The 72089-nt window shown below is 39.2% G+C and overlaps 2 protein-coding genes across 3 annotated transcripts; both read right to left on the reverse strand.

Annotated features, from left to right (window-relative positions):
* Positions 1 to 33651: 33651 nt before the first annotated feature.
* LOC145824428 (wall-associated receptor kinase-like 10) lies at positions 33652 to 34440 on the reverse strand. The gene has a single exon (XM_082924082.1). The coding sequence runs from the start codon at positions 34438 to 34440 to the stop codon at positions 33652 to 33654; it is 789 nt and encodes a 262-aa protein (XP_082780208.1).
* A 1572-nt stretch (positions 34441 to 36012) lies between these two features.
* Positions 36013 to 40412, reverse strand: LOC114308313 (wall-associated receptor kinase-like 1). 2 transcript variants are annotated; one of them, XM_028253883.2, is made up of 3 exons: positions 38895 to 40412; positions 37607 to 37855; positions 36013 to 37146 (listed from the first exon to the last, which is right to left on the reverse strand). In XM_028253883.2, the coding sequence occupies exons 2-3, from the start codon at positions 37788 to 37790 to the stop codon at positions 36188 to 36190; spliced, it is 1143 nt and encodes a 380-aa protein (XP_028109684.2). In that variant the 5' UTR covers positions 37791 to 37855; positions 38895 to 40412; the 3' UTR covers positions 36013 to 36187. The 2 variants fall into 2 exon arrangements, with proteins under 2 accessions (XP_028109684.2, XP_082779162.1); XM_082923036.1 differs by having other exon boundaries at positions 37607 to 37865.
* Positions 40413 to 72089: the final 31677 nt, after the last annotated feature.

Raw genomic sequence — 72089 nt, forward strand, 5'->3', positions numbered from 1 at the left:
TAAGTTGATTTGATATCAATCCTCATGTATTTTCAGAGCTTTCTATGCTTGCCATTAGTACATGTTTATCCTCTTTTAAGTGTGCTTAAAAGTTACTTTTTTATGCTTAAGAGTTGGGCCATGTGTGCATGCATGTTTGTATGTGTTTTGGCCTTCATTTCCTTAGCATTTGGCCACTGTTTTGGACCTAGTAGAGAGCTGTCCATCTTGGTGTAAGTCCCTCCTTTGCATGTTGTTGCATGCTCGCCTTGTGTGTTGTTGCATACTTGGCCTATCGCATGTGTTGCATGCTTGAATCACATTGCATTTAGCATGTTTTCTTCCTTTTGTCTTGGTTGCTTAACATGTTACGTGTCTTGCATGTTTGTATGTTCGCATTGCATATTGCATGCTTGTTGGCTTGCACATGTTGTTACATGCCTTGCATGTTTGTTTGTTTAGGTTGTATGCTTAGTACACATTACTTGCTTTCATGCTCATGATTGCACACTTAGCTCACATGTCTAGGTTGCATTGCATTGAGCATGCATGCCTTGTCTCTTGATCAAATGATAGAGGTTGGGCCTTATGTGTTTGTGTGCATTACATTTGACATCAAAATGCACAACTTGACTCATTTGGCCATCACACATTGAAATGCACGATTGATGGTTCGAGGGTCAAGGACCATCCTCCTTTGAGTCACGAACATGATAAGGAGGGTTTTGGTGCACACATTTGCTTGAAATGCATTGCCATGCCATGTTTGCCCTATGCTGCTGTCAAAACAGGATTCTGCAGGCATACATGGTCGGCCGACCATCTCTATTGCCGACCGACCAAACATTTGAGGCCGAGAGCTGAATATTTAGTCAATGACCCTTCTACCATGGTCGGTGATGTTTCCCCTTTGTCGGTGATGCTCCACAGTGTTCAGAGAGTGTTCCTGGGGACTTGTGCAATTTTCAGAAGAGCAGAGCAGGGTAAACAGAGGCAGCTTGTGCATGGTGACGGATTTCCGAGCAAACCCGAGCACGCATGCATTGGACCCTCTTCCCGAGGCTGTTTTATTGCTTTCTTAGCTTAGTTAATTTGCTTAACTAGTTAAGTGGTCTGTAATAATTAATTAGCTTGTAGGTTAATTAATTTGTATTATTCTTTTGGTCCCTCCGAGCGAGGGCGAATGTGTAATAAGTGTGGGTGTGTGTGTGCATGTCTTCCAACCCTCATTTCTTTCTCCCTTTTACTTACTTGCTTTTGATGGTTAGTACTAGGATATATTTAATTTAGCATAACTTATGCTATGCATGCGTGCATTCATTCATCAGTATTGCATGCACCGGGCTCGGCGCATCATGCTAACTACATAGTATTTCAAATCTAACTTGAATACATGTTACTTGTTGCATTTCACATGCCATCCTAGGATTAGCTAAGCCTATTCTAGATTGCATTTTGCCTGTGACGCATTAGCCATTTAAGATGGACTTGGATCATACGTTTGATTGCTAACATGTTCTTTGTTTTGGCTCGGAGTACGCTGTAAGTATTTATGCTTTAGCATCTCGCATGAGTGTAAATGTTAACATGACAGTATGCTTACCATGTGGCTATGTGCTTATGTGATATTAGTGCCTGAATGCCTGTGGGTGAAGGTTGGATTGCTTGAGTTGGAACAACTCGTTGAAATCTGTATTTTAGCCTACTTGCGAGTAACAAATTTCAAACCATTTTCCGAACAAACGGATATGCAATGCTTTGATCCAAATTAGGCGATCTAGTTTATACTTTTGTGTTGTGCGCATCACACAGTAAGATTAGCTAATTAATCAGAATAAGAACACATAACGTTTTCAAAACTAGATATCATGGTTAGTAGAGGCCGATCTTCGGATCGGGCGAGCGGGGGTGCTCATAGCTGACCTTCCCCAATCGTACCCAAGTTCCCGAGCCAAGGCAACTTTGGTGATGACGGACACGTGGCCTTAGACAAACGAGTCAGGGTTTCCTAAATTCCCCCATAAAAAATATTTAGGTAGCGACTCTGTATCTGGCAAAGCAGTCCATGTTTGGCACTTCTTTCTAAAAATCTGTTTTCTCAAAACGATTTGCCGAATTTGGACTATTTGGTTCAGATTTAGGACCGTGACAATTTGAGTCTGAACTATAGTGAACCCACAAACGAACAGGAACCGGAGGGGGGGGATTCATCCCTCTCGGGACGTTCGAGGGATGTCTATAGTTTCTGGCGACTCTGTTGGGAAGCTTAGAGAACTTGACTCGAACTCATGATATCTTGTTTTGACAATAGTTATGTGTTTCTTTGCATTGCATTTGCATTGGTGCGCCTAGTACACCGTGTTTGCCATCTGCTATTCCTGAGCAGTTAGCCTGAGGTTGCGTGCCATGAGGTTGATCGGTTACGGGCTTTGCCACGATGGGAACACAAACCCCAGTTTTACCGAGGCGCCCTTTTGACCATTCGACCTAGTGCATATTCGGAATCCATAGTGACCATGCCAAGCTAAGAAAGGTTACTACCCGATTATAGGTTGTTTGAAACCGCCGCGTGCGTAGTGAAACCCTAGCTCCTGACAAAATAGGACAGGGAAACCCTACCCCAACATAGGGGTGTTTTGGCTCTCATTTACTTGCTATGTGCTTTTAGAGTGTATCTCTATAGGGAATGCGCATGTCAGTTTGCAAGTTTGAATACCAGGCCCGAGGGCATCAGTATCAGTGTTTTTGAGAATTAGTTATATTTGCAGGTATCCGATTCAGTTTTGGGGCAGTGATTTTGAGGAACAGTGATCAGTAGTAGAGTACAGTTATTCAGCTATGCTTGTGTCTATTATGATTGGGCTGAAACGTTGTGTGTTTTCTCTTTCAGTTCAGAGAGTTAGTTCAGAATAGCCAGTGTTCTTCTTTGCTGAGGCAAGACAGATATCTGATCCGTCAGTCACCGTTCGAGTTCAGCGGGCTTATGATGACCCAAAGTTCAGAGGAAATTGTGGTTATGGCAGCCGCATTAAACCAAGGAATCATCTTGCAGGATGAGACCAATGTTGAACTACCACATCCGCCCAGGTCGCTTGTTGCACACCCGATCTGGACACCCCAGTTGTTTCAAGCTCGTGAGCCCACCACATTTGAGTTGATGGGAATGATTGGTGACCTTCAGAGGTCTATGGCTGATCTCACTTACGGAATGTCGGCTTTGCCACCAGCTGCACCATATGCCAGGAATTTCATACCGCAAGAGCCCCTACTGGGGCGAATTGTGATCGAGCTCAACCAACCTGAGGTTGTTTCAAGCTATAGCAATGACGTGTCAACAACAATCGGGTTCCGCTCTGATATAGCAACCCAAACCCTCGATCAGGCTGAGGCTAGAGGTAAGAACAAAGTGGGAACAGATGCTGATCCCGTTGAACAACTGCTGTGGGCAGTCGAGGCTTTGAAAGCCGGGGGGATGAATGAGCAACAAGTACTCACAGTCATGGCTAAGACTGTGGATGATGTTTTCCCCACTCCAACCGAAGGCAGTTCAAGCGAGGCGAAAAATCGGGATAGGCCCCGTCATGCTAGAACAGTTCCTTCCGCTCCCAACCCTGCACTGGGAAAAGATCAGAAAGCCAAGGCAATGCCTGCCGACCCTTTCGCTAGTGCGTCTAGCAAGAACCCTCAAAATTCGAAGTATCTGCCTCGATGGCGCAGAGTCTTTCATGCCCTCCACATACCTTTGTCTAGGGCATTTCAAATTTTGGCTAAAAAGGGGCATCTTAAACCCCTCGACCCTCGACCTCTCTCCAAGAATCTTTTTCTCACACATGATGCTGCCTTGTACTGCGCGTACCACCAGCAAATCGGTCACAGCACCGACGGTTGTTTCTGCCTTCGCCACGAAGTGCAAGATTTGATTGACAATGAGGTCATCCTCTCACCTACCTCAGCAAAGTCTGTCACCGCTGAGTTGTTGGACTTCGAGGATACAGCAAGTACGTGATCAGGGGTTGGACCACCTGCGGGCGGCGCTCGGTGTATTTCAGATGTGGCATTTGGCACGCACTGTTGGGAGCATTTGCGAATGCAGTTTTGTAATTTCTGGCTTGGGTGTCGAGTCAGTTCCTTGTTTTGTTTTTGGGTTTGTCTCATTGTCTTGAGTCAGTCTTTTTGCTTAAGGGTCTGTCTTGTTGTGTCGAGTCAGTCCCATTGTATAGAAACCAGGTGATTCCAGGGCTGTTGCCTCGGATATCATTATTTTGTTTTGTAATTATCCTTTTGATTTCTTTTAAGTCTGTCTCTGCTGTGGAGCCAGTTGCAACCAGGAAATCTGAATGAAACAGCTGCGGCTATCATGATTTCTGTGCTTATTGCTACTTCGAGCTAGTTGTGCCAGAAAATTTGAATGAAACGACGGAGCATCTCACTTACTCTTCTGTACCTCGAATTCATTGCATTGACCTAAGTTTTTCAAAACTTTTTTAACACTGTGGTGATGAAAACGAAGAGGAAGGAATTCCTTGGGATTTACAAAACTTTGATCAAATTGAGAGAAAGAGAGGCGTGCTAAGCCCTTAATGATTGAAATCATGTTTGTTAACGTGAGTACCGAGAAGGACCCTAGCTTGATCCAGATTGGTTCCACACTATCTTCAGCGCGAGCTATTTGTCGTTTTCTTAAAAAAATTTCAAAAACAAATGTTTTGCGCAGTCCTGTGAAGACCTGTGTGGAATCGCTCTTGAGATTGTGCAGCTTAGGATCGCTCTCAGCCTTAAGACTTGAGTCCTTGCTTTCAAACCTTGGACCTTAGTTTAGAATGTTCAACGGTCAACTACAACATGAGGCCTGTGTGGCCAAATTTGAAGCAACCTTCGAACAAGAGGCCAATAAAGTCAGATCAAGATGATCAGACCTCATTAAAAGAAGCTTGCGAAGCTAGAACAGAAGCACCCCTCAAACTAGGGGCAAAAGTGTCCGATGTGCTCGAAGAGCCAAAAATGGATCCTTCTGCAAATCAATACAACAGTCACTCTCTTGGATACGGATGGCTTCAAAATCTTAAAACCATTTGGCATGGACTTGTTACACTTTTACCCTTTGAGAGGCTCGCTGGGCCGAAAACCCGGAAGGGCGGCCCAGGCAAAAGTTAGAGCAAGAAAAAAAAAAAAAGATCAAAAAAGAAAAAAAAAAGAGAAAAAAAAATGCAAAAAAAAAAAAGAGAATGAAAAGATTTGAAAAAGAAAAGACAAAAAATGAATGAATAAAAAAGGAATTGAAAAGAAAAGAAGAAAAATCTCGGAAGGTTGAAAACTCATAAAGGGCCTTGGCAAAAGTTAGAGCCTAAAAAGTGAGGGTTAATACGCTAGTGTACCTTAACCGGAACTACGTAAGGCTTGATTCCCATGTTTGGGATACGTAGGCAACTGCATCCTGAAGTCTAGCCACAAACACTTCCAAATCAAGTGTGTCCATGCAATGGTTTTGATCATCCTTGCCTTTTCTGAATCTGATAGTTCGGTTGTGACACAACAGGAACTACGTAAGGCTTGATTCCTATATTTGGGATATGTAGGCAACTTCATCCTGAAGTCCAGCCACCAACACTTTCAAAGTGACTGTGTTTATATATTGGTTTTGACCATCTTCGTCTTCTCTTTATTCGAGAGTTCAGTTACAATCATCACTAACGAGGACTGTTTACAGTATGCTGCGGCGTTATCCAGACAATGGGCAACTTTCCGTTGCCATGAGTCGCCATTCAAACAAGGGGCAACTTTCCATTGCCGTGCAGCTCTCTTCAGGCAAGGGGTAACTTTCCTTCGAATTCGAGGTTGTGTATCTCAAGAGTAAGTTTCATGCTCGTTGAGCACTGGCTGTTTGCCAAAACGGTTTTTGAGAATTTTTACTGAGGTTGACTATTTTCTCAAAAATTATTCCATCTTTTCCAAAACTGGACCATTTTCTTGGACCCAAAAAAGGAAAAATTTCAGTACTCATAGCCTGACTTGCATGATTTTAAATCAAAAATCGAACAAGTATGTTAATCTAACTCTCATTTTGGTGAAAATTGTTTTAGTAGAAAACCAAAACAAAAAATGGTCAAAATGATGAACTAGAGACACGGTTGAGTCAGGCTTCCTGTCTTTCCCCCATCGCTAGCATACTTGCTAGAAAGGGCACAGCTGAAGCTGTCATTAAAGGGCTGAAAGCCCTCTCAACCTCTGAGCAAGGAGGTATCGAGCCAAGTGCGAAGCACGAACCGGAATGGATCAAGATACTCCACTCCCTTGTCCGGAGCATCGACTAGACGTCGCCGGAAGAAGTAGCTACGAGCTAACAGTGTTGGGCATGAACCCACAACCTCTTGTTTATCCATCAACCACCCAGGGGAGGGATGAAAAATGAGAGATTGAAGAATAGAGAGGTGTAAGTCGAGAGAAAAGTGAGCAAAAAGGGGTTTTGAGAGAAAAACCGAGCCTGAGGGCCGAGTGATGTGAGAATCACAAATGAGAAGAGAGTGGGAAACAATACTCAGAGAAACTGGCTCCTCGCAAACTAAGAGGTCTCTTGTCTTTTATAACATGTCTGTGTGTCATGTCTTTTGTTTTGACTGTCTCGATTCTTGTCTTGAGTCGTCTCGAGTGTTACTCGATTTGTTTAGGTTGAGTGCCTTTTTGTTTTCTCTGTTGAGTCCTTTTCACTGTGTTCAGTCGTAGGCTCAATACCTGATTGAAAACCTTTTCCTCAAATCGTTTTGTGCTCAGAGTGCTGTGCCATTCCCCACATTTGTGCAAAACATAATTTGGTTCTTTCATAAAACTGCAAGGTCCACCCCCGATAAGTGTGAACAGAACCTGGACCTATCTGAAGCTTTTGGGTTCCAGATTGCGAAGCAAGAAATTTTGGAGCATCTGAGTGTGTTTCAACTTCTGCAGAGTTCAGAATGAACCGTGTATTCAGAATGAGCAATATGCTGCTGTGGGCTATGAGTTCAGAATGAGTAGTTTTCAGAATGAATAAGCAGTGTGTATAGGCTGTATGTAGAGTAAACAAAGCACTGTGTTATGGGCTGTGTGTTCAGAATGAGCAGTAGGTTGTATGAGTTGTTTTGTCATTAGCTGGTTCACTACTTGGTTATTACAATACAAGTATTTGATTTTCAGACAAAAGATCAATCTCATTTACATTGTTGTGTAATATGATGCGATGCGATGCGATGTGATGCGATGCGATGCATGAAATACACAAATGTAACACTTTTTCAGGCAAAAAGTTTGTTTTATTTCATCATTTTTTCAAGTACAAAGTTTTGAAGAAAGTAAAACCTGCCTGCCGCAGTACAAGGTACTCAAGCTACCAGCAAAAAAGAAAAAGTAAAACAAAAAGAAGAAAAACAGCAAAAATCTGGATCAGCATCGATCATCTCAGGCCTGAGAGTTTGTCCTCGTCCTCTTCTTGGACGAAGGTCTAGGAGCATCATCGTTAGCACCATCATCTGAGCCCGAGTCCGAGTCGTTTCCAGTCTCCTCCTCAGATGACTCTGCCTCTGCCTCTGCTTTTGCCTCAGACTCATCATCATCGGGAACTGGTGCCCGAGAGCTACTCCCAACATGAGTGCGCCCCACTTTGGTGCGGGGAAATACTGTGCCACCTCGCCCTCCTCCTCGAGCAGGAAGAGAAGGCCCAGCTGGAGCACCTCCTGTAATAGGAATCTGGAATGGAGACTGAAAAGTACAAATGGCAAACGCATCAGTATGCTACATAAAAGAAGAGTATGAATATCAAGTACAGTGTATGAATACTGTGAGCAGTGTATCAGTACAAAATGCAGTGTATAAATACAGAGCATGAATGCTGTGAGCAGTATATCAGTACGGAATGCAGAGACTAAGTGCAGTGTATGAATGCTGTGAGGGCCGTGTATCAAGTGCTGTGTTGATAGTGCGATACATCAGATTGTGTAAAGTTTGAGTCAGTGGTCAGAAAGACTTACTGGGATACTGTAAAGGGCCAGCAGGTCTAAGCTCCGTTGGAGCATCCTCATCATGGAGGCATTCAACTCCAGGGACTGGCGAGTGTACTCGGAGGAAGCCTGCAAAAATGTTAGAAGTATCAGTATTCTGCGGAATATCAAGAGAAATGAAATGAAATGACTGTACAAAATGCAATAGTACATACCGGGGGCAAGTCGTAGAAACCGACTAGCCGGGGGGGAGCAATGGGGATCTGATGAGTCTCTCCACTCTGCCCTCTATATGTCATCATCGTGGGCAACGCCGGCCATCCAACTCCCCGCCCTCTCCGAGGCCCACTTCTGCTACGGGCCCGAGCCATCCTAGGTGCTCCTGCCCCTACTCCCGCTCTTGCTCTAGCTGCTGGCGCCGCAGGCCTCTCTCTCTCAGCTCGACGGCCACTGCTCAAAGGCCGCATGATGTAGGTCTGGACGTACTCTGTGTAGTCGCCCTCGCCTCTAAAGCCCTCCGCCTCCCATCCGATCGTGCAATCGGCCATTTCATGTGGAGGGTGTCTCTTTGTCTGCCTCATGCCGATAGGAGGTGGACCCGGGGCTATCTGGTCTAGTAAACCTAAGGTCTGGCGCAGGAAGCGCTCGCCCAAGTACCAAGCCCGACAGACCGGGCCCTCCAGCAGAATCCTGAATCGGGCAGTCTTCTTAGCACCAGCATACCGCTCCCGAACTGCGGCTGGCAACAGAGCACAAGGCTGCCAGGTGATCAGTAAATGATACACAGTTGGTTATCTACCGTTATCGAAAGAACAATGCAAAGCGAAGCTTGGAATAAACTCTAAGGTTGAACATACCTCTGCGGCGGTGATGGTGTCGAAATAGCGGCGGAAGAATATTAAAGACTCTCGGGGTCTCTGCACGCATCTCACGTCAAAGCGGCGGGAGAATAGAACGCCGAGGGGGGTCTCCTCGTCCGGCACTGGGGAAAGCCTCGGGAAGTAGGCATAGACCCACAACTGCAGAGCAAATATCAGTATGCTTATCAGCTAAAGCAGAATGCAGAATAAAGCAGAAATTGCAAAACCGTGTATTGTGCAGAGTGTACAGTGTGTGCAGTATATAGTCAGTGTAAAGTAGATTGCTTGTTTGCAGTATGTGCGGTGTATAGTCAGTTGGCATCAGATTGTGCAGTATGTGAAGTATTGTGCAGTATACAGTCAGTGTAAAGAAGATTATATGTGTGCCGTGTGTGCAGTATACAGTCAGCGTGAGGCAGACCGCAGTGTGTGCAGTGTACAAAATACAGATAATGTAGAGCAGAAATGTAAAACAAAGAAAGAGGATGTACCTCCCAAGCCTGCCAGTAGCCTCTGTGTAACTGTCTGCTGAGGTGAGAGGATGAACTCATGTAGCCGTACAGTGTGGCCAAGCCTGCGCCACCCCAGTGACGTCCACTAAAGCGCTCAACAGACAGAGGGGCACAGTGTTCGCCCGGTCGGCGAAGAGGGTCGTCCCCAGTAAGAACATAAGGAAGCCGCGTGCATACTGCTCCGCCTCCTCCTGAGCCATCGGCGCCTCTTCAGCTAAGGCTGGCTGAATCCTGAAGTGGTCCTCGAACCACGAATATCTGACAAATCCTGGACGGGCAAGAGGCGGTAGGTCGCCAAGCAAGTACATCTGAGTGGCCTCCCACTCGTCCATGTCTGTATCAAAGGGGATCGGATCACCCCCTACCTCGATGTCGGTGAGCATCGAGAAGTCGAAGGGAGTCATCGTCATGTCTCCCATAGCGAAAAAGTGGAAAGAATCGGTAGTGTCCTACTACCTCTCCATCAGAGTGGCAAGAAGAGGCCTGCTCGCAGTAAGGCGCAACAGTCCCCTGCAGAAAGTGCCGAAGCCAGCTTGATCAACAATGTGGCGGACCGCGTCTGGTAGCTCCATATACCATCCTCTGGCGGCAACATTCCCATACCCCCGGAAGGCATGGGAACCCCCCTGTATTCAAAAGCAAATAGTTGCGAAGTAATATTAAATGTACAGTTTTGAAGAACAGTCAAAATTGATGCAAATACAGCGTGTGCGCACGTTTTCAGATTCAAACAGATATTGAGTGCCGGTGTGCTCGAAGTGAACTACAACATATGATGTATCAGTGTGTTTGAGTGGTTCAGCGTAAATACAGCGTGTGTGCACGTTTTCAGATTCAAACAGATATTGGGTGTTGGTGTGCTCGAAGTGAACTACAGCATATAATGTATCAGTGTGTTCAAGTGGTTCAGTGAAAATGCAGCGTGTGTGCACGTTTTCAGGTTCAAATAGATATCGGGTATCAGTGTGCTCACTGATGAATTACAGTGTGTAATATATCGGTGTATCCGAGCTAAGTAGTTAAAGAACAGAATCAACTATTGCAGTTATGTTCTATATTGCGAAAAATAAAACAGAGGGAAGACTGTACCTCAGAAGCGCCGTAAGACGGATGTGACTCTGGCTTGCACAGAAAAAGCTCTCGTGGCACACCCCTATCAAAAGTCCTGAACTGGCGAAGACCATCAGGAGGTAACACGTGAATTGCCGGCTTATAGGCCGCCGGATCGAACGGTCGGATGTGAAGAGGCAAGAGCTCGGCCTCTAGGTCCACATCCATCTCCGGGGGAGCCCCACCACCTGGAATATCGTCTGCCATCTCAAGGGTAGCGTGAAAATGGCCGAAAAAGTGAAAACTGGGCAAAAATACGAAAAATCAACTGAAAAGTCAACCCCGGGAGGATGAAAAATGACCGAAAAGGTCGGGGTGCGGAAAAGGCACAGAGATCGAGGAAAACTCGAGGGAAACAAACCCTGAGTGGTGGAAATCAAGAAAAAGGTACTGAAACAAATATTTGTTCGGTTCAAAATGTTCGAAACGATGAGGGTTTCGCGAATCGAACGTCGAAACGGGCCCAAAAATCGAGAAAAATAGGGAAATGAAGGTTGGGAAATAACCTAGAGAGAGAGGGAAGGATTTTTCGAGCAAGAGGAAGTGAGAAATATAGGGCTAGAAGCCCTATATTTAAAGACCCGTGCCGAATTGACCAAACTGCCCTGATTTAGGCATATTTGGTCGGTCGGCCACATTGTTGGCCGGTCGGCCAAATATTTGGCCGATGGCCTTGTTTTGTGGCCGGTGACCTCCCCCGATGGCCGGTGAACCTCCAACACCTTTGTTTGGGTCTTTGATGTGGTTTGGGGCCTCCATTGCTTAACACAGTGCAAGAAAATACATTTCCGAAGCTTAACCGGTCTCCGTGCCGTGTCTTTTGTGCGTAGCACTCGAATACGTGCGAGGTGTATCCTTTTTCGTATCCTTTGATATCTTACGAGATTCAGTAACTGCTTTGAATGCATCACATTACAATGTTTTACTTTGTTAACGGTTAGCATACATAGTTTGCATCGTTATGCATGCATACACGCGTTGTAACGCGCACGACTTGCTTTGTTATGCACCTCCCGTCGGTCTAGGAGACCTTAAATCCTGTCGGTCTAGGAGACCTTAAATCCTCTGAAGGTGCAAGTCCTTTGGTGTTTGTCGTGCCCGAACGACTTTTGGTAGGTTTCATCTTAGGTCGCATCGTCAGGCGCACTTTACATGCATTTGTCATGCATGGTCCTTGTCACGCATCATCATGCGTACCTCACATGCATTTGTCATGCATTTCAAAGAGAACATGCATGGTCGCGCATTTGAGTCCCCTTGCATCGTCATGCACATTCCAGTTGCATTGTCATGCATTTTCTTTATCATGCATTGTCATGCTTATCTTACTTGCATTGTTATGCATTTTAATATTGGTCTAGGAGACCTTAAATCCTCTGAAGGTGCAAGTCCTTTGGTGTTTGTTATGACCGAACGACTTTTGGCGGGTTTTATCTTAGGTTGCATTGTCATGCACGCCGCACTCGCATTGTTATGCACACACCTTGTGCATTGTAGCGCACGCCATGCTTGCATTGTTATGCATTTTAATATCGGTCTAGGAGACCTTAAATCCTCTGAAGGTGCAAGTCCTTTGGTGTCTGTCGTGCTCGAACGACTTTTGGTAGGTTTCATCTTAGGTCGCATCGTCAGGCGCACCTTACATGCATTGTCATGCATGGTCCTTGTCACGCATCATCATGCGTACCTCACATGCATTTGTCATGCATTTCAAAGAGAACATGCGTGGTCGCGCATTTGAGTCCCCTTGCATCGTCATGCACATTCTAGTTGTATTGTCATGCATTTTCTCTATCATGCATTGTCATGCTTATCTTACTTGCATTGTTATGCATTTTAATTTCGGTCTAGGAGACCTTAAATCCTCTGAAGGTGCAAGTCCTTTGGTGTTTGTTGTGCCCGAACGACTCTTGGCCGGTTTTATCTTAGGTTGCATTGTCATGCACGCCGCACTCGCATTGTTATGCACACACCTTGTGCATTGTAGCGCACGCCATACTTGCATTGTTATGCATTTTAATATCGGTCTAGGAGACCTTAAATCCTCTGAAGGTGCAAGTCCTTTGGTGTTTGTCGTGCCCGAACGACTCTTGGCGGGTTTTATCCTAGGTTGCATTGTCATGCATCCCTCACTCGCATTGTTATACGCTACTCATGTGCATTGTCATGCATTTCAAAAGACATGCGCTGTCACGCGTTCAATTTCATCTGCATTATCATGCATTTTCAAACAAAAATAAAAAAAAAACACAAACATGCATTGTCATGCATTCATTGTAAATAGTGCATATGTCATGCATTCACTGTAAATAGTGCATATGTCATGCATCACTGTAAATATTGCATTGACATGCATTTCATTGTAAATATTACATTCCATTGCATATTGTATATATTGCATTGTAGTTTGCATGCATTCACTGCATCACCCCCATCTACGGCTTGCGCCTTTCCATGTTGAGCCTGGTCTGGTATGTGCCCGTACTCTTCGCGTTGAAGCACAGTTATGATATTATGTGTACGTACGTAGTGTTGTGGGTGACGACACCGTTTCTGTGTTAAACGTGGTTTGTATGTATCCATGCCTTTCCCAGGCAAGATACGGTTAGGCCGCAAGCCTTATCCATTGTAAACATTACATTCCATTGTATATTGTATATATTGCATTGTAGCTTGCATGCATTTATTGTATCACCTCCATTTACGGCTTGCGCCTTTCCATGTTGAGCTTGGTCTGGTATGTGCCTGTACTCTTCGCGTTGAAGCACAGTTATGATATTATGTGTACGCACCTAGTGTTGTAGGTGACGGCACCGTTTTTGTGTTAAACGTGGTCTGTATGTGTCCATGCCTTTCCTAGGCAAGATACGTTTTGGTCGCAGGCTTTATCCACTACATCCATTGCATTTTAGCTAGTAAATATTGCATTGTACATAGCTTGCATTGTCATGCATCTTTCCTTACATGCATTGTAGTGCATTCTTCCTTACTTTACATTGTCATGCATTTCCCTACTGTATCATTTAGTATGTACATTTCATTGTAAATAGTACATTGTCATGCATTCATTATATTGCATTGCAGCTTGCATGCATTCATTGCATCACCTCCATCTATGGTTCGTGCCTTTCCATGTTGAGCTTGGTCTGGTATATGCTCATACTTTTCGCGTTGAAGCACAGTTATGATATTATGTGTACGCACCTAGTGTTGTGGGTGACGGCACCGTTTCTGTGTTAAACATGGTTTGTATGTGTTCATGCCTTTCCTAGGCAAGATACGGTTTGGCCATGCGCCTTATCCATTTCATTCATTGCATTGTAGTGTAGTGTTATGCATCCAGCATTTAGGATCACGATCTCTCCTGAGCAGAGCATTCCCCACTTATATCATCCCACCCAATTACTTGTATCTTGTGTTCCGTCTACACACTCATAGTTCTGCATGTGTACGTGCCTATTCCATTGCTGGTATTGTAGTTTGAGGGTGTCGGCACCTTTTCTATGGTAGATGGACTTCGCATCTCCATCATCTTTATGATATTTGTGTGGTCTTGAACTGCTTATGGTTTGATCGTGTTTCAATTGCATTGCATATCATTTGCATTGTTTATACATAGTTTTGTATATATTGCATTATCATTTTGCATCCATTTCGCATTGTTATGCGTTGTCACACATAGGTTGCATTGTCATGCACTCCTTCACTTGCGTTATTACGCAGCTTAGATTGCATTGTTATCCATGTTGCTAACGATATCGTACCTGTTAAGCTTTCTTTCTCTTTTAGGCACGATATTGTATGTACGGTTCATTTGAAGCTGGTGCAACCAGACGAGCCGCACAGGTATTGTATTCTCCGTGTGAGACGTATCAAGAATTGAATAATTTTCTTACATCCTTTCTACATTGTAATGTAGCTTGGTCCTTGTTTAAAACTGTTGCATGTTGTGCTTCGTTACAACTTTCTTTGCATGATCATGAGTTATGTTTGGCTTCTTGCATTGTCAATTGCATTTTGCCCCCGCCTTCGGGCGCATATCTTTATTGTCTTGGATGTTTGTCTAAGTCTTCGGCCTTGTCAAAAATGGGTCGTCTCTGGGCTTTGACACTCACTCCCGTCATTGTTATGACTTTCGAGTTCTGTCAAAGAGGGGCAATTGTAGACACCCCATTTTTGACCATTCTCAAGACTTGGACGTCATCGTTTGAACACTCAGTGTTCATCCATGTTCGTGTTCGTCTTGAGTTCTCGGAGGTCTCGGCTACGCGCCTTGCCTCAAGACCTCTCAACTTGCCTGTTTTGTGTTTGGTTTTGCACCAAACACTTGTGTTTTGCTTTTGAGGAGTAGGGAATGGCTTGTTGGCCATCTCCACATCTCACCGGCCATGAATTGAGGCAACCAGCCATTGTTTTGTTGCCATCGGCCAAATGTTTGGTCGGTCGGCACTCTGTTTAGTCGATCGGCCATTTGTTTGGTCAATTTGGCATTTTTGGCTGGCCGACCACTATGCATCTATTTTTGGCAGATATTTTGTGCCAAAATATTTGTATCTATTCTTAGCTTGTTTTGTAAGCTTTGCAAGAGTGATCCTCTATAAAGGGAGGCCTTCTCCTCCCTCCTCAAGGGTTAGAAGGTTGAGTTCCAGAGCTCTGGATTAGGGTTAGAATAGTTGTATCTATTCTATCTCTATATCTCCCTCTCTTCCATATTGTGTGTGTATTAAGGTGTTTCGTTCATAGTTTTGCACACAAACACCTAGAGTTACACTTTCCTTTGGCTACTGAGGTACTAAGGAGTGATTTTCAGAGTTTTTGAGTTGGTCTAAGCTTGGAGAAGGGGCTGGAGTGGTCCTTGTGAAGAAAGTCTTCAAGGGTAAGAACTTTACTCCTGTATTTCCCATTTTTGCATAGGCTTTTAGCCATCCTTGCATCTGTTTTTAAGCTTAACTTATAAAATATAAAAGTTCTAATTTTAAGTGCTTAAAATAGTTGTTTCAGGTTGCTTTGGTGTTTGGGGTTGTTTGACCCCTCTTAGGCCTTGTTTGGCCACCATTTTGTGCTATTTTGGTGAGCTCCGGGACCACCTTGTTTGGGCCTCCTCACCACTGAAATCTAGAGGGATTTTAGTGGTGGGGATGGTGCTTTGAGGTCCTAAGAAGGAGAGGGCCATCCCCTCTCCTTGTTGTCTTCAAAAGTTGTCATTTTAGCCTCATGTGTGAGCACCATTGTTGAGTTCATGTTGGCCATGTCTTAGCTAGTATTTATGCTTATTTTGCCATGATATAACACTGTTTTAAGTTGGTTTAGACACACCATGCTTGCTTTGCATACTTGTCTTGTAATGCCATGAATTGCCTTAACATGCTTTGTGCTTTGAGCCTTGTTTCTAGTATGTTTTTAGCCTAGCTTTATGAAGTTTTTATGCATGTTTTGGTGTGCTTGAGGTCTATTTTTGGTTACTCGGGTCATCCATGCTTTGCTTTGTATAGCTACCATACAATCTCCCTTGTAGGCCTTGAGTGTTGACCCCTCTAGCATGCTTTACTTGCTTTGTTTCAGTGGTTTGGAACCACTTATCATGTCATTTCAGTCCTTGTGGCATGCTTGTATGTTTGCATTTGATGCTCCTTTAATACTTTAAAAGGTTGGTGTCTTATGCTCTATGTTTGGACCCTTTTGCATGCCTCTAGACTTAGGCCATTTAGATGCCATCTAGGTGTGCTTTTGACCTTGTTTTGATCTGCCTTGGGGTGGTTTTGAGTCCCCATGGCCCTTTGGGACTTGCTTCATATAGCTATGGTTTAAGCCCCTTGGCTTACCTTGAGATTTGGACATAGTTGCATGCCTTGCTTGCATTAATAGGTTGATTTGGCATCATTCCTCATGTATTTTCAGAGCTTGCTATGCTTGCCATTAGTCCATGTTTATCCTCTTTTAAGTGTGCTTAAAAGTTGCTTCTTTATGCTTAAGAGTTGGGCTAGGTGTGCATGTATGTTTGTATGTGTTTTGGCCTTCATTTCCTTAGCATTTTGGCCACTGTTTTGGACCTAGTAGAGAGCTGTCCATCTTGGTGTAAGTCCCTCCTTTGCATGTTGTTGCATGCTCGCCTTGTGTGTTGTTGCATACTTGGCCTATCACATGTGTTGCATGCTTGAATCACATTGCATTTAGCATGTTTTCTTCCTTTTGTCTTGGTTGCTTAACATGTTATGTGTCTTGCATGTTTGCATGTTCGCATTGCATATTGCATGCTTGTTGGCTTGCACATGTTGTTACATGCCTTGCATGTTTGTTTGTTTAGGTTGTATGCTTAGTACACATTACTTGCTTTCATGCTCATGATTGCACACTTAGCTCACATGTCTAGGTTGCATTGCATTGAGCATGCATGCCTTGTCTCTTGATCAAATGATAGAGGTTGGGCCTTATGTGTTTGTGTGCATTACATTTGACATCAAAATGCACAACTTGACTCATTTGGCCATCATGCATTGAAATGCGCGATTGATGGTCCGAGGGTCAAGGACCATCCTCTTTTGAGTCACGAACATGATAAGGAGGGTGTTGGTGCACACATTTGCTTGAAATGCATTGCCATGCCATGTTTGCCCTCTGCTACTGTCAAAACAAGATTCTGCAGGCATACATGGTTGGCCGACCATCTCTATTGTCGACCGACCAAACATTTGAGTTTGAGAGCTTAATATTTGGTCGATGACCCTTCTACCATGGTCGGTGATGTTTCTCCTTGGTCGGTGATGCTCCACAGTGTTCAAAGAGTGTTCCTGGGGACTTGTGCAATTTTCAAAAGAGCAGAGCAGGGTAAACAGGGGCAGCTTGTGTATGGTGACGGATTTCCGAGCAAACTCGAGCACGCATGCATTGGACCCTCTTCCCGAGGCTGTTTTATTGCTTTCTTAGCTTAGTTAATTTGCTTAACTAGTTAAGTGGTCTGTAATAATTAATTAGCTTGTAGGTTAATTAATTTGTATTATTCTTTTGGTCCCTCCGAGCGAGGGCGAATGTGTAATAAGTGTGGGTGTGTGTGTGCATGTCTTCCAACCCCCATTTCTTTCTCTCTTTTACTTACTTGCTTTTGATGGTTAGTACTAGGGCATATTTAATTTAGCATACCTTATGTTATGCATGCGTGCATTCATTCATCAGTATTGCATGCCCCGGGCTCGGCGTATCATGCTAACTGCATAGTATTTCAAATCTAACTTGAATACATGTTACTTGTTGCATTTCACATGCCATCCTAGGATTAGCCGAGCCGAGCCTATTCTAGATTGCATTTTGCCTGTGACACATTAGCCATTTAACATGGACTTGGATCATACGTTTGATTGCTAACATGTTCTTTGTTTTGGTTCGGAGTACGCTGTAAGTATTTATGCTTTAGCATCTCGCATGAGTGCGAATGTTAACATGATAGTATGCTTACCATGTGGCTATGTGCTTATGTGATATTACTGCCTGAATGCCTGTGGGTGAAGGTTGGATTGCTTGAGTTGGAACAACTCGTTGAAATCCGTATTTTAGCCTACTTGCGAGTAGCAAATTTCAAACAATTTTTCGAACAAACGGATATGCAATGCTTTGTTCTAAATTAGGCGATTTAGTTTATACTTTTGTGTTGTGCGCATCACACAGTAAGATTAGCTAATTAATCAGAATAAGAACACATAACGTTTTCAAAACTAGATATCATGGTTAGTAGAGGCCGATCTTCGGATCGGGCGAGCAGGGGTGCTCATAGTTGATCTTCCCTAATCGTACCCAAGTTCCCGAGCCAAGGAAACTTTGGTGATGACGGACACGTGGCCTTAGGCAAACGAGTTAGGGTTTCCTAAATTCCCCCATAAAAAATATTTAGGTGGCGACTCTGTATCTGGCAAAGTAGTCCATGTTTGGCACTTCTTTCTAAAAATCTATTTTCTCAAAACGATTTGCCGGATTTGGACTCTTTGGTTTAGATTTAGGACTGTGACAATTTGAGTCCGAACTGTAGTGAACCCACAAACGAACAAGAACCGGGGGGGGGGGATTCATCCCTCCTGGGACGTTCGGAGGATGTCTACAGACTGATTCTCTCTGATCGGCCCAGTCAAATGATATCCCCTTTTGAGTCAATTGAGCCAGTGGTAGGGCAATTTTGGAGAAGTCTTTGACAAACCTTCTGTAATACCCGGCTAAGCCTAGAAAACTTCAGACTTCGGTAGCATTCGTCGGTTTAGGCCAATTCATTACTGCTTCAATTTTTGTGGATCAACTGAAATTCCATCCTTACTGATTACATGTCCCAAAAACATAACATTATCAAGCCAAAATTCACATTTTGTCAGTTTAGCATACAGTTTCTGTTCTCTTAGGGTCTGCAAGGCAATTCTTAAATGATGTTCATGTTCTTCTATGCTTTTGGAGTAAATCAAAATGTCATCTATGAAGACAACTACAAATTCATCTAGGAATGGTTTGAAAATTCTGTTCATAAGATCCATAAATGCAGCAGGTGCATTGGTAACTCCGAAAGGCATAACTAAGAATTCGTAATGTCCGTACCTCGTTCGAAAGGCAGTCTTTTCAATGTCCCCTGTCTTGACTTTCAACTGGTGGTATCCAGATCTAAGGTCAATTTTAGAGAAAACTTGGGCATCCTGTAACTGATCAAATAAGTCATCAACATGAGGCAAAGTCTCAATGAGTCGTCTTTCTTCTTTACAAACAAAACTGGAGCGCCCCATGGCGATGTACTGGGCCTGATGAACTTCTTATCTAACAGTTCTTGCAGTTGGACTTTCAACTCTTTCAATTCAGTCGGTGCCATTCTGTAAGGAGCTTTAGATACTGGTTGTGTACCCGGAATCACATCAATGGTGAATTCAATCTCCCTATCAATCAAATCCCTTGGCAAATCATCTGGAAAAACATCTGGGAATTCTCTGACAATAGGAATATTGTTCACATCAGTTTTAGCATCAGTAGGTACAGTCAATACATAACACAGATACCCTTTACACCCCTTTTTAATCAGTTTAAAAGCTTTCATGGATGAAATCAGATACGGGGGAGGTACTATTCCAACTCCGTCAAACACAAATTCAGGCAGTCCAGGTGGATGGAAAGCAACTTGTTTTGTTACACAGTCTATGGTAGCATGATATTTTGTTAACCAGTCCATTCCCAATATCACATCAAAATGATCAATATTCAATGGCAGTAAATTAATATACAAATGCGCATCTTCAACAATAATCTCACATGCAGGGTACATATAAGCACAAGTCATGGATTCCCCAACAGGTGAAGATACAACTAACAGATAGTTCATAGGTTCCAGTGGTCTATTTAATTTTCATGAAAAAGTATGCGATACATATGAATGTGTAGACCCCGAATCAATCAGAACATAAGCATTTTGAGCACAAATTAAGAGTATACCTGACACAACGGTCTCGGTATTATGTACATCTCCCGGTACAAGTGCGAACACTCAGCCTTGCCTCATAGGCTCTTTTCCAGTTGCTTTGGGATTAGGTTTTGGTGCAACAGTTGATGCTGCGATGCTGGCTGCAGCTTTACTATTGCCCTGAGGAGTAGAAGGGCAATCTTTGACCATGTGGCCCACCTTGCCACACCTGTAACAAGCACCAGATATTTTATAACAAACCCTTTTATGTTTCTTACCACATTCAAAACAGGGCGGTAAGGAACCACTTCCCTGACTGGAACTGGTTATTGACCTTGTATTTTGCTTTTTATTCAATTAACTGTTCCGGCCTTTCTTAAACTTGAAGCCTCGTCTCTTACCACGCCACTCGGTCGCTGGTGTTTCAGTTTGTTTTAGTGCCTCGATGTTCGACTCAGCCATTATTGCTCGGTCAAGAACATCTACATATTTCAGTAGTTTCAGAACATTGATTCTGTCAAGTATTTCAATATTAAGGCCGCATTCAAAGTTCCTGGCCTTTTTGTAATCGGTATCCACCATGTGTGGTGCATATCTGGCGAGTTCAGTGAATTTCGATTCGTACTTAGCTACGGACATAGTGCCTTGTTTCAGTTGTTCAAACTCAGTCACTTTGCGATCCTTGACACATTGTGGAAAGTATTTCTCAAAGAAGGCTCCCTTAAACTGAGCCCAATTCATAGCAATATTGGTGTCGCGGACCAGCATCTACCACCTTCTGGCCTCTTCTTGTAAGGTGAAGGTAGCCAGTAGCACTTTGTGTGCTTCAGAACATGGAAAGACTTCAAATAATTTCTCGGTCTCTAGGACCCATGCTTCGGCCTTTAGCGGTTCAAGGCCTCCTTGGAATAACGATGGTTTCATTTTACTAAACTTCTGTGTTAGAGCAATTATGCCATCATTCACATTCGGTTCCGGCTGTACCGGAAGAGGTGGGGGCTATTGGTTCTATTGTAGCCTTAAGGCCTCAGTTAGCAGTTCAACTGTTCTTTCGAGCCTTGCCATTCTAGCCTCAGATGATTCAGGTTCATTAGCATTTCTTGCGTTATCCATTTCACTATAGACAATTATGGCAATTATAAACATAAACAGTTGCATACATAACATATTAACACATTAGCACATATATTCATGTCATGGCCACACACACTTATCACTGCTCATGTAATGCCCTATTCACTTTTCTAGGACATCCTATAGCTCATTTGGACATGTGTGTGCGGTATAACTCGTGGTTTAGTATCGCTCTGATACCACTCTGTCACGACCCAAACCCACCCCTATGGGTTTAGCACCATAACCGGCTAGTAATTTGTGATTACCGAAGGCCTGCTTAACAGTAAAAACAATAATACAGAGTACAGGGGCTGGCGGAAGCCAAAACAGTAATAAAAAGATGTCTAATGAGCTGTGACAGTCTGTATGCAAAAAGACTTTTCATACATATACACATTCAGAATCAAAACAGTATATACATACATCATATACAGGTATTCGAGTTAGGGACCAAATCCCTACCATAACAGTACAATACAAGTCTATACAGTCTATACAAAACAGAGACAGAAATGGGGATCTAAAACACCCCGAAGCAGCCTTGGCTTGGACACACTTGGAACCTCGCAGTGAGGCATGTTGGTTGGCTTGACAAAAAAGGAGTTTAACCCAACGCTACTAGCTCCGATCCGGTGCCTGGACATCTACATATATATATAAACAGTAAGCTAAAGCCCAGTGAATAACATATGCGTAAAGAGGTTAGGAATGAATGTCCTTTCAGTATTAAAACAGTCATTTGAACAGTATATTAGTTATTCGATCATAGCAGTCATAAGTGGTACATCTAATAGCAAACAATACAGTAGGTCTTCATAGACCGAACAGTCAATTGATGGCCATCATTATCAGTAAACAGTAGTGGTTCCAAACATGGGAACCGACAGAGATCTCTGTGACAGTAGCAGTACAATACAGTAACAGTAAATTGCTATGGATGCCACGAATACAGTTCGCAAATAGGGCAAGCATTCATTCAGTAAGAAATATCATTTCAGAAAGCAGTACAGTAGATCATTCAGAAAATATTCATGATTGAATATATCTTTACAACATTGTTACTCACAGAGTTTTGGGTTACAGATAGGCTAGTGAGCGTCCTCGGATGCCAACCCTACACAGTTACAGAGCGAACACACACTAAGTTACACACTTGGGAAACAATGACTTAGTCCCTAACTTGACTCGGTGTGGTTCTACATCAATATCCTCATTAAGATGCCTTAAACAAGGTCTAGGAATGCCTATGATGAAATGAGGATGCAAAGATGTACTTTAAAACACTTTTCAAAATTTTCAAAAAACAAGGGTCTCGCTCGAGCGTGGATTTCTACGCTCGAGCGGACATGCAGACAAAGGAGCTACGCTCGAGGGTGACTTTCCTCGCTCGAGCGGACTGCAAAAGTACTGGATGCATGAAATTCACGCTCGACAGGCGCTCGACCCCCGCTCGAGCGTGAGACACAAGTCCTCACTCGAGCGTGTATTCCCTTGCTCGAGCGGACTGTAAACACATGCAAAGTACTGGATACACGCATTTCACGCTGGAGCGTTACTTTCCTCGCTCGAGCGGACTGCATGAACTCAGAGTGTACGCTCGAGCGTGAAGTTTCTCGCTCCAGCGTGGATCCAAAATCTGGAATTTCCAGATTTGTCTCCAAGCATGAAACTCAACATTCAACACATCAAAACTTAACCTCTTGGGCCCATTTTTTGGAAAAACACTTTAAACCCATAATATAACATGTTTGAAGATCAATTTGTAAAATCAAAGTCCAATGGTGAGTCAATTGAACCCATTTTCAAACAAAACTTCAAGAACATGATGAACATGCAACATGCAAGTGTTCAATTGAAATCAAAGCTTCCAATGCATGATCAAATGAGTCAATTCACTCTAAAACATGATGAATTCATGGACCATAGCTAGAATAAAGACATGCATGTAAGAATTTCCATGAAAACAACCTTAAAACTCTACAATGTATACATGCATGCATGATTAAAGCTTCAATTCAACATTTTGAACCAATTCTAGACTCTAATCACCAAACTTTCATAAAACATGCAAGATACAACTAGAATTCAAGTTCAAGAGGATGATTCTCCTGCCTTAGGTCCTCAATTTCAAGTCTAGAAGCTCAATTATGCAATTTACTCTTCAATTCTTCTAGTTCTCTAAGCAATTCCCTAGATAAAACCAAGCTCTCCTAACTCTCTCTCTCTCTCTCTCTCTCTCTCTAATCAGTTTAGGCTCAAGAAAAGGCTGAAGAAATGTGATGCCAAGCCTAGGTAAATCAAGACTAATAGATGGCCTAGCATTGTCCACTAATGGCAATTTGGTAAATAACTCAAATTGATGTCATATGACTTTTTAATCTAATTTAATCATACCAAATCAAATTCTAACTAAATTTATCATAAAATCACATAAATTCTAATTAGCATAAAACACTAATCAGTTTCGGATTCGGCCGCCGATAAGGCCTTCGATTTGCAGTTTAAAACATAAAACATGAACAGATAATTTAGCAATCAAACAGATAGATTTGCATTTAAACTAATACACTCAATCAATCAGTTCAGAATTTCAGTCTATCAGTCACTTAACATGCTTAATCATAGATTAGCACTAATCAGTGGTGAGGGTTATCACAGTTCATCCCGGAGTCGAGCATTAGCCCTTCGGAGGAAATCCAGGTCAATGTCGTAGAGTCAGGACCATGTTAGATGGACCCCATTGCTGCATTCCTATCTTCCGAACAGCACCCAGCGGACAAAAAAGAAGCGTACAAGCTGCGAAACAAAGCCCAGCGATACTACTTGGATCTGCAAGGAAAGTTTTATAAAAAATCCCTTTCTGGTCCATACCTAGAATGTGTACACCCGGACAAAGTTGAAGAGCTTCTGACTGAAATACATGAAGGCAGTTGTGGTGCCCATTCTAGAGGGCGCTCTTTGGCCCATCGAGCTATAACACAGGGGTATTACTGGCCGACAATGAGAGCTGATGCTGAATGCTATGTGAAGAAATGTGAACAGTGCCAGAAGTTCTCCCCGTTAACCCATCTGCCTGCTGAAGAGTTAAGTTCCATTACCAGTCCTTGGCCGTTCGCCCAGTGGGGACTTGATATCGTAGGACTATTGCTGAGGGCCCTAGGGAACAAGCGATACTTGATTGTCGCGACATATTACTTCACAAAATGGGTCGAAGCGGAGTCATTAACGCACATTCGAGATGCCGATGTTAAACGCTTTGTATGGAGAAATATCATAACACGATTCGGCATTCCAAGAGCTCTTATTTCAGACAACGGCACCCAGTTTGATTGTGGCGTCCACCGAGAGCTGTGCAGCAAGTATGGTATCCGGCCTTACTTTTCTACACTGGCTTACTCTCAAAGCAATGGTCAAGCCGAAGCCTCTAACAAATCCATCTTGGACGGCATCAAGAAGAGGTTGGAGAAAGCTAAAGGCAAATGGGTCGAAGAATTGCCGAGTGTATTGTGGGCTCATCGAACTACGCCGAGGCGATCCACTGGAGAAACGCCGTTTGCTCTATGCTTTGGAACCCAGGCGATCATACCCCTGGAGATCAGCCACCGAACCCTGAAATCGCAAGTTTTTGATATGGGCCGAAACGACATGATGCTGGCTTTGAATTTGATTCTGATCGAAGAACGAAGAGACCATGCCCTTGCGTCTGTGGCGCGGTACCAGCAGCAGCTTGCCAAGTCATATAATCAACGTGTTCAGCTGCGCTGCTACACACCAGGAGAGTTGGTCCTGAAGAAGGTATTTCCAGCTGCCAAGAAACTAGAGGATGAAAAATTGGGTCCTAACTGGGATGGCCCCTATCAGATTGATTCGATCGTAGGAGTAGGGGCATATCAACTCAAAGACATGTCCGGAAGGAGCTTGCCACGGCCTTGGAGTTCAACACACTTGCGCAAATTCTATCATTAAACCCGACCTGTGGGGAATGATATTAGTTCTGAATGGCTCACCATGTACACATTCCACTTTTGTAATGCAAAGATTCCTGTTTACTCATTGTGCAATCCAGTTCAAAAGATTTCTGATAAAAGCCTTCGGATTCGGAGCGCCCTTCGTGGATATCACGATTGGCCAAACTAAGTCTCCGGATTCGAAGCCCCATCGACGCATGACGCCTTTGGGACGAAAAAGGCTTTGGATTCGGACTGCCCTTCGTGGATATCACGATTGGCCTCACTAAGTCTCCGAATTCGGAGCCCCATCGGTGCATGACGCCTTTGGGCCGAAAAAGCCTCTAGATTCGGAGCGCCCTTCGTGGATATCACGATTGGCCAAACTAAGTCCCTGGATTCGGAGCCCCATCGATGCATGACGGCTTTGGGCTGAAAAAGCCTCCGGATTCGGAGCGCTCTTCGTGGATAGCACGATTGGCCCAACTAAGTCTCCAAATTCGGAGCCCCATTGGCGCATGACGCCTTTAGGCCAAAAAAGCCTCCGGATTCGGAGCGCCCTTCGTGGATATCACGATTGGCCAAACTAAGTCTCCGAATTCGGAGCTCTATCGGTGCATGATGCCTTTGGGCCGAAAAAGCCTCCGGATTCGGAGCGCCCGTCATGGACATCACGATTGGCCAAACTAAGTCTCCGAATTCAGAGCCCCATCGCCGCATGATGCCTTTGGTTGAAAAACTTTCGGATTCGGAGCGCCCTTCGTGGATATCACGATTGGCCAAACTAAGTCTCCGGATTTGAAGCCCCATCAGCGCATGACGCCTTTGGGCCAAAAAAGCCTCCGGATTCGGAGCGCCTTTCATGGACATCACGATTGGCCAAACTAAGTCTTTGAATTCAGAGCCCCATCGCCGCATGACGCCTTTGGGTTGAAAAACTTTCGGATTCGGAGCGCCCTTCGTGGATATCACGATTGGCCAAACGAAGTCTCCGGATTCGGAGCCCCATCGGCGCATGACGCCTTTGGGCCGAAAAAGCCTCTGGATTCGGAGCACCCTTCGTGGATATCACGATTGGCCAAACTAAGTCTCTGAATTCGGAGCCCCATCGACGCATGACGCCTTTGGGCCGAAAAAGCCTCCAGATTTAGAGCGCCCTTCGTGGACATCACGATTGGCCAAACTAAGTCTCTGAATTCGGAGCCTCATCGGCGCATGACGCCTTTGGGTCGAAAAGACTTACGGATTCGGAGCCCCATCGGCGCATGACGCCTTTGGGCCGAAAAAGCCTCCGAATTCGGAGTGCCCTTCGTGGATATCATGATTGGCCAAACTAAGTCTCCAGATTCGGAGCCCCATCGGCGCATGACGCCTTTGGGCTGAAAAAGCCTTTGGATTCAGAGCGCCCTTCATAGATATCACGACTGGCCAAAAAAGTCTTCGGATTCGGAGCCCCATTGGCGCATGACGCCTTTGGGCTGAAAAAGCCTTTAGATTCAGAGTGCCTTTTGTGGATATCACGATTGGCCAAACTAAATCTCCGAATTCGGAGCCCTATCGGCGCATGACGCCTTTGGGCCGAAAAAGCCTTCGGATTTGGAGCGCCCTTCGTGGATATCACGATTGGCCAAACTAAGTCTCCGAATTCGGAGCCCCATTGGCGCATAACGCTTTTGGGCCGAAAAAGCCTCTGGATTCGGAGTGCCCTTTGTGGATATCACGATTGGCCAAACTAAGTCTCCGAATTTAGAACCCCATCGGCGCATGACGCCTATGGGCCGAAAAAGCTTCCAGATTCGGAGCGCCTTTCGTGGACATCACGATTGGCCAAACTAAGTTTCTGAATTCGGAGCCCCATCGGCGCATGACGCCTTTAGGCCGAAAAAGCCTCCAAATTCGTTACGCCCTCCGTGGATATCACGATTGGCCAAACTAAGTCTCCGAATTCGAAGCCCCCTCGGCGCATGACACCTTTGGGCCGGGGCCGGGGTCGTGCGTAACAAGTGTATGCCAAATAGATATTTTATGTAGAATGCTCTGTTATGTCGAGCCGGCAAAAACCATTTACATAACCATTTAAAATACATTTATTCAAACATTTATACAATGAGACATGCAGACACGTGTGTGCCGAATATAAAACGAAACACAAACATTGAAAATAAAACATTTTATTCGATTAGCCAATGATTACATAGTTTTGAACGCAATCTGCATTTGAGCATTACAATGAGTATTTTTATCCGGCTTTTCCCTCATCGTCACTCTTTTCGACTTCAAAGGTGGAGAAGGGAAAATGATCACGTTGGTACCGCGGCAACGCCGAATTAACACCCTCTGCTCGAAGAGCCTCCGCGGCTTGAAGTGCCTTAATCCAACCGTGCCTAAAGCTTCGGTTCTTGCATCGGCAGACCTCCTCTACAAGTTTCTCTTTTGTTTTGTCGATCCCAACCTTCCGGCCCGCATGGAAGCCTTGTTCATAACCCATGGTCCTCGCATTTTCTACGGCAAACATGCTTGCCGTATCTCGGTCGGCAATGGCGTGACTTAACAGCGTTGGGTCACTCTCTCCTCCACGATCGGGTTAGATTGACCTGCCGCTTACGGCTCGGTGGCTTGAGCTTTCTTAAGCTCCCTAAGCTCACGCTTGGCTTTCTCCATGCGAGCCTCCAAACTGCGGATTCGTTCGTCCTTCTTTTCTATTTCTCGTCGCGCGGCGTGCAGATGCATGTTGACTTCATAAGTGGTGTACAGCCCCTTCACCGCCCCATGGATGCCTTCTCAAAATACTTCAAAATCTTGCCGTCCAACCATCGACTGTTGGACCTCCGGTGGAAAGATCTGTCGAGCGAACTCGACTGCTACACCTAGATCGTTAACAATGGAATCCGCCTCCGTCATTGGTTTATTCCCCACGAAAACCGCAAAACTCAACGGTCGTGGCGTCGTATCGAGCTCGCTTTTCGATCGCGGTCGCGGGGAGCTTCTCCGTTCCTATTTTTCTTTTTGGGGTGATCTGCTTCGACGACTTGGGGGCTGACATTTTTCCCGTTCCTTGGACGTCCTTCCTCCCGTGCATGTAGGCTCGCTACTGCGATTCATTATAGTCTCTAGCTCAGCCAATGTTCGTCCTTCCTCTTTGCTGTTGAAGAACAGTCTGTTTGACATTCACAGTTATCTCAAGCTAGTTTAAATTAAGTCTGAATAAGAATAAGTGGAATCACTGGCGCGAACTCACCCTATTTATTCTCAATGTATGCAGCGCCCCTGAGGTGCTGTCATTAATTCTAAACGCCAAAAGCCAGATGCCGATCGGGTCATTCCATGAACTAGTCCTATTCGGCTTCTAAAGCTCATGCACTGGCTGGGGCAAGGACAGATTTATTAATCTGATCAGCCAAGAATCTAAACCCAATGCCGATCGATTTATGCCGCAACAATTCTATGAACTAGTCCTATTCGGCTTTTGAAGCTCCTGCACTGGCTGGGGCAAGGGCAGATTTATTAATCTGATCGGCCAAGTATCTAAACCCAAGGCCGATCGATTTATGCCGCAGCCATTCAACGAACTAGTCCTATTCGGCTTCTAAAGCTCATGCACTGGCTGGGACAAGGGCAGATTTATTAATCTAATCGGCCAAGTATCTAAACTCAATGCTGATCGATTTATGCCGCAGCCATTCCAGGAACTAGTCCTATTCAGCTTCTGAAGCTCGTGCACTCGCTGGGGCAAAGGCATATTTATTAATCTGATCGGCTAAGTATCTAAACCCACTGTCGATCGATTTATGCCGAAGCCATTCCACGAACTAGTCCTATTCGATTTCTGAAGCTCATGCACTGGCTGGGGCAAGTGCATATTTATTAATCTGATCGGCCAAGTATCTAAACCCAATGCCGATCGATTCATGCCGCAGCCATTCCACGAACTAGTCCTATTCGACTTCTGAAGCTCGTGCACTGGCTGGGGCAAGGGCAGATTTATTAATCTGATCGGCCAAGTATTTAAACCCAATGCCGATCGATTTATGCCGCAGCCATTCCAGGAACTAGTCCTATTCAGCTTCTGAAGCTCTTGCACTGGCTGGGGCAAGGGCAGATTTATTAATCTGATCGGCCAAGTACGTAAACCGAATGCCGATCGATACTTGGTATTGAAAACAAAATATAGCCATTTTATAATTGAAAGCAATACCATTCATCAATAACAAAATTTAGCACAAATAATATCAAGGCAAAAAAGGAAATTTTCATTAGTAAATTGGGCACAAATTGTAGCCATTTTACATACAAAAATTACTAAACAAAAAGCTACAAGTTTGTATGAAAATGCCTAGCAAAAAACTATGACTGTAGCAATACATGAAAATTACCAAACAAAAAGCTGTAAAAATACATTCGAAAATTCCTAAAACAAAAACAGGTGTCGCCCAAATTAATCCTCGGAGTCAGACTCCAGCGGCTCAACATCCACTTGCTCGTATGGAATTGGCATAGCCAATGTCACATCAGCAGCAACAAGGACTTTGAGCCAGCCGTGTTTGAATATCCGATTTTCAAATTTGGGGACTTCGTCTACATATTCGGCGAAAGCAGCACTTTTCCAGGCCTCGAATACCTTGGAAGCCTCCGAGTCGGCTGCTTCCTTTGCCTTCTTTACTCCCTCTAACTCAGCCTCCAGTTTGGAGACCGCCTCATGGGCCAAGTTGAGCCCGTCTTCCCTCGCGTCTGCCCTCCTCTTAGCGGCCGATCTCAGTTGATCCGTGTTACGCGCCCTCTCCACTTCGGCCTCGGCCCGCGCGCCTTCCATCTTCACCCTTAAAGCTTCGAACTCGGCCCTGCTCCTTTGGCCCTCAACTTCCGTTTGTAGACGGCCAAGCTGCTCGACGGCATCATGATAGCGACGGCCCATTTCGGCTATCCTTCTGATGGTCTGCAAAACAGGAAATTAAGACCAAAATAGTATTTGCATAAAGTGAAAAGACAAAGTCAAGATATATACCAAAAGAGTCGATTGCGCGGCCAATGCTATTGCAACCAGATCCGGTTCCGCCCGGAAAGCCACCTTGTCAGCCGGCAATGAGACGGACGTAGCCATGCTGAGTGCGACCGCTGGATCTTTAATTACCGAAGCATCAGGGGGGATCGACGTGTTTTTTATCTTCAGCTGAATGACAAAAGGCACAATCATATCCGATTCCTCCAAACGAGGTCATTTGTCAGCGTGGTTTTCTTCTGAGCCGGCCTCGACCTCGGCACTTCGGTTTTTTTCCGTTCCCTCCTCAATAAACAGGCAAGGAAGGCTGAGATTCGCTAACAGGCAGGGAGGGCTGAGATTTGGCGACAGGTGGCACTCCAGCTCAAATGGCCTCTGCTCTTCGCCGCACGGCCATCCTTTCCGTGTTCGCCTTCTTGGCAAGTTGTGTGAGGCTTAACCCAGCCATATCTTTGGGGTACGCATCAGGAAGGTCCTCTAGACCGTGAAAAATGTCATCAAGTGGAAGGTCCTCTCAGTCCGAAGTGGACGGCGGGTCGGCTGAATTGAGGCTGGCTTCCTCAAAGGCCAACTTCAAAGCCTCGTCGACTTCGACTTCGGACTGATCTGAGTCGGCGACCTCAGCTACTTCTGGTCGCTCCGAATCGGACCCCTCGAAACCAATTTGCCTCAAGTTTTTGAAATCAGTCAAGATAAGAACGATAAGAAAGTCCTCACCCTTCGGAATTGGGATGTTTTCTACCGCCGAGAAAGTCATATAAGTCGGCTCGTAGCGGAGTAGAACGTTGGTCGCCCTTCCCTGTTTCTGAAGACTCGATCGGCCGAAATATTTGGGTGCGACCTTGATTTCTGAAAGAACGGTGTCGTCGGTTGATGTCAGGACTTTCTTCAAATCGTTTCCTGCACAAGCAAAACAATGAGGTCTCGAAAATGAAGCTTTGGTTCGCCCCTTCGTCTAAGAATAGGATCGAGGCGATCCTCGCCTTCGCCGAATTTCCAGTTACCTTGGACAACGACCATAACATCATCGACTCGCTTCCCAGGACTGGAAAGCATAGTCACTAGTTGATGGTCGGTGTCCTTGGCCCTAAGGAAATAACGCCCGTGCCGACTAGAAGACTTGGCCAAGGCATAACAATGCCGAATAGCAAGAATGCTGAGGTTAATCCTAGGGCAACAGTTTAGTGCGATAATCCCCATTACGATTCTAAAAAAGTTGACATTAGGTTAGGAAGGGATTAAACCCCAATGGCAAAGCACAGCCCTAAGGAATGGGTGAAGGGGGAAACAGATTCCACCCTCTGCGATTGATAGGAGAGGGAAGACAATCGTGGTTTCATCAGCCCTCTCCATATCGAGGGTGCCGTCTGTCATAAGTGATAGACGGACGTCATTAGGAATGGAGAAATGGCGTCGGAAGCCAGAAATTCGATCCAAGGAAAGGAGATCTTTTAAGTGTTTTGCCATTTCGTTTAGTCTATAGGAATATGCTAAGCCAAAAACAAAGCAAGAAAAAAGATTCAGGGCAGAGAGAGAGAGAGAACTTACAAGAGACGAAGAGGATAGTGAAGAAGAGGAAGTTGCAGAGGTAATTCAGAAGGCAATCCAGCGACAAGCGTCTAAAAGTGTGTATGTATTTGAAAAGACGTCGAAATTTTAAATCACAATAAATAGAAGTGTACGAAGGGGGGAAGTTGAAATGATAATCGAGAAGCGTATGCTCAGACATTTGCGTTGGAATGAGGTCAGCCGCTGAATTTCGGCTATGACTTTTCGAGTTCGAAACCAAACGATCCAGCCAACTGTCGTTAGTGGAGTGCTTGGGGCGCAATTGTGGGGGCCGAATAATGGGAGTTGTAGAGATGCCGAATAGTCGAACTTGGAGTCGAAATATATAGCACTCGGCGCCGTCTCGCACTCTCGAATCCTATCCTATTCGGCCAAATAGCCGGTCGAGCAAGGGGCCGAGTAAAAAGCGGTTTGCTACAATTGAAGCCGAATGGCGAATTGAAAGTGGATCCAATCCGGAGGCCCAAGAAAGAAAATATATAAATAGAAGAACATCAGCAAGTAAGAGGCATGTGTGAACCATTACACTTTACTTAAAATACAAGTAATTCAAAGAGTCGAGACTGACTTGCCCGTTAGAGTGCTAATTCCGGCACCCCCGACCGGAGTGTTAATTCTTTGTCAGGTGACTAGCTGAGGATCACTAGCGTCCCCCAGGATCTGAAGAGTATTTCCAAGCCACTTCTCCACAGATATATATTGGAAGTTCTTCTTAAATGATAGAAGCATTTAAAGAGTCGATGATGCAAACTTTTGAAATGTCTGACTTGGGTGTTTTGCATTATTTTTTGGGTATTGAAGTTGTACAAGATTTAGACGGTATTTTTATTTGTCAAAAGAAGTATGTAGATGATTTGTTAAAAAAATTTGGAATGATGAATTGCAGGCCTGCCAAGACACCATTAAATGCAAATAAAAAGCTTTCTTTGAATGATGGGGTTGAAAAGGTTGATAAGAAATATTTCAGAAGTATAGTGGGAGGACTCATGTATCTCACTCATACAAGACCAGATATAGCATTTTCTGTAAGTCTCATATCCAAGTTTATGCACAGTCCAAGCAAACATCATTTGGGGGCAGCTAAGAGAATCTTGAGATATGTTCGAGGCAGTTCAAATTATGGCATCACGTATATGAAAGGCAAACCCAATAATCTTATTGCTTTTACTGATAGTGATTGAGCTGGTTGTGCAGATGATAGGAGGAGTACAACAGGTTATATATTCAGCCTTGATTCAGGAATCATTTCATGGGCATCAAAGAAGCAGCAGAGTATAGCTTTGTCAAGCACAGAAGCAGAGTACATAGCAGCCATAACCACGGCATGTCATGCTAGTTGGTTAAGGAGAATTTTGGAAGATCTAAAGGAAAAGCAAGATGGTCCTACTGTGATATTTTGTGACAACAAATCCACAATTGCATTGACCAAGAATCCAATCCAGCAAGGAAGATCAAAACACATTGAGATTCGATACCATTTCATTCGAGAGTTGGTTTCTAAAGGCGAAATAGAGCTACCGCATTGCAACATAGAGAAATAACCAGCTAATATTCTCACAAAGGCTTTTGCAGAAGATAAATTCAAGAAATTTCGGTCCATGATGGGAGTGAAAGCCCTCGTTGAATTAAGGGGGGAAATGTTAGAACACAATTCAAACGTGGGCTAAAGGGACAGTTGTAGCAGATCTGATGTGGGACACCTGTTGATTGTTGTTCTACAAATATGTGATAGTGGACTTAGTGGTTGAGAGTCTCTAAGATTAATTGCCTAGTGGTTGAGAGTTTTTAGGTGTTTTATTATCTGTCAATTTAATCTGGTAGAAAAAAAATAAGGAAGTGGTGCATCGCGTAGCTAACAGAAGAGTTTATTTAAACTCTTTTGAGTGTTTATTTTAGGGATGTCTGCAACCATTTGTAAACACTACAATATTCAGTAAATTTTAGAGTGTTTCTTTCACAAATTTTTTTTCTAACAATTATGACCACTATATGCTCTTTTTTTTTTTTTTGAAAAATAGATCAAACGGTAGCAAAATTGATAGAATTAGGCATGCCAAAATAACATAAGAACCGTTTTCAGTGGTATAAAAAATAAAAGAAAATAAAAAAGTGGCCTTTTTGTACTGTATCAAGCCAATAAATAGTTTGGCAATTCCATGTGACAATGGAGTTGATCTTGCTTAGCTATTTTTGTAGTTGTCAAGAACCAATCCGAGCTGTGTGGCATTGTACTGTACTACCCATTCGAGGACAGCAAGGACATGAGTTTGGACAGCCTCGCTGAAACTCTTGTTCACACCAATCAACACTTGTGTTTGGGCATCTACCAAGAACGCATATACACATGATGTTTGGACTCCTCTACCTCCACTCCGAGTATTGTTGTTTCTGCTTCGCAAATTCACCTTGTAGCCTTGCAGGTACTGCACATATGGTGAGATTTCGACAGCGCAGGAGCTAATGTTAATATTATTAATAGGATCGCAAGTAGACGCGCAATTGGTGATTCTTTTGTTGTCCAGATCAATCAATATGGCCTCCTGGTTGTTGCACTTCTCGTCCGTGGCCATGACTACATTGGTTGTTTCTGCGAAGCGAAAATGGCTAAATCTCAAGTCAATGCTTGAAGTTGAGTTTACGTTGTTGTTGATGGGGCAGTTGGGAGATGTTACTGGATTGTTGACTTGAAGGTAGCTTCCATTGAATGAAATTTCCAGCATCTCAAGATTGATCTTTATTAAGTAAGGTGCGATTCCGTTGTTGTTGTTGCGTGAGTTCTTGCATCCTATAGAGAACCATTCATCTAAGTAACAATTGGGACCTATTCCAAAAGGATATGGAGTTCTAACATCTCCGTCGTATTCTGGACAACCAGGCTTAGCATAACAAAGCGCAAATGTTTTTGTTAGCCATAGCAGCAACTGCAGCAGCAAGAGGATGAGAGAAGAGGAGTTTTTTTGCAAAACCATGCTTTTCTTTTCTTTTTTTTTTTGGGTCTTATTCGTCTATAGTTTTTATGTTGTTTTTATTTTGCATATTTTATGTTATTTCCCTCTTGATTAGGTAGTAGCGTATGTGTAATATACTAATTTAATTTAATTAAACAGAGACATCTCAACCTCTGTCAAATGTTTATGTAGAAGAAGGCTTGAGATGCCTCAGCTGTCATAATTGACCACAATCTACACTAATAATAAAAAGACTTCTGTTATATATCAGCAAAATAGTTTACTATTGATAAATAATATTTCTCTAATAACAAATAAATAAATAGATAAAGTTTTTTGAGAAATTCTTTAGAGCACGGAAGACTTCACCGGCATTCCTCACCATTTGACATGGAACTCCATTAAATGTAAGAGTTTGAAGCCAATACCATAGGAACCACAATAGCAGTCCTTTAGATTACAAATATGCAGAGAAATTTGACGATTTAGGGATAGACTAGCTAATTGTTGGAAGGGTGACACAGATTAAAGCAACATTGTCCAATTTACCAATGTACTACTTATCTGTTTTTTAGAATGTCTGTAACAGTGGAAAATAGATTGGAAAAGTTATAGAGATGATTTCTTTGGGGTGGTTGTGAAGAGATTAATTCGGTGAATTGAGAAAAAGTGACAACAATACAGGAGTTTGGCAGATTAGGTGTTATTCCTATAAGACTAAAGAATTCATCCCTTTTTGTCAAAATGATGGTTGAGATTTGGGAGAGAAAAAAGGACTCTTTATGGAGGAAGCTTATTGTTCACAAATATAATGGGAATGGGAATGAATGATCGATCCCATTGCAAATAAGGGAAGGTGTTGCTTCTGGTTTATGGAAAGGAATTGTGGAGGTTGGCCAGAGTCATATGATTGATAGAGTTAGGACACTGTTAAAACGAAAAATTTAACTTAAAACTGTGAAACGGATTGCAAATAAGGTTTTGGAAGGATAAATGGTCTCATAATTGTTTCTTCAAACACAGATTTTCTGGACTTTTTAAACTTTCTTTGCAAAAAGATTGTAAAGTATGGCTAAGGTCTGTTATTTTGATGAGAACAACAACATAGTTTGAGATTTCAGATTTAGAAGATCTTTATTTGAATGAGAAAAAAGAGAATCATGTGGAGTATTACTCAACTTATTGGAAGCAGTCCAATTGAGACTCAATTCTGAGGACAACTTAATTTGGAAGAGAGGCAAAGATGGTGTATTTATTTACTTATTTATTTATTTTTCCTATTAAGTCTTTTTGCGATTTATATTGCACATGAGGAATCAACCAAACATCCTCTCCTTTTATGTAACTTCGCTCGGAAAGTCTGGACTGAGATTTTGAGAGTGGTGGCTTAGGTGGGGTTACTCCAATTTGGAGAAACAAATATGGACATAACTTTTCTTTGCGACTGTGTGAGACTTTATGGACTACACAAGAATGATATCATCTTCAATAGAGCTCAATCTAGTTGGATTAATGTTGTGGATTTGATCAAGATCAGACAGTCTTTTGGGTATTCGATCAAACAAATGAATCCAGTTTGTTCTTGGTGAATGATTTTATCAATAGAAAATATAGTATAGAAAACTACTATTGCTGCCAATCCAAAGCATAAGTAATTAGCACATATGTTTGTAACATTACATACTAGTACATAATTAACATTTGAATAACAAAGCTTTATGGTAAATATCTAGCATGGACAAGCATTGTATGTATAGTTTATACTTCACTACATAGTATGTAATAGTGGTCGGACATCAAATGATAAAGCTGTGCCACTCCCACTATCTAAAAATGTCCCTGTTGTTGTTGAAGCAACATCCAAAGCCCTAGTCAAATCGGTTGTATTGTATTCAACTTCTTCATAGTGTTGGTGAATGGTTGAACTTCCTTGTGACATTCTAATTCCTTCCAACTCAACTGTTACATCTTTCATTGTAGGCCTCTTTTTCCCATTCAAGTTTAGACATCTTTTTGCGAGGTGAGCAACAGCAATCATCTCTTCTCTCCGACCATCCTTGAGAATTCGTGGATCAAGAATCTCAAGTAGACAATTTTCCTCCATTGATTCCATAAAATGTGTGACTAAACTCCTATTTTCTTGGGATCTGGTGGAAGAGATTGGTTTTTGCCCAGTTAGAAGCTCAACAATAACAACTCCAAAACTATAAACATCACTTTTATCAGTAAATTGGCTCGATTGGAAGTACTCTGGATCCAAGTACCCAAATGTCCCCTGTACTCGTGTGGTCAAATGAGTATTATCAACATCAATTGATGTTGAAGTTCCAAAGTCAGAAACTTTTGCTTTGTATTTATTGTCTAGGAGTATGTTGGTTGACTTCATGTCTCGATGATAGATGGGTATGGAAGCTGCATAATGCAAGTAGAAAAGAGCTCCAGCAACTTCTGTAGCAATCCGAAAGCGCATCTCCCATGAAAGTGGGAACTCCTCGTTTGGATCATGAATATGTTGAGAGAGTGTTCCATTTGGAATGAACTCATATATTAGTATTGGAACGTTGGTCTCTAAACAACAACCTAAGAGCTTGACTATATTCCTATGGACAATTTGTGAAAGAATGACGACTTCATTGATGAATTGCTCAACTTGTCCATCGTCGATAACCTTAGATTTTTTAACAGCTATGATTCTTCCATCTGACAACATGCCTTTGTAAACAGTACCTGTTGGAAAATTAATTGAAAGTAAGTGGTTAATTAAAAAATTTAGAAAAATAAACAATAAAGAAATCTTATTGAAATTAGAGAAAACAAAAATCATAAATTTTGCTACAAATCAAATCCTGGATTTATGAAATAGCATAACTACATAATTATGGTTAAATTAATTTGGAAAGATTGTATTTGATTTTTCAATAAAAATATTATGACAAATATTGGCTCATACGCGCTCACCGCGCTATATACCAATCCAACACATGTCTGTATGTATATGTAAATATATTACACGAGTGTTGTACTGACTTTTGGCATAAAAAATTCATAGTGCGCTCATATTCTTGACCCTTATCCAACCCAAAGAAGGATCCATGTATAAAAGGCCTCAAGATGTTTGATAATAAATCAATGCAAGATAAGAAATTATTTGTGAGCTTTAGATAAAGAAAGGATAACAAAATTGTACCTTGGCCTCCTTGGCCGAGAATACGATCTTCATGGTAATGATCGGTGGCTTTCTCCAACTCCTTCGAATCAAACAATTTGATTTTTTCACTGCCATCACATGAGGATAACTTGTGTTGTAGCAAGAAACCGCCATTTCGCTTGAAGAAATTTTCCTTGCGTTTCTTGTCATTTATTTTCTTCATTACTTTGTACAGCCACCATGAAGCAATAAGTAAAAACAATAATCCTGCTGATCCAGCACAAACACCTGTAGAGAACTCAACTCCATAATCAATATATATAGAACCAAAATTAAAAAATTAATATTTGAATATCAGGTCTAGCAAAAGTTTTAATTTTTTTTCAATTTTATAAAGTCATGTGTAATTCAATTGAAATGGATGGTATACATATTTAAAGTTGATGTTGTGTGGACATACTCAAAATGCATCAACTCTATACTCATTATTTTTCTAAGTATTAAGAAATTTACTAAAAATCTATCCTTACATAAAAAAATAACAATAAAACTGGGCATTTTTTCGTAAACATAACTTATGCCGAATTATTTGGACACAAAATTTGAAAGAAAGAAAAAAAAGAGAGCTGATTTTAAACTCAATTAAGATTATGGTTGTCAAAAGCAATTGTATATAATATTTATTTTAAACAATAACATTAATTTATTAGAATTATTTGTTTGTTTGTGATTTTAAAATTTGAAGTTAAAGAAATAAAAAATGAATGATAAATATTGATAAGAGTAATTTTTTTAACATAAATTTTAATCAAGTTTTTAAATCAGTACTGCAATCAATATTTCTAATTTTAAAAAATTATTAAAAAGGAATGTTAAATATTGATTTTAAATCAATAATGACTTAAAAGCAAAAAGGAAAAGGCAAAGTAATAAATTGAATAAGATATGATTATTAGATTTACTAAAAAAAATTTTGTGGATGAAATACACTAAATGCACGATATAATGAACGATTTGGATTATTGAAACATAACTCGTGATGAGCTCAGCTCCACGGACCTGAACAACACCCTACAATCCAGATTATGGACTAGAGGGAATCCACTTCTAAATATTTATATTCTCGTTTCTTTGTAAACAAATTTTTTTTTTTTAAAATTTACTTAAATTATTTTTATTTCATAGATTATACACATAAACTATACCAAATACTCCATCATAAAATTTTAAAAATAAAATAAAATAAGTTATAAACAGCTTCATAAATTACACCAAACAATCCTTCCATTTCTATGTTGTTAAACACTTGGAAGAAAAATGAGCTTACCAATGATAATACCCGCATTTGACTGAGGTTTAATGAACGTCTCTGCATACAATTGCAATATCAGAAATTTAAAGCAGCTATCAACCAAAAAACAAACTTTACAAAATACTGGACAATAATCACTCCATAATAGCCTTGTCTGATTAACAAGATTAATAGTGAGCAGATTAATAATCTCATGCTTTAGTATATGATTAATTATTCAATTAAATTAGTGAAATAGCCATTTATTATGTATTCATTTTGTTTTTTTGTTTTTTTTTCTTCTTTCATACTTGAAATTATGATTCTCATTCAAGCATGAGATTGTGAGTTTATGTACTAACAATCACAATCCTATATTTATAATCCTTATAATCAAACAAACCTAGTGTAGTTGAAATTAATCTTAAATATCATATAGGTCATATTCAATCACTCATCCATCCCTTCCCCAACCACCAACACTACCACCACACCACTATCACTATAGAACGACTTCAAACCTACCCTTTGTCCAAAAAGTCAACCGTTTGATTTGATTAGTTACCTCCTAAATAAATAAATAAACAAATAAAAATATCCCAATTAGTTGGTTGGTTGGTTGGTTACTTAGATGGGTTGAGAGAGCATAAGACGTACCTACGCATCCATTGGAAAAATAAGGATTTCCAGAGAATGGAAAATTGCAAACGCACTTGAGGCTTTGAACAACAAAATAAAATTGCGAGATAGAAGAATAAGCCGACGACCCCTGAATACAGGAGTAGCTATTGTTATTGTTGTCGGGAACCAATCCGAGTTGTGTGATATTGTGTACAACCCAATTGAGAACAGCAGGGACATGAGTTTGCTCAGCGGAGTAGTTGACGGAACTATTATTCATATCTACCACGAACGCATGCGTACATGATACATCCAGAATTCCTATGCGTGTTAAGGCTTCGAAATTCACCTTGTAGCCCTGCAGATACTGCGCGCTTGAGAATCCGACCGTGCAAGTAGAACTATTAGCAGAATCGCAAGTAGACATGCAATTGGTAATCTCCTTGTCGGTCCAATCACATAATTTGGCCCTCGTGCCGCATTTAATGCCCGTGGCCATGAAGACGTTGTTTATTTCTGAGAAGCGAAAAGGGCTAGATCTCAAGTCAATGCTTGAATCCAAGCTTGAGTTGTTGTTGATGGGGCAGTTGGGAGATGTTACTGGATTGTTGACTCGAAGGTAGCTTCCATTCAATGAAATTTCCAGCACCTCAAGATCGATCTTTATCAAGTAAGGCGCGACTCCGTTGTTGTTGCTGCTTGAGTTCTTGCACCCTATGGAGAACCATTTATCTAAGTAACAATTGGGACCTATTCCAAAAGGATATGGAATTCTAACATCTCCGCAGTATTCTTGACAACCAGGCTTCGCATAAGATTGCGCTGATGTTTTTATCAGCCATAGAAGCAACTGCAGCGCCAGGAGGAGGCAGAGGGGGAGGGGGGGAGGAGGAGGAGGAGCTTTTCTGCAAAGCCATTTTTTTTTTACTCTGTAGTTTCTAAGTTTTATACGTATTTCTTATATTTATAAACATTTCCCTCTCCCCGTGTAAAATGTTTACGTAGAAGTTTTGAGATTCCTAGATGACATAATTGACCGCGACTCTCGACTACATGTTTGACTCTTTCTATATGTTAATACTATTCATGTTCGAGAAAGAAAATGCAATCCTTGAATAATATTGAGGGATAATATTCAGTAGTTTTGGGATGGATTTAAATAATTATACTTTTTTGACTTTTTATAAAAAGATATATAGAAAAATAGGGATTGATATGACTCAAATAAATGTATTTATCTAAATAAGTGTACTTATTTAGTTTATGCCAAATACTGCCTCAATGTAATAAATATCCTCCACAATTTTAGAATGAAAAATATCACAAAGTGATAAATACATACTCCATCTATTCCATTTTATTGGTACATTATTTTATTTTTTATTATTTCAAAATATATATCCACTTTGAAAAATCAAAACTTTAAATTTAAAAATTTTCAAAATTATCCCTTATAAAGTAATTATAAATATATTTAAAAATAAAAATAGAAAGATATTTTTAAAATTTGATCTTTTAAAATTTAAATTTAAAATGTAATGATTATCTCTCCTTAAAAAGTTTAAATTTTCCAAAGGAATTATCAATTTACGACAGAGGAAGTACCACGCAACACAAATACACATACCCAAACATGCAAGGTCAATGTTATTTTCTCTTCAAGAAATCTATACATACCCAAACATGCAAGTCAATGTTATTTTCTCTTCAGGAAATCTATTTATTGGACAAATTTATAGTACAAAACTTAGCAAACTATGTTAAAGTTACTTTAAGATTCTAGATCAAACAGTGTAAAATTGTCTAAATATATGAATGGCTTATGTTCTACATGTGCGTAAAATGTTTGAGATGTATTCTATAAAATATCTTTTAACAAGTAGTTGAGTGAAGACAGATTGACCAGTGGCATTGCATAGAGTTTTTGATATTTTCTTATTTGGCCAAACCTAAATTTAGCGCATGCAAAAAAATCAATTATGTCTAATTCATTTATCTATTTTCCATTTGAATACAAACATTTTTTTTTAGATTAATTTGTCATCATAAAGTGTATGTATGTATGTAGCTAATGTTCTAGACTGAATTCAACTAATATATGTAAAGGAAAATGTTTGGGATCCCCACAAAGGAGGACCCCCACTCATGTATTGACCATTGATGTGTTTGAATTTTTTTGGCGGGTGGTGTCTGACAGTGACATGAATTATTCAGATCATTTTGCGGGTTGTGGGGGTTGTGTTTTGTGGGGGTCTCTATCATTACTGATATGTAAATATCCAGGATGCATCTATATTAGTAGTCCCGGAATATGGACGCGTGGTATTCCATAGTATTATGATTGGTGAAGAAGATAGGTAAATTGTGTGAGTGTTAATTTTTAACTTCGCAACCAAACTAGATTTTATAGTCGAGATCCAAAAGAACTTAGATCTCGGCTACAAAATAAACCACCTGAAATAAACCACACAATAATGACACACAATATTTAAGTGGTTCGGCCTCAATGCCTACGTTCACGGAGGGAATAAGAGATTTCCACTAAAACAAATAAAGATTACAACAGAGGAGGAGACCTCTCTCACTCAACTCACACACTCTCTACTATCTTACACTCACTGCTCTCTTCTCACCTTCGTAGAGATACACACCTACTTGTGTATTCCTGCTACCAATTCACTTGTGTTCTACTTATCTCTTGTAAGCTAACTCAAGATATAGAGGGAGTTGGAGACCACAGTCCATCCCACTCCCATATGAAAGCATTAACTTGCCACCTTTCTATGTACAGCTTATCTCCCTAGCTTCTCTTCCACCATCGTCAACACTTGGTGGCTACTATGCATTCATGCCGACCAACGTCAACAATGGTGGCTACCTCTATCCACACGGGTGAACTCAACAATGCACAAATACATGTGAATGTTATCATGCACAAATCAAGACCGCTTTACCAAAAAGTTAATTTAAATAAATAAAAGATTGAACAAAAAAATAGCATGACAAATTAAAGTTGATTTAGACCAAACCATGCTACAGGATTGGCATGAACTGTCAAAATTGAAGAGCATTGTACATAATGGCCTTGTTTGATTATCATGATTAATATTGCCAAAAATGTGCCTTGACATGTTTAAATCCCGTAAGTAAGGAGGGGTTGAACAAAAAAAAAAAAAAAAATTGTTTCCATGCAAAAAATTATCATAAATGGGGATTAAGTGAACCAACCTTATCTCCCCACATATCCAAATATGTTGTGTTTTTCATCACAAAATGAAATTGATATGATCTTGTGGTATAATTTATATCTAATATTTACTTGTTACGAACATAGAAACTAATAATAGAGTTAGACACATAAAATACAAAAATCAATTATATCTACAAAAATCTTATTCATTCATATAGATTATATATATATATATATATATAAAGTACTGCTCTGTTTGCAATGGTCATCTTCATTTGAGGTGCAGGTTTCAAATTCTTAAGTCTATTCCTACGTTTAAGTCAGTCTTCATTTATGTAGTTTTGATACATTTAAGAAATTTAATTGAAATCAAAAGCAAAATGGTTCATTCAAAATTTAATGAACCATTTTAAATTAGACCACAATTTCCCTATCACTTTGACAAGAGTGAAGAATATTATTTCGCCCTTTGATGAATTACAGAGGATGAATTACATGATTTTGACTTGATGGCTAAATTAAGAGCATTGCTACCATAGGAGGTGTTAAGGAGAAGGGAGGTCAAAAGCCTGGTGTGGAAATTAAAAAGGAGAAAGGAGTGGATATGGTTGCAGAAGTCAAGATTAGATTGGACATTAAATGAGGATAAAAGCACAAGGTTCTTCCACTTAAGTGCTAATAGGAGATTCACCAAAAATCTAGTAGATTCAGTGGAGGTTAATGGGGTTAGAGTTGAGGAGCCTGATCAAGTGAAACATGAAGTGCTAAGGCATTTTTCTATGCTAATCAAAGAAGAGTGGGTATCAAGGCCAAAGCTAGTAGGTTCTATGTCAACAATGAGTAGATCAAAGCTTGTGGAGATACTTGAAGCTGAATTTTCTTATATGGAAGTTTGGGAAGTGGTAAAGGATTCTAATGGAAACAAAGCTCTTGGGCCTGATGGTTTTAACTTGTCTTGTATCTAGAAGTGTTGGAAATAGATGAAGGGTGAGGTGATTCAATTTATGAAGGACTTTCATTCCAATGGAAAGCTAGTGAAAGGTTTGAATTACCCATTAATAACCTTGATCCCTAAAAAAAGATAGTCCCGATGGATTGAGTGATTATAGACATATTAGCTTGGTTAGTTCAGCTTATAAAATTTTGGCTAAAGTACTTTCAAGAAGAATTAGAAAGGTTCTACCAGATGTTATTGGTGAGGTATAATCAGCATTTTTGGGTGGTAGAAACATTTTCAATGGGATGATGATTGCAAATGAGGTGGTTGATTGGTGGAAGAAGACAAAGAAAAAGGCAGTTATTTTGAAAAGGCCTACGACTCAGTGAACTGGAATTATCTGTTTTCTATGATGTCTAATATGGGGTTAGGAGATAAATGGAAAAATTGGATGATATCTTGTGTAACCAAAGCTAGAATTTCAGTGTTAGTAAATGGGTCTCCTATGGAAGAGTTATCCCTTCAGAAAGAGATTAGGCAAGGTGATCCACTCTCACCTTTCTTATTTAACATAGCAGCCGAAGGTCTCAACATTTTGTTAGAAAGGACAAAGGAGCTAGGACTATTGAAAGGTGCATCTGTAGGGCTAGCTGAGTTAAAGCTATCATATCTTCAGTTTGCGAACGACATTATAATCTTTTGTGAAGCCGAGGAGGAAGAAATTTTAGTCATCAAGAGGATCCTTAGGTGTTTTGAGGTGATATCAAGGCTCAAGATTAATTTTCACAAAAGTGTTGTGTATGGTGTTGGTGTGGATGATGAGAACATTCAGGAGGTCGCCTCTATTTTGAATTGCACAAGTCAGAAACTACCCCTTAAGTATCTAGGATTTCCTCTTGGTGCTAGTCCTAGAAGTAGGAAGATTTGGCAACTTGTGGTTGATAAGATTAGGTGTAAGTTGGCATCTTGGAGGAGAAAATTTATGTCGTTTGCTAGTAGGCTGACATTGATAAGGTCAGTAGTGTCTAATTTACCTTGCTATTACCTGTCTTTGTTTGTAATTCCTAAAGGTGTGGCCAAGGTGATTGATAAGATTTAGGCATCTTTTCTTTTCTTTTTCTTTTTTGGGGAGGGGGGGGGGGAGGGGGCTTAGATCTAAAGAGAAAGGTGCATATGTTTAAATTGGGGGAAGTGACGAAGCCAAGAGAGCAAGGAGGTTTAGGTATTAGAAGGATTAGGGAGATTAATGAGGCTCTGCTATTGAAATGGTGGTGGAGGTATGAGGTGGATGACAATGCTTTGTGGAAACAAGTGTTAATTAGCAAGTATGGCTCTCAAGGGGGAAGATGGTTGCCTGAGTTGATCATTGCAGATGAAGGGAAGGTTTCCTGGATTTGGAGTGACATATTGCATATAGTAAGATCTAACTATCCATTGTATGATTTTTATGCAAGTAATATAAGGATAGGGATTGGTAATGGTTGTAGAATTCAATTTTGGAATGACAAGTGGCACGTGAATATCCAAATTAAAGAGAAATTTCCTAGGTTGTATAGCCTATCCATGGATAAGAAAGGATCTTTGAAGGAGTTTTCTCAAAGAAGGCAGACTTCTGGGGATTGGTTATTCAACTTCAGAAGACCCCTTTTAGCATCGGAAGAGGATGAGGTTATTAGATTACAAGGGCTGCTATCAAATGCATCATATCACAGTTCAAATAGCCCTGATAAATTGATCTGTGTGGCTGCCTCTTTAGGTCTTTTTTCTATGGCATCAGTTAGAAATTGGTGTGAAGCTAGGTGTGGGTCTAGGTTAAAAGTAGCTAAGTGGTTGTGGCAAAATGCAGCTCCACCAAAGGTACAATTTTTTGGGTGGTTAGCTTGGAAAGACAGGGTTAAAATGGCAGGGTTCTTGCACAATATTGGGGTCATTAGAAGCAGTGAAGATTCTATGTGCCCCTTTTGGAAAGCTGAGGCTGAAACAGGTTCTCATGCGCTTATTCATTGCCCAAGAGTATGGAAGGTGTGGTTAGATTTGCTGGATTGGCGGGGAATCAGTTGGGTAACACAAGCAAATGTAGAGGGTCTAATGAATTGGTGGATGTGGGTTAAGTTCAAAGAGTTGGAATTGCAGGTTTGGAAACTGTTACCTTTTCCAATGTTGTGGTCCACTTTGAAGGTAAGGAATGAATATGTTTTCAATGGCCTTGATTCGAATTTTGATGAGGTGGAGGAGATTGTAAAGGTAAGAGTGGCAATGTAGGCCAAATCAAGTTTGAAGGGTGTCCATTTTTCAATCTATGATATGGTCTCAAACATAAGGGAGGTCAGATTTTGCTTGTAATTTCGTTTTCTTTTGGTGTTGGACATTGGTGGGTCTATTGGGTTGTTGGATTTGTGGTGTTTGTAATTTCTTTTCTCTTGGGTTGTTGCTGTGTTGGTTTCTCACCAACAGTGGGCAGTTGCTTAGTATATGATTTGGTGAGTCCTGTAGTGCCAACCTAGTTGGAATTGTGGTAGCTTGTTGTAATGTTTTGTGCAACTATTTTATCTTTTTATTGATGTAATCTGAAATCTTGTGTAGTCTATGCTCATCAATAAAGTTTGTTTGGTTGATCAAAAAATTATTTCACCCTTTGATTTCAATCTAATTTTTTGAAGGTTGTTATCAATTGGACGAATTGACACAATGTAAAAGATTAAAAGGAAAAATTGATACAATTAGAATTACAATAATCAAATTGACAAACAAACTACTAGGACTACGAGTGTAATTTGTCATTTTTTTTCAAAAGTGTCAAAAAAAGAAAATATATTTCTTGTATAAATTTGATTAAGATGAAAATTTTGCAAAGAAAAAGAGAAATTAGGAATTCTAATTATAAATAACTACTGTTATTAAATTTAAACTTTCTTATGTTTTTTACAAGTAACTAAAAGCTTTATTATTATAGTATCATGACTTGAATAGAAAAATCTACTTTTTCATAATTTCCACCACTTTTATACTAAATAAATTTTTTTAAATTCAATTTTTTTTTTTCATTTCCTTTACTTTCTACCATTTTCATCCAAATCAAATTTTGACTTTCTTTTTTTCCCATATCTAGGGGTGTAAAAATGGCTCAAGGCCCGTGGGCGGCCCGAAATTGGCTCGAGGTGGGCTCGACTCGTTTCGGCCCGGTTAGGCTTCTGCCAAGTCCAGTACCTTGGGCTTGGGCCTGGGCCTTCCATTTGAAGCCCAGCTCAACTCAAAAAAAATTTCCCGGCTCGACCTGGCCCACCTAACCCTCTCTCTGACAAAGATCAAATTTCAAAAAAAATAAAATAAAAGGCAACTTGGAACAGTTAAAAAATAATAAAAATAAAAGCTTGATCTTGCAAAAAAAAAATTATAACAAAATAAAACAAAACAACGGTCATTTCCTTACAATGAATGAGTGAAAACACCTCTACTACTGGCCCCGCCCGCCTACCTACCTCTGCCCCTCGCATGCATCACATCCCTCTTGACTGAGTCTCACATCAAGTTGCAACTTGCAATGAACAAAAAAAAAAAAAAAAAAAAACAATAATAATAATAAATTGTCTGTATGCACCTGCTGCCCCCACCCTACCCCCTGCCCTTCCTTTGCATCATGTGTCACCTTACTCTTTACGTCACATCAAGTTAAGTTGCAATGCAAAAAAAAAAAATGTCTGCAGTTAAATTAAAAAAAAAATTTAACTGTCATATTACCGTTTAATACAACGGTAATATTTTTTTTTTTCATTTATACATTTATTTTAACCTTTCAAACTACTACAAATATCCCCCTTTTCCAAAATAAATCTCACAAATAATTCTCTCTCTTAAACTCTCTCAATCTCTCTCAACTCTCAATTAACTTTGAAGTGTCATCCCTAAGTGACAAATTGTGCAAAAAGAAACTTTTATCAGAAGAAGTTAATTTTTGTATCGCATTCGCCAATCGGTAACATTAATTAGTTTAATTAAATTTATTGGCTACTTATTTTTTTTATTAATTATTTGTGCATATATATTAGTTATTATTTTTTACTCATTGTATTTACACATTATTTAAATTAATTGTTAGTTCTTGTATTACATTACTATGGACCCTAATATTCCTAATGTTTATGTCGATGTTGATACATATATTACACAACATGAATCTGTTGATTCTCCTTCTAATATCCATTTTTTCAATAGTTGGATCATCATCTAGGGGCAGAAGTAGTAGTGTTTGGGAACATTTTAAAAAAATATTTATAAATAATCCTGATGGTACAATTACATTTAAAACAAAATGTAAATATTGTGCACATTTATTTAATGCTGCATTTGCAAGGGGTACTAGTCATCTAAAAAAGCATGCCAAAAATATTTACAAAGTTAACAACCTGATATTCTAAGTCAAATACAATTAGGGGCTTCATCAACTGGTAATTTGAAAATATTTTCATATGATCCTATACGTGCACAAAATTTTGTAGTTGATTATATTATTAAAAAAGAACAACTTCTTACTACTAGTTAATGTCCTGATTTTATCGAAATGATTCACAAAAGTTTTGCACCGCAATATTAAAGTTTTTCAAGAAATACTACTAGAAATAGGATTTTAAAGAAATTTGACGATGTTAAAAATGATTTATTTGACATCTTTAAAAATTGGAATGGAAGAGTTTGTTGAACATCTAATCTGTGGTCAAATAATGGTTTTGAATATCAATGTATCACTGCACATTTTATTGATAATGATTGGAAATTAAATAAAAGAATTATTTTATTTAAATTAGTTGAACTTCCAAATATTGGTCATTCACTTGTTGTAGAAATAAGAAATGTATTATATGAGTGGGCTTTACAAAATAAAATATTTACGATTAGTTTAGATAATGCAGCATATTATAATCAAACTGTATCCCATTTAAAATCAACTTTACAATTACTTGTTGATGGTGATTATTTCATATTCGTTGTTGTGCCCAAATTTTAAATTTGATTGTTAAAGAAGCTATGCATGTATACGAGGCTTCTATACTTGTAATAAAAAATGCAGTTGTTACTATTATGTTTTCAGCTAATCGAATTTCGGAATATAGAAAAATTTGTCAACGAGAAAATATGCCATTTAAAAATTAATTTTAGATATAGATAGTAGGTGGAATTCAACATAAAACATGTTAAAAATAGCTTATAAACAAAGAAAAACAATAGATTTATTTTTTGCAATAACATCAATAGGAGGAGTACTGATTCCCACAGAACTTAATTGGCGTCAAGTAGCCTTGTATAAAGATTTTTTTAAAAGTTTTTGATGCTTCAACAAAATTATTTTCTTATATATATATATATTCCTACTTCACCATTTGTTTTACATATGTTAGTTGCAATAATTAAATTTTTCGTAAAATATATAGGTAATGAATATTATGTAACCATTATTATTTCAATGAAAGCAAACTTTGATAAATATTTTGATTCTTTGCTCATCTTTTAGGTTTAGCCATTATAATTGATCCTAGGCGTAAAGAAATTGGTTTACAAGAATTTTTAGAACGTCTTTTCATTGATCAAGCACAGTTTGCCCCTATTATGCAAACTTGCAACAGATTATTTGAAGAATACAGGGCAGTTGCATCTGTAAATACACCTATACACACTACACTAGCAGTCTCATCTCGAGGTGGGAGATTAAGTGTTTTTTCAGCAATAAAAAGTAGAAGAATATCTCAACATATAAGTGTAAGTAGTTCTGAATTACAACGTTATTTGGAAAGCCCGTCAGTGGATGATTCCGATGATTTTGACGTTTTGGAATAGTGGAAACAAATTGAAACTATGTGGCCTGTGGTTTCACATATGACTCGTGATATACTAACCGTTTCTATTTCTACAATTGCTTCGGAAACAACTTTTAATACAGGTGGATGGGTGCTAAGCGATTACCGGAGTAGGCTTTCACTCCAAATGGTTGAGGCACTGATGGTATTTAGAGATCATATGCATGTGCTTACAAGAAGACAAAATTATAGTGAAAATGAGCGAATTCAAAATGATTTGGATGACATATCCTCGGGCAACGCGACTGATATGTCTGTCTCCTCTGATGATTGATCAACAATTTATTGTTTACTATTTCATTTCATTTCATTTTTTTTTTGAAGTGGAGTATAATGCACATGATTGGTAGGTTAGCAGGTGCCAACCTAGTTGGGATGTACTTGACTTATAGTGATACAATTGCTCTATTATCATTAATAATCTACACCTATTTTATTTAATAATATAAATTTTTGTAATATTTTATTTCATTTGGAAATAAAAATTATTCATTCAATAAATGTTATATAATTAATTTAATATTGTAATATTGAAAGTTTCAATTTCATATATATATAATTATTCATTTCAAAAGAAAAAAATTACATAATTGCATACTTTTTTAGTTATAAGTTCATAATTAAAAAAATATAAATCATACATAATTAAATTTAAATACCACCATGAAACATAACCAAACAAAACATCTCATTAATCTTAACTAAAATACTCTAATATAATTTTTCTTTTATTTTTTATTCCTAATAAATAATCTACATAGATAATGTATTTATCGTTTATTTTTCAAAAAAAAAAAAAAAAGCCCGACTAGGCCCGGCCCACGGCCCCGAGCCCATGTCCTATTATGAGTGGGCTTGGGCTCCACTTTTTGGATTATGGGTTGGCCTGGCCTGGCCCGCTAAAAAAAAAGCTTGTAAAGCCCGCTTGGACCGGCCCGAGTCTGGGCCCGAATGGGTTGGGCCGGGCCATTATTACATCCCTTCCTATCTCTTTCTAGCATTGTTGTTTTTGTGCAGCTTCGTCCTAATATCCAATGGCGGAGAAAAATGGAGGAATAAAAGTAAGACACATAGGAGTGTAAAAATAGCCCGCGGCCTAGGATGGACTCAGCCCGTTTGGGTCTAGGCCCGTGCCCCTAGGCCTGGGCCTGGGTCATCATTTTGAAGCCCGGCTTGGCCCGTGGCTCAACCTATTAGCCCCTTAAGGCCCACTCAAGGTCGGCTCGCCCTAGGCCCAGTGTCTTTTTTAGTGAAAAATAATAAAATTTTGGTAGAAAAAATTTAAAAAAAACAAAAAAAAATGGTTAGGCTCGCCCAAGCCCAGCCCAAGCTCGAGGCTAGGCCTAGGCCCATCGGACCAACCCGCCCAAGGCCCGAATACCCCTGAGCTTGAGCCTAATTTTTTGGCCCGTGGGCTGGCCCAAATTTTGGATAGAGCCCGCAAGGCCCGACATGGGCCAGGCCGAGTCCGGGCCTGGGTGGGCCAGGCCAGATTTACACCCCTAAAGACACGTAATGCCTGTCGAAAGTGTCCATTCCTTTTTTTTGGTAAATTGACCTAACATTCGTACTTTTTAAAAAGGTTGCTTGCCTTGGCCAATACAATTTTTTTTTTAAATTTTATATGTTAATTTTGTTTAAAATAAAAATATTAAAAATGTCATGTGATTATATATTATTTTATATGATTAAACTGTCCATTTGAATTGTTTCAATTTTTGTTTTAGAAGTTCAAATAGATAGAGTAAATTTTCACCTTTATTTATTATGAATAAATTAAATTATATTGCAATAATTGGCTTCTGATATGTATATCTTGTATGTTAGTATCTCGTATGTTAGTAATAAATATATAAATTCTAGCAATGATGTTTAAAAATGAAATGTACCTTAGATTTTTTCAATGCTTCATAAATTCTTATTTTGGTTTTGGAAAGTTTTCATCCTAAGTTATAAAGTCGAACACATTTTTTGAAAAATTTGCTGATTTTTTTTTTTTGGCAAAAGAAAATTGTTTTAATTTTAATTAATATTAAAATTATGATTTAATTGTTGAGAATGAGAAGTAGAATAAACATGATGGATAGATTACATTCATAGAAGGTTAAATGTAGTTATATTTCAAAACATCTGGCCTTTTAGTTTTTTTTTTTTTTTTTAAAACATGTAAAAAAGTAGAGAAGTGATATGATCCAAAATAGGTTAAAAGTCAAAAAATGACTTTTAGCCAAGTTCCCAAAACAGGTATGATAATGTAAGAAAGAGTTTCAACTTTGTGAGTTATAATATAAATTTATACTCTAGATCTCCTTTTTAATACTAAATTTGCTATAGGTATAAAAAGGAAAAATGGGTTTTAAAAAAAAGATTAATTACCTAAAAGTCCTATCTACATATTTGGTAGTACCTTAGGTTCTGACAAAAAGGTTTTGAACTAATAAGTCCTTTAACCCAAACAAGTGTATATATAATAGCATTGACGTTATTTAGTAGAAAGAAAAAACAAATCAGTTATGGAAGTAGATGAAGATTCAAATCGCGAAGGATCTTAAGGGATTTCTCAGTTTGGTTCGCTATTATACGTAAATTGATTTCTCGGTTTTGACAAATTCATAATTGGGGCTTTTTGAGTTGAAATATGTTGAAGTTTGTTATGTGCAATTTCGAGTTATAAATTAAAGAATTGATTTGCTGGTTTATAGGTATGTATTGTTTTGATTTTTTTATATTATGTGTTTTTAGAATTTTTTTTTTAGTTTTGATTGAATTTATTTATGAGAATATGTTGAATAATTTGGATTTTTATGAATTGAAGACGTGATTTGCTGGATGATTTCTTGGTTTGGTTTGGTATTTTATGAATTGAAAACGTGATTTGTGAAAACTGAAAAAGTTCTTAGTATTGTTATGAAGTATTTGTTTTGGTTTTGTAGTTTCAATAAACTAAGTATTGTGCTAGCTTTCACTGATGCGATCTTTTTCTTTGTTTAGATTGAAAGATGAGTGAAGGTTCTACAAGTGTCCTGATTTTTTTGTTGTACAAGTATAATGGTTGCACATATGCAATTAACATCGATCGAAATGTTACATATGATCAGTTGGTTGATAAGCTATGTTTGAAATGGGATAGCTTGCAATCTGATAACATTTGCCTATCTTACTGATTGCTTGGACATCCTAGTTGTACGTTGGACAACAATGGGAAGTTAGATTGTTGTTGGCAATAGTTGTGTAGATTGATTCAAAATGTATTGATGTTATTGTGAGAGGAAAAAACTTAATCATTGACTGTGGTAATCTCAACAAAAGATTGGATTATGGAGAAAGAGAGTCAATGTTGGAGCTTGAAGTTTGTGATATTGCATTGTCTCATGACAACAATAAGTCTGTGAACTTGTCAAATAGAGCATCTACATCATCCAATAGGAATTTGAGGTTGGAGGTTGAAGAAGAGGTTGATATGCTATCATCATTATGTCGACACACGGAAAAAGTACTGTTGTCTGCTGGTTGGGCAATTAGTATTACACATGTAGGACATAAATTTGAAGGTGGAATTGTTGAATTTTGTAATGCACTGTCAAAGTTTTCTATTGAGTGTGGATTTGAGTTCATATTTGTTAAGAATGATAAAGTTCGTGTTACCGCACAATGTTTGTTTAGAGAGACAAATGGTTGTATGTGGAATGTTCATGGTAGAGTGGAGAATGCTAATGGGTTCTTTTTATATAAGGAAGCTCAACAATGTCCACACATATGGTGCTGAAGTACGTACAATGAATCATTCTCATATGAGTTCTAATTTAGTTGCTGATTTGATTGTTGAAGGTGTTCGTGATAATCCATTGACATGTCCAGTTCATGTTGTTCGAGATTTTAAGTTGGGGTATGGGCTGAGAGTTATTGATCGCCAAGCTTGGTTGGGGGTAAAGAAAGAAAATGGTGATATTTTTGGAGACTACTTAATGCCAATTGACCAGTTAAGATGGTATGTTGATGTTGCAAAGAGTTGCAATCTAGGGAGTTACATTGAGTTTGAGTGTGACGATGATACTAAACGGTTTAAGAGATTATTCGTTGCTTTTTATGGTTCCATTAGTGGATTTGATTATTGTCGACCTCTTTTGTTCCTTGATGGCATATTTTTTAAGGGAAGAATTAGAGGAAATTTATTTGCCGCTACAGGAAAAGATGGAAATCAAGGTATATAAGAAATCTGTTTTCTCTGTTCTGGAATTGAGATAGTTCTCTGTTTAGAAATATGATTGAATTTTTTAAATTTTATATAATATTGTTGCTGTATATGCATTTTTTATCTTTATAGTTATTCATTTTAGTGTTTGATATTTTGAAGTATAATAGAATATTCTAAGAATAATAGAATATTCTCATTTCTTTTTTTGTTTTGTACATACAGGGTTTTTTCTTGATTGTTTTGCAATTGTTGGCACAGAGAATCAAGACAATTGGCATTGGTTTTTGGAGTATTTGAGTACAATTATTTCACCAGAATGAATTATTACATTCGTGTCAGATCGTAACCTTGGATTAGTTGAAGTTTTGCCAAAGGTTTTCCCAATGGCTTTCCATGCTTATTGTTTTTATCATTTGAAGATGAACTTGAGGCATCATTTGTGTGGTATGCATCATGGATTGAAAGCAAAGCTGATCACTTTGTTTGGGAAATGTGCATATGCTCCAACTGAAGAAACATTTCATCAATGTTTGGTTGAGTTAAAGACTGAAGGTGGGTCAAGAGTTGAAAAGGTTTTAGATGACATACCATATGATCATTGGAGTAATGCAAATTTTCGAGGGCAACACTTTGGAGAAATATGATTAAATGTAGCTGAATATTTCAATTCGTGGATACGGGAGGAACACCATTTACCTATCACAAAGTTGATTGATAGTGTAAGAATTAAGTTGATGAGGAAAATTGCTAAGAGGATGGAGCTTGTTAATAAATAGAATGGTTCGATATGCCCCTAAATGGAGTCCAAGTTGCATGATGCTTTTAATACTTCGAGGCCATGGATTGTTAGTTCATCTGGGAATAATGTCTATGAGGTGCATTCATATCCATCTGCTTCAATTGACATTAGTAGATGAATATGTTCTTGTGACGAGTGGCAGTTGAAAGGGTTTCCATGTGCACATGGAGTTGGTTCTATACAAAAGAGTGGACATGATTTGAGTTTATTTGTTGATCAATACTTCTATGTTCAAAGTTATCGAGAGTCCTATTCTTTTCCGATATATCATGTTCCTTCAATTTGGAAACCAGGTTGTAATGTTGATGGTTATAGTGATGTTGTTCTTCCTCCTTTGTGTAGGAAGCAACCAGGAAGGCCAAATAAGAAGAGGATTCGTTCCAATGGTGAGAAAGTAAGGCAAATTACTTGTGGTAGATGTGGGAAGGTTGGCAATCACAATAAGAAATCGTGCAAGGAGGCTTTGTGATTTTTTGTAATTGCTTTGTGATTGTAAAAATTTCATATTCATAAATTTCTTAAAGTAGCAGTTTGTACTGTTGAGAGCTAAATAATAATCTTCTATGTTTTGAATAAAGTGACATTGAATTGAAAGTGAAAATATTCTTAGTTTCGAATTTTAGTTTTGAAATTGTTTGTGATAATATTGTTTGGTTGGCTTTTTATTTGTTTTTAATGTGAATTATTTGTTTGGTTAGCTTTTGTAAATAAGCTTGACTGTTGAATGTTTGTTTTGAAGATTATGTGAATACTGTAACAAAAGTGAACATATTCTCAGTTTAAATTTTTAGTTCAAAATAGCTGATTTTGTGATAGTAGTGTGAGGCTCTTGTTATGAATTGAAACTAGTTATAAATTTGATCAATTGAATGAATGTGAATTGATATTCTAAATAGATGTGATCAATGCTCTATGTTTTGAATAAAGTAACAGTGGACTAAAAGTGAAAATATGAACAAAAACATCAAGAAAGCCCTGGTGCATATATCTTTGAGAGTATGACAAAATATTCTATTACACATCATAGAAATTGTAATATGTTTGTGAGGCAATATGTTTGCAACTATCAACAAAAACATTAGTCATTGTATCAGATTGTGACAAAAAAGAGTTCATTGAGTTGGACATCAAAAAAGATTTCATTGAATGTTGCAATCTTGACTATACTTGACTCTGATTAATCTTTGTGGATCACTGAGGAACTCATGTACCATGTCTGCTCTCAGTCTTATGGATGTGCCTGGTGGTAATGTGTTTAGAATTGGTTGATGCCTTATGTATTGTCTTATGATGTAGTAAACAATAATTCCACAATCAGCCCTACAGAAATCATTTTTGACACAATTAGGGAAAAAACAAAAAAAAATTGAAAAATATATTAAAATTTGTTAGTTACAATAAACATAACATACGTCATTGCTTCTTGTTGAGGGCTGTCTTTGACTGATTCAATCTTCACATCAGGATTCCATGCTTTTTCTGCTTGACAAGGTGTATCCTTTATATATTCATTAATGATTTTTTGCTGTAAAAAACATCAATATAAAGTATGTAATGATTTACATTTGATTATTGTAATGGTAATCTGAAATTGTTCTTACCAATTGATATGCAACGTTGTAGTGCTTGTCCTTTCCTTTTCTTGGTCTGAAAGAAATGAAATGTTTCCAAGTCTCCAAGTGTTTGTTGATAACAAATAATGTCCAATGAATTGTGGATGGGGATATGGATGTATCTACATGTGAAAGATTTTTGCAAAGTATTTTTCAAAATCTTTTTCATTTTTTCTGAAGTTTTCTTCTTCAACATTGGTTATTTTTACAAAAAATATGAGAATATTCACAGTAATGGTACGAAACTCAATATTCAAATCTCAATCAAAAGCAACAAAACATGATTAAGTACGATTTGTAACTCAAATTGTTTCAAAATCTGAGTATATTCCCAGCAATGATAACAAACTCAAAATTTGAGAATATTCATAGCAATGATAACGAACACAAAAAATGTAATGCCCCAAATTTCTAACCCCAAATGATAATACAACAATCATGGCTCTTTCAAGGAAAATCGAATATAAATCTCCAAACTTACATTACATGATACAATAGTTCTTTATGCAGCAATACATTAATCCAACAACAAGTAAATAAACAAATAAATACCCCCAAGGGTTTACAAGTTTCCAAGGCTTGAGTCTGGTTACACAAAACGGTTATTCAAACCCATACACATACATCCCTTGGCTTACACACAGAGTCACAGCAAAATGAGAGTCTCGTACTCTTAACACACATTTTTTCACCTTTAGTTAGGTGGCATCACCACATCTTTTCCTACATAAAAATCCCGTAGGGTGAGCACAAAGCTCAGTAGGGAATCCTTAACAAAGTATATACATTTTATACAAGTCTCAAGAGATGAAATGCACATGTCATGCTATGTCCTTTTTGAAAGAAAATCACATCTTCATCTTTGAAAACCATCATGTTCAATGATGTCATGCAATTTCAATTCTTCAAAACTTAACAATTCATTTCAAGAGCGGTAAATACGACTCTGGTAATCCCTAGGTCGGTGTCTGCAAGTAGACTATACAAGTACTATCAATTTGTCATTTTTATTGGTATTAATCGGAAGGCACGACACCTATCCACGCGGGTTTTCGGTCTTTCACCCCGGACTCTTAGGCCAACTTATTCAATATCATCTACACCACCTATCAAGACTTACCAACGTGTTTACCCCAAAACCATTTCATGAAAACTTGTTTCTCAGCATTCCTTTCTCAATGCAAGTTTTCAAATAAACTTTCAAAGTTTAATATAATCAAATGAATTGATATGCCAATAACACAAGATGAATATAAATACTTTTATTCCAATATATTATCCAAAGAATAACACAATTCCCTTTTCTCAAGTATCCTTAACAATTAGTCATTTCAAGACTATTTCAACGTTTTAATCAATAATTTCCAAAATGAACAAGAATTTTAATATTCCTTGAAATTCATCATTTATATAAATATAAATAAGAAATTTTCCAAACATTCATTTATTTTGACACTCAAAATAAATAAAATAATATCATTCATGGATTTTCAGTCTCTTAAAAAAAATTCCCAAATTCTAGGTTTTCTCACCAAAACTATACAACTCAAATCTTTTGAAAGAAAACTTTCCAAAATCATCTTTTCTTCAATCAACGAAGATCAAAACCCATAAGATCATTTTAGAAGAACAAGAGACAAACCCACTTTCAAAATCGCTCAACTTCTTGAATCAACAATCAATTTTCAAAGCTATCGAAAGATGATTTCGAAAATCATATAGATCTTGCAAAAATATATATATATATATATATAACTCTAAAAAAAATCCCTACCTTAAGTTTTGAAGAAGAAATGAGATGAAACTCCAAAATTTACGGTATCGAAACTCGATCTCCATCGCACACAACGGAGCCCTCGAGAAGTTTCGCAACTTTGATGAAGAACTTCGGTCTAACTCCCAACGGATTTGGAGGAATCAAAGAGAGAAGATGACTTCTAGAGAGAGAAGCTCTAGATCTGGAAATTTTGGAGAGTTTTAGAGAGAGAGAGAACTGAAAAAGTGATTTAAAATCTCCCTTTACGGACTGATAGAACATGGTCCACTCGAGCGTGAAATACACTTTCCGTAAGTGATTTTGAATGCATTTTGCATTTTTGCTTTTGGCGAGCTGACCGGGCAACTCGACCCCCGTAAGTTGACCGGGTCAAAATCGGGATCGCTACAACCTCCCCCCTTAAAGAATTTCGTCCCCGAAATTTCAAATCAAACTGCCCAAACAAAGGGAGTTTCAAGCAATCAAAACCACGCTATTTCATTTTAAAATCACAATATTAACTCTCAACCAATTTTTTTTGCCATTTCCACCATGGTTATCTCATTAACAACAACCATCCACATCAACCTAAACATGAAGTAAAGAACTGATAATCCGTAACTACTTCATGCTTAACATAACAACATACATAACAGCATGTGGTCAACAATTTTAACACGTTTCCCTCAAACACTAGGGAATATTACAAGAAAAAACAACTTAAGCATTTTCAAACAAATCCAGATACTTAGAGCAAACTCCCGCCTCCCGTACCCACGTCGCTTCTTCAACCCTATGGTGTCTCCACAACACCTTTACCAATGGTATAGTTTTGCCCCGTAGCACTTGCTCCCGGGTATCTAATATTTGAGCCGGTCGTTCTTCGTAAGAGGCATCCTCATCTACCTCCAAGTCAACCTAATCAAGCACATGAGAAGGGTCGTGTTCATGCTTCCTAAGCATAGCTACATGAAATACGTTGTGAACTCCCGAAAGCTGTGGTGGTAAAGCTAACCGGTATACCATTTCCCCAATTCGCTTTAAGATCTCAAAAGGGCCAATAAACCTTGGAAATAATTTGCCACTCTTACCAAATCTCATCAAACCCCGCCTTGGTGAGATTTTTAGAAACACATGGTCACCAACTTCAAAAGATAAAGGTCGTCTCCTCTTATCGGCATAACTTTTTTGTCGGCTTTGGGCCGTAGCTAACCTCTTCCGAATGAGAACAACTTTCTCGGTTATCTCTCTAACAATTTCTGGACCCAGTAACGGTGCATCACCTACTTCGGCCCAACAAACAGGTGATCTACAAGGTCGGCCATACAAGGCCTCAAATGGTGCCATCCCAATACTAGCTTGGTAACTATTGTTGTAAGCAAACTTAACCAATGGTAAGTGCCTTTCCCAAGGCCCCTTAAAATCAAGGACACAGGCTCTAAGTATGTCCTTCAAAATTTGAATGGTACGTTCTGACTGTCCATCGGTTTGAGGATGATAAGCGGTGCTAAGAGTCAACTTAGTTCCCAACGCCTCTTGAAGGATTTGCCATAACCGGGTAGTAAAACGAGGATCCCTATCTGACACAATAGTCATAGGGACTCCATAAAGTCGGACTATCTCTCTAATGTACAAATATGCCAAGCGTTCAACTGAGTCGCTGGTGCACATCGAAATGAAACGGGTAGACTTGGTCAACCTATCAACAATCACCGAAACGACATCATTGCCTCGTTGTGTTCTAGGAAGCCCAACTACAAAATCCATGGTAACACGCTCCCATTTCCACTCGGCTATCGGTAAGGGTTGTAACAAACCCGCTGCTCTTTGGTGTTCGGCCTTCACTTGTTGACAAGTAACGCACTTCAATACAAATAAAGCGACATCCCGCTTCATACCCCTCCACCAAACTAACGACTAAGATCATGATACATTTTAGTGCCTCCCGAGTGTATCGCAAGGTGTGAGTAATGGAACTCCCGAAGTACTTCTTCTCTACAAGATTCTGGTACAAACAAACGGTTTAGGTAACATACACTCAGATCCGAGTGAACGTTCAATCCTTTCTCCTCCTTCCCATTGGAAATCTTAACACAGATTAATTCCACATCACGGTCTCCTCGTTGTGCCTCTATGTCCTTATTAACCAAGGTAGGTTGAGCATTCAAAGTAAACAAGGTAGCACTCTCTTCGGACTCCCCAAGTGCAAATCAAACTTGCCAATAACATCTAGCATATCCCATTCCCGAATGACCACACTTGCCAAACTACTCACAGATTTTTGACTCAAAGCATCGACCACCACGTTGGCCTTCCCTGGATGATAATGTAACTCAAAGTCATAATCCTCCATAAATTCTATCCACCTCCGTTGTCGTAAATTCAAATCTTTTTGAGAAAACAAATACTTTAGACTCTTATGATCGGAGAAGACTTCAAATTTCTCACCATACAACTAATGCCTCCAAATTTTCAAAGCAAAAATCATCGCTGCTAATTCTAGATCATGGGTGGGGTAATTTTTCTCATGAGTTTTCAATTGTCATGAACCGTAGGCCACAACTTTTCCCTCTTGTATCAAGACACAACCAAGTCTATCCTCGGACGCATCACAATAGACAGTGTAATTCAAACCCCTTTCCGAAATTATCAAAACCGGTGCGGTAGTCAATCTAGTCTTAAGCTCTTGGAATGACTTTTCACAAACCTCACTCCACACAAATTTGATACCATTTCTAGTCAACCTAGTCAAAGGTGCAACTAGTCTAGAGAAGTCCCTTACAAAACGTCGATAATACCTTGCTAATCCCAAGAAACTCCAGATTTCAAAAACATTCTTGGGTTGTTCCCAATCCTGTATGGCATTTATCTTTGAGGAATCCACAGTTACTCCCTCTCTAGACACTACATGCCCCAAAAACTTCACCTCAGTTAACCAAAACTCGCATTTCTCAAATTTGGCATACAATTGGTGCTCACTAAGTAAACCCAGCACTACCCGCAAGTGAGTCTCGTGTTCCTCTTCAGAGGTTGAATAAATCAAGATGTCGTTCACAAAAACGACTACAAAACAGTCCAAGTATTCCCGAAAAATTATGTTCATCAAATCCATAAAGGAAGCTGGTGCATTGGTCAACCTAAAAGGCATTACAAGGAATTCAGAGTGGCCATAACGAGTACGAAAGGTCGTCTTCTGAATGTCCTCCTCCCGAACTCTCAACTAATGGTACCCCGACCTCAAATCTATTTTTGAGAAGCAATGAGATCCTCTAAGTTGGTCAAACAAATCATCTATTCTGGGTAGAGGGTACTTGTTCTTAATTGTAACTCTATTCAACTTGCGATAATCAATACACAACCGCAATGACTCATCCTTTTTCTTTGCAAAGAGAGCCGGCGCTCCCCAAGGTGATGTACTAGGGCGAATGAAGCCCTTGTCTAAAAGTTCTTGGAGTTGAATCTTCAACTCATGCAATTCGGCAGGTGCAAATCTATACGATGACATGGAAATCCGTGCCGTGCCAGGCACTAATTCAACGGAGAACTCGATCTCCCGGTAAGGTGGTAAACTAGTAAGATCTTCTAGAAAGACATCTGGGTATTCACAAACTACCCTTGGTAACTCAACACAAGCCTCGTCACTCTCACTATCCAAGAGAGTTGCAAGAAGGCCACTAAGTTTGCTCCTACTACGAGGGTCAACAACTGGCGACAAGGCTCTATCAACTCGGTTCCCCAGAAAATAGAAACGATCACCACCCAAAGTGCACACCGTAACTCTCTGATGGTAACAATCAATCACAGCTTGATAAGAACACAACCAGTCCATGCCTAAAATGACATCAAAACTTAACATATCTAGCAACATAAAAGCAAATGGAAGTCGACGCCCGGCAACTTCTATTTCACAATCACAACAACACCGGTCTAAATCAACTGTACCCCCAACAGGCGACTCTACTCTGAGTAGAGGCACTAACCGTGCTACCTCTAACCCCAATGCAGTAGATATAAATGAATGAGACGCACCCGTGTCTATCAATACATTAGCCAAAGAATTCCACACAACAAAAATACCTCTCACAACTAAGGATTCTGGCCACTGCTCTAGCACGGTAACAGCATACACGCACCCTTGTGGCTTCTGATGAACTCCTCTGAGTCTGCCTCGACCCTGATGCGCCAGATGCGCCTCCCAACTGTGGGCAAGTTTTCTTCATATGCCCCAGCTGACCACACTGATAACAATTAAACCTTTGACCTTTATTCTGGGACTGAGACTGACTTTGAGATCGGTTAGGTGGTGGTAACATTAACTGCCCTCCTCCCTTCTTTGGGCAAGAGAAGGCCTTCTGACCCGGTTGGCCACACTTGAAACACGAGAAGCTACTCGATGCACTTTTTCCCGAACCCACACTAGGCAAAGGAAAAGTAGATCTAGACTACTGTGGTTGGGACTGGGATGGATAGGTGTTCCTGCTTTTCTTGTTTTGCCTATAGTCTGCTTGAGACTCTTGGCCCCTAGACCTCGAACTCTGAAGCCTCTCCTCCTCGGCTTGTATGGAAATTTCTACGTGTGTCGCTTGTAATGCCCCCAAAATAATACGATAAAGATAACTTATATGCGGAATAAATATGAGAAACAACATACTTTCATATATCAGAGTTCACTGTCTAACAACCAGTTAAATGCCATGTAGGCTTACATTGTTCCAAGTCATTGCTTTGTTACACAAATTGAGTCTCGCTCATTACATCTTAAGCCCTTGGCTTTACAAATAACAAACATACACACAACAAGACATAATTAAGAAGCTCTTGCTTCCCGAAAGTCCATCCTCGCTATTGCCTTCGAGGAAACATCTCACCTGCACCTGAAAATGGTATTCCCGTATAGGGTGAGCCAACAGCCTAACAAGAATAATCTAACACAATATATGAGGTTTAGTAAATGTATAAATACCACGTGCATAAACAATACCGATACTAAAACATCCACAAGGCCTGTATATTCATATGCCACTAAGACCAAACATCATTTCCATTTTCTTTCAATTCATTTCAAGTTCATATATGTTACTCAATTCATGAGTTAAATTCATTATCTTTCAACAACCAAAATGAGACTACAACTCAATGGTTTCCAATTATGCAAAACACACATAAACACTTCAAATCTGCCATTTTACGAATATTTCGTCCGAAGGAATCGGCACCCATTTATATATAAAATTTCGGGTCTTTCACCCAAGACACTCCGGCCAACTTGCTTTAAATGGAGTCCATCCCCTTTCTCCTCCCAAACAAATATACATATGCAATGTATTTATAAATATAATCACATATGGAGTACATCCCTTTTCTCCTCCCAATAAAAATACATATACAATGTATTTATAACATGGTCATATTAAATGACACCAACATTGGATTAGCATTAAATCGCCTAATCCTCATGTAATTTCTACAACAATCATAGCTACCCTCCACCGATAACCCAATGTAATTATTTCTAAAGAGATGTTCAATATCAAAATAAATAGTTTATTCAAAACTTCTATAGGTGAGATAATACATATCCAATATCACCATTTATAACCACAACCTTCCAATTTCACATTTTCAATATTAATCCCAATTATTTATATAAAATAATAATTTAATCAAAATTAGGGCAAAATCCCCCTTTCACCAAATATCAACCCAAACACCAAAGTCAACTATTTTGGCACAATATGATCTTATATTCAAGCCTCATACTCGTTTACCTCATATTCATCAAAACCCCTCTTTTCATTTCACAACCAAATCCTAGATTTGTTCAAACCACAACCAAATCTCATCATCTATACACAATAGCAAATAACTAAGCTAAAAACCATATTAGAGTGTAAAGAATCCCTACCTCAAGCTTAGAAGAGAAGATGAGCAAAACAAGGTTAAAAATCCAAAGATGTCGAAACCAACTTCTACTTGGATCAAAACGAAGCTCTTGACAAGCTCTACACGTAATCTCAGAGGAGCAAGGCAAGAAGATGCTTCCAAGAGAGTAGATCTAAATATCTTTGAGCAAAAAGTGATTTTGGAGAGGGAGAGAGTGACTAACGGCTTGGAGAAGGAGAAAGAGAAGAAAAAGTAAATAAAAGGTTAAGTGAGGGACCCATTTATAGTGCTAGGTTATAATGAAATAAAGTCCCAAAGTCAACCCAAAAGATCAAGTCAAAATCCCAAAAAAGTAGGCCCAAAACCGGACTGAAATCTAAAAAAAATGTCTGCAGGGGTCGACCCGATGAAGAAACTTATGTTTGACAGCATGCAAGCGGGTCGACCCTTAGACATGAGGGGGTCGATCCTATTTTCCAACGGCTAACACACAGACATAAAAGGGTCAACCCTCCCCAGGCTGGTGCCTACCCTATTTTCCAGCAACACTTCCAGAAACTGCACCAACAGGTAAGGGTTGACCCTTAGGAAGGCTGGTGTCGACCTTAGAATAGAATTTCTAAGTCTCCAAGAAACTTTTGACAAGAACAAGTGCAAACAACCAAACCCAACAACTTTAAATCGGATTATACTCCTCTAAAACCAATCCATAACAACACCAAAGATTTCCAAAATAAAAATAAAGGATTCGAATACACTTCCCCAAAGCTTTAAAGGACACAAGTGTTACATCGTCGTCTCCACAAGACAGTCATATTCCCGAATCATATTTCTGACAAGCTTGAACATATTTTTTTTTTCAAATTCAATGTAATGGCGCTCTTCCGTTGCCACCAACTTTGGTGCAAATCAAGACAAACTAGAGAAGACTTCCTCAAACTCAACCACGGGCATGTCAAGTTGTTTGAGGTCTTTAAACTCTTGCCTCAATCTCTCCCTAGCAGTGTGAGGTATGTACTTATCTTGGAAAGCAACCGCAAAGGCTTCCCATGTTGGCTCCACTCTACCCGTGGCATATTTCCACCATTGACCCGCGTCTCCCTTAAGGTAGTAACTCGCTAGAGTCACTTTTAGTTCACTTTCTTCGATGTGAAGCATCTCAAATGTCTTCACAGTTTGTTCGAGCCACTCATCCATTTTCTTGGGCTCGGGACCACCATGGAACTCATCCGGTTTGGCCCGCAAAAACTCTCTAGAAAGGAAACTCACCCTTGACTCCATAGTGTTCTCTCGGGCTTAATTCTCCACCTTCAACAAGTTCATAGACTCTCTTAAAGTCCCTGCCATTTCTCGAGCTAGGGCCCTCATTGTTGTTTGACCCGCTTGTCCCACTTGCTCTGCCACATTAGCTTGGCCTGCTTGCTCGGCCATATTAGCTTGGCTGAACCCTTGTTCTTGCACCGGAACCCTATGGACCGGTACCTCATGCACACCTCGGCGAGCCTTACCACGCCTCCCGCCTCTACCACGACGAACTTGATCCCTTCCTGACATCCTAATAAAGGATACAAGAGAAATAATTTAGCACATTAACTCATATGTGCTCGTAACTTGACTCACACATTCGACTACAACAATTCTATATATTTCTCTACCATATACACAATTCAATTTCACTCCACATAAGCACTTAGTCATGTAAACACAGACGGACTGTTTTTTTACAATGAAATCCATCCCACGAAAAAACAAAAATTCTTAGTAGAACGAGTATTGATCAAGTATCCTTCTAATGAGACCTCAAGAAATTTAACAGGCACAAACAACATCCCAAAAGTCCAGTTCCATACCCATTTAGTCACATTAGTATGTTATCACATAGTCACAAAATGCATAACACTTCTTAAGCATGCTAAATGAACCTATTATGGTTAAACAACCACTTCCCACGAGCTCCAAGTATTCAAACCCGGTAGTTTTGATACCAAGTTGTAACGCCCCAAATTTCTAACCCAAATGATAATGCAACAATCATGGCTCTTTCAAGGAAAACCGAATATAAATCTCAAAACTTACATTACATGATACAATAGTTCTTCATGCAGCAATACATTAATCCAACAACAAGTAAATAAACAAATAAATGTCCCCAAGGGTTTACAAGTTTCCAAGGCTTGAGCCTGGTTACACAAAATGGTCATTCAAACCCACACACATACAGCTCTTGGCTTACACACAGAGTCACAGGAAAATGAGAGTCTCATACTCTCAACACACATTTCCTCACCTTTAGTTAGGTGGCATCACCACATCTTTTCCTGCACAAAAATCCCGTATGGTAAGCATAAAGCCCAGTAGGAAATACTTAACAAAGCATATACATTTATACAAGTCTCAAGAGATGAAATGCACATGTCATGCTATGCCATTTTTGAAAGAAAATCACATCTTCATCTTTGAAAACCATCATACTCAATGATGTCATGCAATTTCAATTCTTCAAAACTTAACAATTCATTTCAAGAGCGGTAAATACGACTCTGGTAATCCCTAGGTTGGTGTCTGCAAGTAGACTATACAAGTACTACCAATTTGTCATTTTTACCGATATTAACCGAAAGGCTCGACACCTATCCGCGCGGGTTTTCAGTCTTTCACCCCCGACTCTTAGGCCAACTTATTCAATATCATCTACACCACCTATCAAGACTTACCAACGTATTTACCCCAAAACCATTCCATGAAAAATTGTTTCTCAACATTCGTTTCTCAATGCAAGTTTTCAAATAAACTTACAAAGTTTAATGTAATCAAATGAATTGATATGCCAATAACACAAGATGAATATGAATATTTTTATTCCAATTCATCATCCAAGGAATAACATAATTCCCTCTTCTTAAGTATACTCAACAATTAGTCATTTCAAGACTATTTCAACGTTATGAACAATAATTTCCAAAATGAACAAGAATTCTAATATTCCTTGAAATTCATCATTTATATAAATATAAATAAGAAATTTTCCAAACATTCATTTATTTTGACACTCAAAATAAATATAACAATATCATTTATGGATTTTCAGTCTCTTAAAAAAAATTCCCAAATTCTTGGTTTTCTTATCAAAACTATACAACTCAAATCTTTTGAAAGAAAACTTTCCAAAATTATCTTTTCTTCAATCAATTAAGATCAAAACCCATAAGATCATTTTAAAAGAACAAGAGACAAACCCACTTTCAAAATCGCTCAACTTCTTGAATCAACAATCAATTTTCAAAGCTATCGAAAGATGATTTCGAAAATCATATAGATCTTGCAAATATATATATATATATATATAACTCTAAGAAAATCCCTACCTCAAGTTTTGAAGAAGAAATAAGATGAAACCCCAAAATTTACGATGTCGAAACTCAATCTCCACCGCACACAACGAAGCCCTCGAGAAGTTACACAACTTTGATGAAGAACTTCGGTCTAACTCCCAGCGGATTTGGAGGAATCAAAGAAAGAAGATGTCTTCTAGATAGAGAAGCTCTAGATCTGGAAATTTTGGAGAGTTTTAGAGAAATAGAAAACTAAAAAAGTGATCTGAAATCTCCCATTATGGACTGATGTGACACGGTCTGCTCGAGTGTGAAATACACTTTCTTGTAAGCAATTTCGAGTGCATTTTGACAGGGTCAAAAACTGATCTAAAATGCTCGACCCCCGTAAGTTGACAGGGTCAAAATCGGGATCGCTACAAAAAATAAACTTTGAAACCAAAATCGAAAGGAAGATAAAGAATAGAATTAACGCATGCACATTTATTCCTTACCCAATATAGACTTGACCATACGAAAGACTTGCCATTGTGCTCTACTCTATTACCAGAATTCTGTGCTTGTGGTTCTCTTTCAAGAATCTCAGTATATGTACCAATTGTCTGTCAAATTGGAACACAAAAGTGATGTTAATAAATTAATGAGAAGTTTTTTAGTGTTAAAATATTGCAAATTTTATACATACACGGTTGGATATGTCGTTCCGCTTTACCAAGCTCTTGATATCATTAAATGTGTTAATAATTAATTCAGAATATTTTTAGAAAATAGAGCTATTTCTCAGTTTCATTACTACATGAAAAATCGCAAGGTTTATATAAGGTTATACCTTGATTCTGTTTGCTTTTGTTTCCAAAGAATTGTAGTTTATACTTATCTTCAGGAGGTAACAATTGAGCCACAACATACTTGTTAGAAATTCTCTCATCTTTGTGTTCCTTCTCTTTCTCAACTTTAACTTTCTTGGCTCCATACTCATAATCTGATATCTCTGTAGTCTTCCTTACTTTAGCTTTGATCTTTTTAATCATGGAATTCTACAGATTTGTTTGTCTTGATTCTGTCAAATCATCGGCTTTTATTGCACAAACTTGTAGTCATTAACCTCTTCCTCCATTAACTGATTCTGCAACTGAGAATTTTGACAATCTTTTGCATTTGTATTTGTCTCACAATCTTTTGTTGCAAAAGCTTATTGTGTTATCTCATGGACCTCTTTCTGATGGACCTCTTTGTCCACCACTTCAAAATTTTCATGGACCTCTTTCTGCACCACTTGAGAATTTTCATCTTTTATAGTATGACCTACATTCTTTACATCTGTCCCAGAATTCTTTCCTCCATAAACTTCTTGAGTTATCTCATGGACCTCTTTTTCAACCAATTGGTTATGCAATCAAGAATTTCCATATTTTAATTGTTATATTTGTGCGGTGAGTAGGCTGTTATCCTCTCCAAGTTTATTTATGCAGACGACCTTCACTGTGTTGTCAAGTTACAAATTGTAGTTCTTAGTTTGAAGTTTCTCAAGTGTTTTTTGATGAATGTGTTCTTCTCCCTTAGGTGCATCATTAATCATAATGTTGCACAAGCCATCAAAGTCTTCATTTGTCTCTTGTTGATTGACATTCCATTCATCTCTCATGTAGCTGGCAGTTTCTGTGCTTTCAGAATTTTGCAATTTCTTATTTGCTGGCATTTGTTCTTGATGGCTTTCTTCAGCATCTTGACCATTTTCTTCTTCTTCTTCTTCTTCTTCTTCTTCAGCATCTTCTTGTTCTTGTTCTTCTTCTTCTTCAATATTTCCAGCATCATTTTTTTCTTCTTTCTTTTCTTCTTCTTCTTCTTCTTCTTCTTCTTCTTCTTTAGTGTCATCAAGTTCTTCATCACTTTCCTCACTCAATTGAGCACTAGTTACCTGTAGGTCAACATACAGTAGATATTAGTTTTTGAAATAATTGAAGTTTCAGAAACTAAAAAGTTTCTCAGTAATAATTCAGTGTATAAAAATAGGGAATTTTCCTAACTTGAATTGAAATTCAAATAAGATGAGGATGTGACCTGTCTTGTTGTCAGCTCAGGTAGTGATATGACTTTCATACATTTATGTAATTTGATAAGATTCCACTTGATCACCCTTGGGCATGCTTCGCTAACTTCAGGGTAGATGATCAGTGTGTGCTCACACAACCAATACTACAAACAATTGTAAAAAAAAATTTCATTTGAATAAGAAATAATACTTTTTGTTATTAACAACAAACTAATTAAATAGAGTAAAGATGTACTTACTAAGAGAGCCAACACATCCTGTGACTTTTGCTGGAGTTTTGTGCTATTTTTCAATTGAAGACATCAGTATGTTCCTTATTGCTTCTGCCCAATTGTATTTTCTCATTAAGTTTATGTCTTCCATGTAACTAAGAAATACCCATCCAACTGTTGTTCCTGATGTAGAGAAAAAAAGATTCAAACAAGTATACATACACAACATCCTAATTACATCTTTAGTGTCTTCTTTCTTGTTGCCTTTTCAATGCTTTTTGCAACAAGTCCATGATGGCTGTGCTCGATAGCCTTTCAGTTTGTATGGATCTTGTGAGAACCCGAATATAAAAATCAAGTAAATAATTAAATAATAATAATTTTACAATCTCAAATATTTTGATGGTAAATCCTAAAGTGCAAATTAAATATTTGGAAGGTTTTTAATTAATTTTAAACCTACAATAAATTTATGGTGGAAATCTTTAATTTAGAGGTAAGATTTACTATTAAAATAAATAATAGTAATAATGTTAAATAATAATAATAAGTTGATTGTTAGTTATGTATATATATTGATAACAAAAAACCCTAACTCTCTTATTATTTCACAACACAACAGCAGCCACTTTAGGTTTTTTAGCAGTCATGAGTGATTGTGTGTGTGTGTGTGTGTGTGTGTGCGCGTGTGAAAGAGAGAGAGAGAGAGAGAGAGAAATTTCCATCATCTTGTGATTCTACAACTTTAAGGTATTGTTCTTCTATAATATATTATATCTTTGATTATTGTGTATAGATGTTTCGGTGTAGTGATTGGAAGAAATAAAAAGGATAATGGGTTCACTAATTAGGTGTCTGGAGGATTGATCAGGTTAATAGTTGGTGTGGAATAGTGTAATGGGTATTGTGGATGTATGAAAATGAAGTATATGGCATGGGTTATATTCAGTGAGTGTTTTTGCTTGTAATGGTGGACCTTGTGAGTGAAGCATGGGATAGACAGAAGTACTTAGCCACCACTGCGTGTGAATATCATGGTTTTTTTTATGTAGTTAAGGAATTAAACGGGTATATAAAGTTGAGGGTGCAATTTATAAGTTTGAAATTCTGCACATAGCTATAAACTTTAAAAATCAAGAAAACATAGTAAGCGAATGAATTTTAAATTGAAAATTTTACATTAGATTAATTAAATATTAAATTGCATATCAGAATTTTCTCATAATTTTTGGGAGTCAAAATCTATATTAACTGGTGCATTTAAATCTGTCCAGAAAACTGGTGTAAAACAGTAGCTTCGAAAATATAGTTCTCTTTGGGTATAAATCTGAAAGTTGTCAAATCAGTGTCATTAGAACCGGTTATGAGTCTAGTTTCTTAAATTTTTGGTCTTGTGTTGATTGCTCATGTATACTAAGAGAACCATTAATTTCTTTAAAGTGTTGCAGAAAACAACCTGTTTAGATATAATTAATTGTAGATAATTATTTTGATAAGCAAATCAAGTAAAACCAATTGGGTTTGAAACTTATGATATATCAGTTGATATCTGGAGGGTTTTGGAATTTTTTCAAACAGCGTGGAGTGGGTTTTGTGATTTTCAAAATTAGCGAATCGATTTGGAAAGCTTGTTTAAAATTTTGTTTTATTTTAAAGTTACTTTTAATTAAGTTTTGATTTGAACCCATGCCTTGGGTGATTTTAGACCTTGAAGAATACGAGCTTAGGTAATATTTAAGAGTAATGATGAGTTGTGGGTTGAGCCATGTTGGTGTGCTTTAGTTTGGGGTTACTTAGTTCTTATTCTTTAGTATTTTTAAATTAGTAGTGACATGTAGTTTTCATAATTGGTTCATGGCACTAGTTGGACTTTCATACTCTATTCTAGGATTATATTATTTCTTTTTTAGGTGAGTAGTTGCATGCTACATATTTTTATAAATGTTTCCCTACCCTGAACTGTTGAAAAATTAAATTGTTGTTTCAAGACTAAACTGTTTTGATAAATTATTATAGTATTAGTGGAATTAAATTATTTCTGAAACATGCATAAACTTGGCATACTGTAAACTATTTGTTATGGTCTCATGTTTATAATGGTGAACTATCATGTTTTGCGAAACTGAATTGTATTGATTATCAGGACCATTTGTGTATTTTATTCTAGGGAAATTATTTCATTGTGTGTGGTGACTCTGGCCACTAGGAAACAGATACGAGTGTAGACCCGACTTTCTTCGCGCGCCCCCCTTACGGAGAGGGCGCAAATTTGGTCTTACTACAGTTCGGACTCCTGTCACGGTTCTAAATCTAATCTCACAAAGTGCAATGCGAAACTAATAAACACCAAAAAGTCCAAATCTGGCATATCGTTTTGGAAAATTGATTTTGAATCAAAAAGCGCGAACATGGACTGCTTTGTCAAATTATAGAGTCGCCACTTAAATATTTTATTTTAAAAAAATTTAGGAAACCTTGACTCGTGCCAAAGGCCACGTGTCCGTCATCACCAAAGTTGCCTCGGCTCGGGAACTTGGGTACGAGAGGGGAAGGTCCTGAAATGAGCACCCCCGCTCGCCCAATCAAAGGATCGGCCTCTACTAAGTATGATATGTTGTTTTAAAAACCTCATGTGTTCTTATCCAGATTATTGGCTAACTTTACTATGTGATGCGCACAGCATACAAGTATAGACTCAATCACGAGAATTGGAACAAAACAACTCATGTTTGTTTTTTAAAATAGTTTGAAAGTGCTACTCGCAAGTAGGCTAAAGCGTGAATTTGCCACC

The sequence above is a fragment of the Camellia sinensis genome, chromosome 4, assembly GCF_055761805.1.
Source record: "Camellia sinensis isolate YWXY chromosome 4, ASM5576180v1, whole genome shotgun sequence".
In the NCBI taxonomy this organism is placed as follows: Eukaryota; Viridiplantae; Streptophyta; class Magnoliopsida; order Ericales; family Theaceae; genus Camellia; species Camellia sinensis.

Coding starts and splice junctions, on each gene's coding strand:
- LOC114308313 (XM_082923036.1), bottom strand. CDS start 38,942: ATGCAGAGACGTTCATTAAACCTCAGTCAAATGCGGGTATTATCATTG. Junction 37,866..38,894: donor AAATGCGGGTATTATCATTG/GTAAGCTCATTT, acceptor TATGGAGTTGAG/TTCTCTACAGGTGTTTGTGC. Junction 37,147..37,606: donor TCTCGGCCAAGGAGGCCAAG/GTACAATTTTGT, acceptor ATTTTCCAACAG/GTACTGTTTACAAAGGCATG.
- LOC145824428 (XM_082924082.1), bottom strand. CDS start 34,440: ATGGTTTTGCAAAAAAACTCCTCTTCTCTCATCCTCTTGCTGCTGCAG.